Below are 70,375 nucleotides of genomic sequence, written 5' to 3' on the forward strand. Positions count from 1 at the left end.
ATGCAAAACTGGAGAGCAGCAAAGGCCACCAGCAGCACCTTCACGCCGAACACTACAGGCTGGGGGGGGGGGGGGGGGTCAGATCATGAAGGTCAGATCAAACCTTCCAAGCAGGCATCTCAAACATCTGCAGGGACAACTTAACTACATTTCCCACAATCCCACATGACAATTCCGCGACTTCCACCCAACCCCGGCATGACGTCTAGTTACGGTTAAGCCAGTACCGTAACGGTGGGAGCAATACACTTTCACAGTATAAGAGCAAGGCACCCTCTCTGGACTTTCTCTTTGACTCTCTTTGACTCTCTTTGACTCTCTTTGCCCTTTCCCGCACTCGGCTGGCCTCTGGCTCCTGCAACTGTGTCACGCCCTGCTCTCAACACTCAAGACAGGAGCATCCACAGCGCCCCACAAGGCCTTACGGACATACCCAACTTACCTCGGGCAACGTAAAGGCCTATAGTGAGTGGAAACTGGTGTACGCGAACCGCTACGTCAGCTTATCACTAGAAACTGCAGCAAACAAACTTTTCCACCTGGAAATCCTAATTTCTCCCCATCCTCATTTCTGCCCCATCCTAATTTCTCCCCATCCTCATTTCTGCCCCATCCTTCCCTCGAACGAGTATGCAGCCCACCGTCATAAGTGGGCCCATTTTTCGAGCACCCCAAAAAGTGACCCTTTTTCCCCCCTCAGGGAAAATACTGAAATGTACTGAATTTCACCCACCACCGTGGCACTCCTGTACATCTGGCAAAGCCGGAAGTTGCTCTCGCTGATGTTCCTTTGTTCGGGCGACCTCGTGACGTCGTAGGGACGGTCATAGTGAGACCTCACAGTGGGGTCAAAGGTCAAGCACACATCCGCTAGCCTCGGCCCGTCATCGACGGAGTACAACACGATGGCAGCCACTGCGATCACCGCACTGACCAGATTCACCGCCACCGTCGTGCACACCTGCAGGAGCCAATCAGAGGAGAGCGTTCACCAGGGCGAACAACCTCCGCTTCAGGGTCTATGTCATTGGCTAACATATGCCATGCACCAAGAACCGGGCGGGGCTTGTAACATAGTGGTTAAGGTACATGTCCTGCTTAGTCTACATCAACTGTAAGTCGCTTTGGATAAAAGCGTCAGCCAAATGACATGTAATGTAATATAATGTAAAAGAGGTTTGATCCGTGGTGTGTGACTAGTGCAGTACATGCGAATAAGTAAACATTTTTCTAGAAGCTTCGAGAAATGTCAAGTGAAATTTCTAAATTAATTTACATATATTCAGGCTAGATAACAGCTACGAGACGATCAACAACATTTGATTAAAACTTTGTGTGGAGGGAGGTGGCACATTCCAAGTGCAAACCAGCTGGATTACTTACCAAACAAGGGCTGGAAAACCTTTCAGCAAAAAGGCAAAATATTCCAGAGACAATGAACTGTCAAAGGAGAAGAAATTATTCTTGCTTAGGGAAATCACAACATTTTCATCCACCAAAACGATACTTCTGTTCACTTTAAAGTAACTTAAATTAACATTAAGAGGTGTGCATTCTTAGGGTTGGAGTGAAAGCCTACATCTTCAGGAGCAGGGTTTGGCAGCCCTGCTCTTGCTATTGAATGAGGTGTGCTTTGTTAGGGTTGGAGTGAAAACCTGCAGGACGGTAGATCTCCAGGAACAGGGTTGGGCAACATAATATAACTGATCCATGCAAAGTCACAAGGGAAGACTCACAATTCCACCCGACCAGTACGGAGGACAAACATGGCGTATGTAATACGGGCCATTGTACACGCTCAGAAGAACCGCTCCCAGGCCGAGGGTAAGCAGCCCCGCCATGATCTGCACCGTCTGGGGGGAGAAAACCAGATGAAGAAAGGCATGAGTTATATCAGAAAATATCATATCCGCTGATCTATAAGCTCTGAACTCAACAGATTATTTAATCAAGCGAGAGCTCGTCAGGTGTGCAGTGAAGAAGATGCAGAAGTTGAACTCTTGGACGGAGAGCTACAAATCTTGTAGTTCTTAATCCAGTTAAGTCAGTAGTTTAGTGCCTTGTGTGCTTCATAGACCAGGAAAAACACACATACATACACAACCAGGTATGAATGCAAACTGTTAAGAGTAAAGAGACAGAAATTATAATATGTGAAAAGTCAATGATCTAGCCAGGATGGAAGAGCATAAAATATGAAGGTAAATCTGAGCTCGGAGTGCATTATCACACAAGCCTTTTATACTGGCTAGCCCAATGGTAGAAAAGTTGTACCATTCCATTGTACTGTGCCATTCTCATTGAGAATTTTGTGTTGGACTGAAGACGCTCAAAATACCACGCAGGATTTGTAACTAAGAAATAAAGAGCTAAACTTTGTCTTTCACCATCAAATTCGACAAGACCCTTTTCTTTCCGGAAATACAACTGGAATCTGCAGCAACTAACCAGATTATTTATTTTTTTTCTTTGTTTTTTTTTTTTTTATAGGCCTTTTTTTCCAGCTTTATTCGACAGTATATAGAGACAGGAAGAATGGGGGGGGGCGAGAGAGAGGGAAAGACATGCGACAAATTGTCAGACGGTCGGATTCGAACCGTTGACGTCGCGGCTCACAATGAGCATGCGGTCAGTGCTCTGCAGGCTGCGCCACCGAGACACCCAAATAACCAGATTTTAATTAAGAAGAAAACAGAAGAACTCTTCAAGGTGCATAAATAACGGATGGAACAGTATGTACTGAAACAAACAGGGGAAGCCAGCGTCATAAGGCGGGGCGCGTGGGACTCACTGCTAATGCTGACTGGGGACCAGCCATGAGCTTCCGGAGCCTTCCGGACACCATGCACACAGGACTGCAGCACAAGGAGGTGAAAACCTGGCACAGCAGGGGCAGTTTGCTTCCGGGGTCAGAGGTCACAGTGTAGACTGTGAAGCCATCACCCTTTGTCATGGATAAAGGCATCGTGGCAGGGCCCCGTCTGGGGGGAAGAGAAGAGAGGGGTCAGCGTGGATTACATTTCTATTCAATACCAGCATTCAGGAAAAAGCCTTCTGTCCAGTGCATCAAGATGGGAGTTGGGGTGTATGTGGGTTATTAGTTACACACTTCGCTAAGCTCTGGTGCCAGTAGATTAATTCAGCAAGAAGAATTCAGTCTTTGTTTATTCGTAAAATATCAGGAACAATTCAGTGCACCAACATGGGAGTTGTGGCTGAGTTCATCATCATGGCTGAGATGTGGCGGCCCGGACTTGTTTTCCGTGGTTTTGTGGTTGGCATCTATATAGCGCCTTTATCCAAAGCGCTGTACAATTGATGCGTCTCATTCACCGATTCATACACACACTCACACACCGACGGGCGGGGGATCGAACCGGCAACCCTCCGACTGCCAGACGACTGCTCTTACTGCCTGAGCCATGTCACCCACACGTCGACATAGTTTTCACACGTCGCGCCCCTGCTAAAGTCACTGCAGTGGCTACCAGTTGCTGCCAGGATCAGATTCAAAGTTCTGACCCTGGCCTATGCTGCAGCCAACAAGACCTCCCTACTCACAGGTCATTATTCAGCCATACACACCCACTTCACCACAGGCCGACTTGCTCATCCTGTCAGCCGCGTGAATGGCAGGGATGTGGATATGGTCCCTACTATGGTCACAGTGTCTTGGAGGCTGTGGTCTGAAGACTCTTCCCACTGTACCGTAATTCCTTTGCAGGAGTCCCCTAATCTATTGCCACTTGTTTTTTCACCTGTCTAGCATTAGCCCAGTGGTTCCCAACCTTTTTTGGCTCGTGACCCCATTTTGACATCACAAATTTTTGGCGACCCCAGAGACTTTTTTTTATTTTTTATTGAATTAGTTATTGATCATGTTTGTTATACTGTGTTGCAAATACAGAGTAGCCAGATTAGTGCACAAAGTGACATTTTATTTTCCCTGATCAGGAAATACATGTACAGTTAGGTAAGCTACAAGGCTTGATTAAAAAAAAATAAAAAATGTTATCAATTACTACACATTTCAGGCGACCCCATTTGAATTCCGCGACCCCAAGGTTGAAAAACACTGCATTAGCCCCTTGTATTTTGTACCTTAATCTAGGACTTCATCATTTGTATTTGTCTCAATACTGTATTTCCCGAAGTCGTAGATGTCTTTGTATGGTAGTTACAGACTTGGGCTATCTACCTTGAGTACTGGATGTACAGTGGGGCAAAAAAGTATTTAGTCAGCCACCAATTGTGCAAGTTCTCCCACTTAAAAAGATGAGAGAGGCCTGTAATTTTCATCATAGGTACACTTCAACTGTGAGAGACAGAATGGGGGGAAAGAATCCAGGAAATCACATCATAGGATTTTTAATGAATTAATTGGTAAATTCCTCGGTAAAATAAGTATTTGGTCACCTACAAACAAGCAAGATTTCTGGCTCTCACAGACCTGTAACTTCTTCTTGAAGAGGCTCCTCTGTCCTCCACTCGTTACCTGTATTAATGGCACCTGTTTGAACTCGTTATCAGTATAAAAGACACCTGTCCACAACCTCAAACAGTCACACTCCAAACTCCATTATGGCCAAGACCAAAGAGCTGTCAAAGGACACCAGAAACAAAATTGTAGACCTGCACCAGGCTGGGAAGCCTGAATCTGCAATAGGTAAGCAGCTTGGTGTGAAGAAATCAACTGTGGGAGCAATTATTAGAAAATGGAAGACATACAAGACCACTGATAATCTCCCTCGATCTGGGGCTCCACGCAAGATCTCACCCCGTGGGGTCAAAATGATCACAAGAACGGTGAGCAAAAATCCCAGAACCACACGGGGGGACCTAGTGAATGACCTGCAGAGAGCTGGGACCAAAGTAACAAAGGCTACCATCAGTAACACACTACGCTGCCAGGGACTCAAATCCTGCAGTGCCAGACGTGTCCCTCTGCTTAAGCCAGTACATGTCGAGGCCCGTCTGAAGTTTGCTAGAGAGCATTTGGATGATCCAGAAGAGGATTGGGAGAATGTCATATGGTCAGATGAAACCAAAATAGAACTTTTTGGTAAAAACTCAACTTGTCGTGTTTGGAGGAGAAAGAATGCTGAGTTGCATCCAAAGAACACCATACCTACTGTGAAGCATGGGGGTGGAAACATCATGCTTTGGGGCTGTTTTTCTGCAAAGGGACCAGGACGACTGATCCGTGTAAAGGAAAGAATGAATGGGGCCATGTATCGTGAGATTTTGAGTGAAAACCTCCTTCCATCAGCAAGGGCATTGAAGATGAAACGTGGCTGGGTCTTTCAGCATGACAAGGTCCTGGAGTAGCCTAACCAGTCTCCAGATCTCAACCCCATAGAAAATCTTTGGAGGGAGTTGAAAGTCCGTGTTGCCCAGCGACAGCCCCAAAACATCACTGCTCTAGAGGAGATCTGCATGGAGGAATGGGCCAAAATACCAGCAACAGTGTGTGAACCTTGTGAAGACTTACAGAAAACGTTTGACCTCTGTCATTGCCAACAAAGGGTACATAACAAAGTATTGAGATGAACTTTTGTTATTGACCAAATACTTATTTTCCACCATAATTTGCAAATAAATTCTTTAAAAATCAGACAATGTGATTTTCGGGATTTTTTTTTTTTCATTTTGTCTCTCATAGTTCAGGTATACCTATGATGAAAATTACATGCGTCATCTTTTTAAGTGGGAGAACTTGCACAATTGGTGGCTGACTAAATACTTTTTTGCCCCACTGTATGTTCCTGACCGTGTTCGGTTGTTTGTTCCATGGCCACCGTTTTGTGTCGCTTTGGATAAAAGCGTCTGCTAAATAAATGTAATGTAGAAGTATACAGCAAGCAAAGTTAAGTTCAATCTTTATGCATTTAAAATAACATCAACATAATATTTTAAAATAACGGCACTAATCATAGATTAGGCCTACGTATTTGTTACGTTTTTACAGAAAGGGAAACCCGATTTTTCCATGGCAGTTTAGTCGTGGATCCGTAGCGCAACACAAAGATTCGTCCAAAATAAAACCTTGCAGTCCACGAATACATAATAACGTAGCTAAGTAGATGATATCGGAGACAAACTTTTAACGAAAGCTGCGCCGAAATGTCTAGCCTGCCTGCCTGTCTTGTCTGTCTGACTTTACGGCTATCCGTTGATCACACATACGTAGCTAGCCAGCGACACACGTTTCACTCACCTTCTCTGGTCTTGTGTCTTGTGTTGATATTATGACAAGCGGCTCCTTGAGTGTCAGGAATTAGCGTCCAGGAGTTGTCCTTAAATCCCCCCACAGTTACTGGAAGTGATGCGCAGTGAGAGAGTTCGCTCACTGGAGGCGGAGCCTATCCCAGAGTTCTCTGTTTGGACGTGTCCGCTCTCCTCCCTTCTACTTGGATCCTCGTGATTCGGCTCCGCTTGAAACATGAGTGCGTTCTCAGTATGACAAATCAGTCAAGTATTTCTTTTTAGCAGCAACGCAAATCGACTGCCTACCATACCGATAGCCTACCAACGCAATTTCCTGTAAATACAGCTAACAAAAAAAATTACTCTGAAGATTTTAGGCAAGCACTACATTCTGTATTCCCAGACCCTGACATCCAGGGCAATGGTTACTTCTTTCATTTTAATAAACGTGCACTGCTCGCTTCGGAATAGCCAGTTAAATAATTCATACATTTTTGTGACAAACATACCATCTTCTGTTCACAAATGCTGTTTCTTAATCAGGTCGTTTAGGATCGGGATTGAGGACCTCTGATCCTAGATCTTTTTTTGCATTCCCGTGTCCCGTTGCAAATTATTTAGGTTAAGCTCTGCCGTGAGTCTGCCACAGATTTCCTAAAAAAAGGAGAGACCTGTTGTTTATTACAAGACAAAGTGATTACGTCAGGGGTGAACAACAAGAGCCGATCCGTTTCAGGATTTTGTGCCAACTTCTGCTCTTAATTATTGTATTGGTTCAATCATATCTTGATCTGGCTTTTGTATACACATCTGCTACAGCTGCAGTCTGCAAGCATATCCTAATGATTTTTCTGTGCTGAATTACAGGAGTAGTTCATAGTGCTGCCAGAAAACTAAAAGCATACTAAAAAACTAAGGTAACTGGTTGGAGCAAAAACCAGCACACAGACTGGACTGGAGTTGTGTAATCCAGCGCAGAACTACTACCTTTCGGATGGACCACCACACAGCCTCCAAAACAGTGGGAGAAATAGAGACCACATCCACATCTGGACTTCAAGCCCCTTTATGTCTTTAATTATAATATGAGCCATATGATTTACAGGATCTGACTTTTGCCTAGTGGGATGAGGCGGTTCAGTGAGTAGCACTGTTGCCTCAGAGGTCCTGGGTTTGAATCCCGGCCTGGGCATAGTGGTTAAGGTAAATGACTGGGACATGCAAGGCTGACGGTTCTAATCCCGGTGTAGCCACAATAAGATCCGCACAGCCGTTGGGCCCTTGAGCAAGGCCCTTAACCCTGCATTGCTCCAGGGGAGGATTGTCTCCTGCTTAGTCTAATCAACTGTACATCGCTCTGGATAAGAGCGTCTGCCAAATGCCAATAATTTAATGTAATGTAACAAGTGAACCAGAGTTAATAGGTACAGTTTGTAGATAGTGAACAAGAGTCATTGGTGGAGTCTGGGGGAAGGTGCCCATATTCTGAAAAATATTTACTCTGAAATATGTTCATTCAGAGTCATGTTGCCATGTCAGAATGTTGTCATTCTTGGTGTCATTACACTTCCACTGTTCCAAACACCACTCAAACAAATCATTCAGGGTTTTTTTCAACTATAGCAAAGCTATTGTCATTATCTATTTTAAGTCCTATTTCACATATCCCCCCTGCACTATATACACTCTATTATATGATATTTTTCACTGACCTAATTGTGCTTTCTTGTCATTCTGTAACAAAATCCAACAATATTACCTTTCAAGGACAATAGACTATTGTATTTCACATTTCACATTTTCTCAAAGGGACATACATGAGTTTGCTTGAGTCATGTGCAAAATGCTTCCAGCCAGTTTTGTCTAGATTTGGACAGAAAATGACCCAAATAAAACACTCTCCAAGCATAACAAATTTGTCTAATTAATAGTAATGAAATTCTTCAGAGAGATAATGCAAGTCTGAAACTGAACTAGCTTTGGTTGCATAAGTGTAAAAAGCCGGATATTTATTTCTTAATAAAGCAATTTGGGTTAAGACCACTGCTTGGGAAAGTGCCAAACTGTCCTCAGGAAAATTAAAGAAAAGAAAGTTCGAGTGATATTGAGATTTTGAATGTACGAATTTTCAAGACGTTTGCTTCTAATTCTGCGTTGTGAGACAGAAAAATCATGAGAGTTAATCCTGAAAATACACACAATCCTGAAAATAATCAAAATAACTTTCATTCTGAAATAGAATTCAATTCGAAACTGATTGTGTTTGAAAACTACTTTTTAAGAATCGATCAAATGGGGTATATATGTGGGTAATATACAACATAAACGATTTTCTTTGTCTTTTTCGTTTACTCTCCATTGGAATGGGACTAATTTGTTGATCTCTGGTCAGCAATAGTGGTGAAACAACGCTTTAGCAAAGTTTTTTTTGTCAGGCTTTATGATACTTGAAGCGCAGATACACCACCACGCCTCTAGAGCCCCCCATTCCTAAATGTATATTGTGGATCTACGGGGTTAGCTAGCGCGGGGAATATTATTAGCTCTTGCCCACTTTGGTTTTCTTGTCAGTGACTCAGTGAATATAGGAGGAGTAAAGATGGCGGACAACGGCGGCGTAGAGCCTGTGAATAACAACAATAATAAAAATACCGCTTCGGAGGGGACAATAATCAAAGTCACAGTCAAAACTCCAAAGGATAAGGAGGAAATCGCCATCTCAGAGGATGCCTCAGTCACACAGGTCAGTTTGGTCGCGACAACAATTAAATCCGCTGCATGCGTATCTTCTGATCGTGATCCCTGCCCAGCCTGGCCGTGAGATACCCCTGGCTGACTCGCCTGTTAGCAGTTAGCTAACGTTAGTTAGCTACGCTAAGCGTAAACGCCTAAAGATCAGTGGCATGGATTTAACCCCAGTTATAAAATAGTTAAAACGGTAACTGAAACATAAGGGAAGAAGATGGATACTGAGAACAAAACATATTTCCGTATTTGCGATCACGATTGTAATCATTCAGTCTATGAAACTAAAAGCCGACTGGAGCCCACACTCCAGTCATGTGCGATCGATGTTGCTAGCTTGACTAGCCTAGTTAGCCAGCCACTAGACATCGATGGGCAGCTAGCTAGTGGCGTTCTACCCATTAACTTGGTGTTGATTATAATCTACACCATAGCTTACTAAAATAATGTTTGTTGAGGAGTTGTTTAACCCACGTATTTTGACAAATGGCAGTTTCTAGAAGCGTCTTTTGATGCCGCAATCTTATTTTCTGGCACAGCGGGAACATCTTGAATGTTCTGGAAGAACCACTGTTGGGACATGGTTAGCTCGCTAGCGCACTTTGCTAAAGCAACGTTTTTAGGCCTGAATGCGCCAAAAGGATTTCGTCACTTTCGACATTCCAGCGAAGCTCGCCGACAAATCTTTTTTTTAATCCGGTCATTAACCTTAGCTGCGGGTTTTCTCGTGTCCCAAATATGACCCGGTTTTGTGGCTGACGCTGCTGTCTTGTTTAATAAGCCGGATTTTGTACGCAGAACGCCGCCAGCTAGCTATCAAACTGTTAGCTTTGCATTGCGGAACTCAGCCTCCGGCTACCAGTTTCCTCCGGACAGCTAGTTAACATTACTGGCTAACTAGTGGACATTCGTTTTAGGTGGGTTTGGTGATCTAATTAGTATTTATTAACAAGCTATCCACTGCTACCCAGGTCCCATGAGTGGTTTTCGAAGGATGACAACCTTGTATGTTTTTCCTGTATTTGGTTGCCGGTTACACGGTTAGCTGACTAACGCGAGATAAGATCATGATGCTGTCCTGTGCCCTATCCCAACTCAGTTTAAATGTGTATCCAGGTCCCCGTTGAAGTGAAATCATTCGGTTGTCAGCTTTGAGAACCTGAATCGGTTTGAGTCTTAAGTGGATGATGTTGAGATTTCATATGCGAGGCCACGGTGGGTAAGTTAGATGTCTGGTTATGCGGCAGGAGAGTGTTCTGACTGGATATGTCACAGTATGGTACAATGTAGCTAACACCGTCGCTAATAAACGAATTAGATAGCCAACCGCTAACGCATATCACATAGATAGATTTGTGGATGATTTAGCTACCTGTGAAGAGAAAATGCACTTTCTGGTGATAAACATCGCATCGGAAGTTATGCGTTTTGCCCCCATTGAGCAGATTGTACTAATAGTTGCTGTGTTAATAAAAAATAATATATCGTTGCCATGAAATATTGTGATAGATTTAACCAAATCGTTCCTTCTGGGACATAAACAGGACCCTACGCGATACAAAGACCCTGTTCATACAGAACGAGCTTTCCAGAGGTCTCGCAAGGCATGCGTCTCTTTTCTACCCACCTCGGGGGTAATTCAGTCCCGAGTCAATTGACCTGTTGGAAGGTTCCAGGTGCTCATTATGGACATGACCTGTGTCAACCTTGCTTACGCCAGCATTCAAACTTAATTAGTTTAAAAAAGAGAACATGTCCCTAGGATGAAATCGGGGGCATATTGATTACCCTAGTAGCAATAGCTGGTACGTGTTTATCAATATATGCTGGGTTAAGGGAGCTTCAACGCAACATGCATCCTAAGGATGTGTTGCTAAAGGGACTTTGGCCTGGCCTGTATTAATGAACTATTTCCTGGTCATACTGCCCTTAATTGGTTGTATCCCGCCACTGGTTTTCATGGCTCAAAATCTGTATCCTTTTGTTTTTATGGGGTGGCCTAGTACTCACGGGATGGGGTAATCAGTTCCATATGGCAGGATCATGAAATGTCTGTTAGAAAATGGTTTTCAAGTTATATCCAGACATCAGAATGAATCTGCACTGGCCATAACAATTTCACAATTTTTTCTCTTTAGTGATTGCTATGTATTGCACTATTCCATATCTGGCTTGCTACCTATAAATTGTTAAATCGTCTACTGATTTTGAGCAGTCTTTTCCAGTGTTTTCTCTCCACTCAAGCAGCTTTGTGCATCTCAGTGAAGGCTAATGTGCAATTGGCCTCACCAGCAAGCAAAATGCATTGCTATGTGTAGCTGCTACAGTTGTTTGCTAAAGGAAATTTCATGAATGGTTTTACTGAAATGCTCTTGTGCTTTACATGTGTATTGTATGTTAGGCACCTGCTGCAGGTATTGACATTATAAAAAGTCGTTCACGATTTACAGGTCTTGTTTGATCGGCAGGTAGTGTACGGATAGACCCGCTGATTACGTTAATTTGAATCCGTAACATGGGTGGAGATGTATGATTCGGCAGTGTCTTGAGGGGGGAAACTGGTCTCGTGTGAATAAGGTGGAGCCTTTTCTCCTGTTGGTCTGGCTGTCGTCATCCTCTCCCCCTCCCCAGCTCCCCCGCTCTGTCAGGCTCCAGAGACGGCTGCCTTGTTAGGCTGCGTTTCCCCCGTGTTACCTGGGTACCGCAGTCAGCTCAGCCCTGGAGGCTGGCCTGCTCCACTGATGTGGGACTGAGATAACCTCCTGCGTCAGCGTCCTTGCCCGGCTATCGCAAGACGTTCTCGCAACGTTGCCGTCATGTAGCGGCAAGGTTATAACGAGTAATGTTTTGAGAACATTATGTGTTGGCTGGGAATTGGGGCTCCGATTCAGCTGTACCTGTTGCTTACCTGTTTGCCGTTTCACTGATCTTGTTCGTGTTCTTATTGGGCTAGTGGGTTGCACGCAGTTGAACTCTGCAACTCATTGCTCTGACTTGGGAGGTTGGAGTTTAAGGGCTGGGAGCTTTCCGGTTGATACCTCATAGCAGCCGTTAGCACCTAGCAATAAGATGTCGCAAGCTTAAAGTACCATAACCTCCACAACTGTTTGTTGGGAACATTAAAATATTATGTGTAAATTGTATTTTGGAGTTAACTCTTTGCCGTTACTGTGTATTCCAGCGACTTGTACTTGGCAAGTCGGAGCTGAGAAATTATACCTGACTTTCTGACTCGCAATTACAAGCTAACGTGCTGTTCCAGCAATCTTTCCTGGTCAGAAGGTCGTAATTACAAGTTTCCGAGATACCTGGTCTGCGGCATTAGACCTGAAGATACTCAGCACAGAGTGGCATTCTGGGAGATGTAGTGATATGACATATTAGCCGTGAAGCTATGCAGGCTGTGAAGGGGGTGATCTCTGTACATGTTTTTTGTACTAATTGTTTTTGGAGGGATCCAGGGATCATCAAATCACGGCCCTCGTGGTCTGAGGACTGCTGGTGTTCCACCCTCCCTTTACCTGAGAGTCAGGTGTGAAGACCAACTGGCCAGTCATTAGAACTAATTGTTCAGCTAATTACCTGGGAGAAAGGAACCAGGGCCAGAGTTAGATTTGAGGTACTGATTTGATGATGGCTGATTTAATCTGAACGGTGTCCCCAGTGTTTGGTCTCGGGTGAGACTTCCGTAACTGTGCAGGGCCCAACCGTAACCCTTCCTCCCCCTGTCCCCCGCGGCAGTTCAAGGAGGAGATCTCCCGGAGGTTCAAGGCCAAGCAGGATCAGCTGGTGCTGATCTTCGCCGGGAAGATCCTGAAGGATGGCGACACGCTCAACCAGCACGGCATCAAGGACGGCCTGACGGTCCACCTGGTCATCAAGACCGCACACAAGTAAGAACACGGTCAACCTGGTCGTCAAGACCACACACAAGTAAGGGCACGGTCCACCTGGTCATCAAGACCGCACACAAGTAAGGGCACGGTCCACCTGGTCATCAAGACCGCACACAAGTAAGAACACGGTCAACCTGGTCGTCAAGACCACACACAAGTAAGGGCACGGTCCACCTGGTCATCAAGACCGCACACAAGTAAGAACACGGTCAACCTGGTCGTCAAGACCACACACAAGTAAGGGCACGGTCCACCTGGTCATCAAGACCGCACACAAGTAAGAACACGGTCAACCTGGTCGTCAAGACCACACACAAGTAAGGGCACGGTCCACCTGGTCGTCAAGACCGCACACAAGTAATCGCAAAGTCCACCTGGTCGTCAAGACCGCATACGAGTAAGCGTGCAGCTTGGACTGGGTTCCTCTTTCCTCTTGGGGTTTTTTCCTCTCACCACTGTTTCACTCTTTTCTTTTCTTTTATTTTGCCTCAAGTATTCACTTTTTTGGGGTTCGAGCATGTTTTTTGCCCAGTTTTCGTTTGTATTTCCACAGTGAAATATAAACATTGAGCTCAATTGTGCTAGGACGGTGGCTGCACGGTCAGCCATATTGATAGCCAGGGAGGGAGGGGTCCATTTGGCAGGGATGTCCCTTTCTCTTCCCCTGCGTCTCTGTGCGTCTCTGTGCGTCTCTGTGCGTCTCTGTGCGTCTCTGTGCTTCTCTGTCCTCCTCTGTCCTCCTCTGTCCTCCTCTGTCCTCCTCTGTCCGTCTCTGTGCGTCTCTGTGCGTCTCCCAGATTCACTGTTGGGAGGTAGCAGAATATGCTGTCAGGATAAAAATGGATTTCAAAATAAGCTACGGCTAGATTTGGTGGCAGGTTATACCTGTGAGGTTATAAAGTAACCATTTTGTGAATCCCCATCACTTGTTCATAAAGAGATTGAAGTAGGAATGTTTCTATAACCTTTTATAACATTTCTTCATACTTGGTTGTTTGTTCATCCAATGTTTTGCTCTACTGTCCCTTTACTCTGGCCAGACAAATGGTAAACGGTTGGCATTTATATAGAGCTTTTATCCAAAGCACTGTACAATTCTTGCTTCTCATTCACCCATTCATACACGTACTCGCACACCAACGGCGATTGGCTGCCATGCAAGGCACAAACTAGCTCATCAGGAGCATTTATGGGTTAGGTGTCTTGCTCAGGCACACTTGGACACACCCAGGGGGGGATCGAACCGGCAACCCTCCGTCTGCCAGACGACCGCTCTTACCCCCTGAGCCAATGTCGTTCCAGACCTGGTTCAAATATTAACTGAGGGGACGATTATGTGGGATTAAAGACTTCAACCACCAATCTTCCGGGTCCCAGTCATGTGCCTTAGCCACTAGGTTACAGGCTGCTGAGTATGTAATAAAAAAATAAAAATTTATACAACCCCACCTTCTGGTCCTCTTGTTTGGCTCATTTGCACCAGGAAACATTAATCGAGCACAGAATGGTGTTTGAATCCAAAACAATGACTTTGTGACCCGGGCCTGTTGTTGATGATTTTTGTTTTTTCCTGGTTCTTCCAGAGCAGCAGATGGCGCCGGTTCACAGGCTTCTGCCTCGTCCAGCTCGGGCGGCCCCCCGGTCAGCAGCAGCTCCAGCCCTGCCAGCCCCAGCCCGGCCGTCACCTCCTCCCCCGCGGGCCCCAACAGCAGCGGGTCCACAGCGGCCCCCACACAGCCAGCAAACCTGCTGAGTGAGTAACTGCCACTTCGCTAACCCCCACACAGTAACTGCCACATCGCTAACGTGCTAACCCCCACACAGCCAGCAAACCTACTGAGTAACTGCCACTTCGCTAACCCCCACACAGCCAGCAAACCGACTGAGTAACTGCCACTTTGCTAACCCCCACACAGCCAGCAAACCTACTGAGTAACTGCCACATCGCTAACCCGCTAACCCCCGCACGGCCAGCATACCTACTGAGTAACTGCCACATCGCTAACCCGCTAACCCCCGCACAGCCAGCAACACTACTGAGTAACTGCCACATCGCTAACGTGCTAACCCCCACACAGCCAGCAAACCTACTGAGTAACTGCCGCATCGCTAACGTGCTAACCCCCACACAGCCAGCAAACCTACTGAGTAACTGCCACATCGCTAACGTGCTAACCCCCACACAGCCAGCAACACTACTGAGTAACTGCCACATCGCTAACGTGCTAACCCCCACACAGCCAGCAACACTACTGAGTAACTGCCACATCCCTAACGTGCTAACCCCCCACACAGCCAGCAAACCTACTGAGTAACTGCCACATCGCTAACATGCTAACCCCCACACAGCCAGCAAACCTACTGAGTAACTGCCGCATCGCTAACGTGCTAACCCCCACACAGCCAGCAAACCTACTGAGTAACTGCCACATCGCTAACATGCTAACCCCCACACAGCCAGCAAACCTACTGAGTAACTGCCGCATCGCTAACGTGCTAACCCCCATACAGCCAGCAACACTACTGAGTAACTGCCACATCGCTAACGTGCTAACCCCCACACAGCCAGTAAACCTACTGAGTAACTGCCATATCGCTAACCCGCTAACCCCCGCACAGCCAGCAACACTACTGAGTAACTGCCACATCGCTAACGTGCTAACCCCCACACAGCCAGCGAACCTACTGAATAACTGCCACATCGTTAACCCACTAACCCCAACACAGCCAGCAACCCTACTGAATAACTGCCACATCACTAACACCCATATAGCCTGCAAACCGACTGAGTGGGTAACTACCACTAGACCCACCACCGAACAACACGCTTTCTGAGAGAAGAAATGAATCCAGGTCTAGAGTATGTGGACTGGAGATGAGGTCACAGACTCTTAACGGGCTTTCACCAAAACCATATTTATGTGGTTTGGCTGTGATAAGCTCTGCATCCCAATGTTTGGTTGCAGCTTTATTTGCTAGAGGGTATTCTCTGTGAAATTATGCTGGGTCCACAGATTGATTTGGGGATTCAGAGTTTTGTTACCTGGCTGATTAAGTCTTTGGAAATGGGTACGAAACGCCGCAAATATGGAATGTAAACGGGATTTTAAAGTAGAATGCTCCGCTACACATACAGTGGGAAAACTCTGCAGTTTAGAAAAAGAAAAGTTCCTCTCAAAACGACTCCGCCTTTTCAACTCCACCTTCTCAGAACCCTGATGAAAAAGGCTATTTTTGCCAGCGGTGTAATATTGGTGAAATGTCACCTCTTGCAGTTCCGTGGGATTGGGCCTTGCATAACCTCCAGTTTGCCAGCTTCAGAAATTAAGTCGGGGACCAAGATCAAAGAGATCGTGGTCACTGCAATATAAGCCAGAAAGCCAAACAAACCTCCTCTTTAAAGTGTGTATTCGTAATTTGGTCGATTTAGCGGTATCGTTGGTCACAAAAGTTGTTTTGACTGAACAGAACGGGATTGTGTGTGTGTGTGTGTGTGTGTGTGTGTGTGTGTGTGTGTGTGTGTGTGTGTGTGTGTGTGTGTGTGTGTGTGTGTGTGTGTGTGTGTGTGTGTGTGTGTGTGTGTGAAGACATCATGACATCACCATGATCAGAAGCATCTCAGCCTGGTCTTCTCAGTGCAATCGAGGTCTTTCTGCATTTCTATAGCGATATTGGGTGTAGACTTGCTTATTAGGTATAATTTAGGAAAATAGTCCTAATTAGACAGCACAGCTGTTTAAAGATATGGCGTTGATTATTGATTATGTTTATAATGTTCAGGCTGTTTGGTGGTGTTAAACAGCACAGTTGAATCTAGCACTTCTTGGGTTAAGTGCCTTTATCTGCAACACCAGTGCTGGTCTTTTTCCCTTTTTCTTCTTCTCATTCGTTTTGCCCAGGGGCCATCAACTGTTAATGTTGTTTAATGGGTGATGGTCTACGTGTAATGTAGTTTACCTGATGGTGGTGTAAGGGTAATGTAGTTTAACGGGCGATGATCTATGGCTATTGTAGTTTTAGAGGTGACGGGCTATGGGTAATGTAGTGTACCTGGTGATGGTCTATGGGTATTGTAGTTAAAGGCTGATGGTCTATGGGTATTGTAGTTTAACGGGTGATGGTTTATGGCTATTGTAGTTTAACGGGCGATGGTCTATTGTTAATGTAGTTTTAGAGGTGATGGGCTATGGGTAATGTAGTTTACTTGGTGATGGTCTGTGGGTATTATAGTTAATGGCTGATGGTCTATGGCTATTATAGTTAATGGGTGATGTCGTTGATGGTTTATGGGTATTGTAGTTAATGGGTGATGGTATGTGGGTAATGTACTTTAACAGGTGATGGTCTATGGCTGTGATAGTTAATGGGTGATGTTCTATGGCTATTATAGTTGATGGGTGATGGTTTATGGATATTGTAGTTAATGGGTGATGGTTTATGGGTATTGTAGTTAATGGGTGATGGTATGTGGGTAATGTACTTTAAAAGGTGATGGTCTATGGCTATTATTGTTAATGGGTGATGGTTTATGGGTAATGTAGTTTAACGGGTGATGGTCTGTGGATATTGTAGTTAATGGGTGATGGTTTGTGGGAAATGTAGTTTAACGGGTGACGTCTCTCCCCAGCGGGCTTCGGCGACCTCTCCAGCCTGGCGGGCCTGGGCATGGGCTCGGCCAACTTCATGGAGCTGCAGCAGCAGATGCAGCGGCAGCTCATGTCCAACCCGGAGATGCTGTCCCAGATCATGGAGAACCCGCTGGTGCAGAACATGATGTCCAACCCGGACCTGATGAGGCAGATGATCGTGGCCAACCCGCAGATGCAGCAGCTGATGGAGAGGAACCCCGAGATCTCGCACATGCTCAATAACCCCGAGCTCATGAGACAGGTGAGGTCAGAGGGGGAGGGGCTAGAACACAACGCCTGAGCTCATGAGACAGGTGAGGTCAGAAGGGGAGGGGCTAGAACACTATCCTGAGCTCATGAGACAGGTGAGGTCAGAGGGGGAGGGGCTAGAACACAACGCCTGAGCTCATGAGACAGGTGAGGTCAGAAGGGGAGGGGCTAGAACACTATCCTGAGCTCATGAGACAGGTGAGGTCAGAGGGGGAGGGGCTAGGCGGCTAGGCGGCTAGAACTGTTCTCAGCGCAGGAGATAAGTGAGTCCAATGGGGTGGATGAGCCAAACGAAAGTACTGGTAGCTCTCCAAGCAGTTGAGACCTAATGATGAGACTTAATGGTCCCCAAAATTAGTGGAGCAGTCATGTTATCGGTGTCTTTCTGATTGGCTCACACCGAGGCATGTGATTCAGAGCATTGGGCTGGCATTAGGAGTTACGGGCTTCATGGCGAGCAGAAGTTACTCTGTGCTCATCGTCACCTGGGGATGAAGTATCCCAGCTATCACAAAATGCTCTCGCAACATTGCTGCCATGGAGTGGCAGTGTTACTAACATTGACAAAACATTCCAGTAACTTTACGGGAACGTTTTGTGTTGGCTGGGTTGGCAGTAGAGCGGTGGTCTGAGGAGACTCACAGATGAGAGATCTCACAGCTGGAGGTGTTTTTGCACCTCATTATTCATGCATTCCCATTGGTCAGTTGTGCTTGATTCTGACTTATTATTCTTATGATAAGCACAGATCCTGTGCAGACTCACGACACACCCTCTAGAGGCCGGCTGACAAAGTGCAGGCTCTGTGCAAACTGAGACGGGAGTCTTGGGGAGTCTTGGGGAGTCTTGGGGAGTCTTGGGGAGTCTTGGGGAGTCTTGGGGAGTCAGTCTGACCGCGCATGTTTCCCCCTCCAGACCATGGAGCTGGCGCGGAACCCCGCCATGATGCAGGAGATGATGCGGAACCAGGACCGGGCGCTTAGCAACCTGGAGAGCATCCCGGGCGGCTACAACGCCCTGCGCAGGATGTACACGGACATCCAGGAGCCCATGTTCAGCGCCGCGCGTGAGCAGGTCAGTCCCGCCCGGGGGGGGGGAGGGTGCTGGTCTACGCTCTCCCCAAAGCGCAGAGCCCCGGTCCTCCAATCACGGTCCTCCAATTACGGTCCTCCAATTACGGTCCTCCAATCACGGTCCTCCAATCACGGTCCTCCAATCACGGTCCTCCTGGGCCGTTGTAGAAGTGTCTGATATATTACCGTGTATTTTGAAGTACACTCCTCTGGAATGTATTTGTTGGGCCAACCCACCTGCTTATATTTTATTACAGCGTATTTAATTTCTCTTTAGGGTGCAGACTGATAACATTGTGTATGTGCGATCTGAAAGAGGAAATCAGCAAGGGATCATCAAATCACGGTCCTCGAAGGCTGAGACCTGACGGTTTTCCACCCTCCCTTTACCAGCTTTCTGAAGACAATCTGGCCAATCGGTAGCAGTCATTGTTGGGTTAATTACCTGGGAGAAAAGAAAGCCAGGGCTGGATTTGGATAGGAGGGCCAGATTTGATGATCCCCGCCATTGTGTGAAGTTTCCCATAATAACGTACATAACAGGTTTTTTAACAATATTGTACATCTGGGGTTATAATTTAAGATATATAATTTTGTACATTGGACTGATAAGCGCGTGGTATCGAGCGGGCATGGGAGTTTGTGCAGGACTTTACTGCCACTCGTAAATAAAATGCTAAAATGCAATAAAAAAGAGGGGAACATTTATCAGCTGCAGTTTATATCACTAAATGTGGCTATTCATGACAGCTCATATAAATGATTGGGCTAATGAAATAATTAAGCGCAGAATTTGTTCTGAAATCCAGAAAAGGATACGACCTGCCTTGCCCATCCTTGGTTTAGAGAATGAAATTGCGTAAATGTCGAAAAGAAGATACCATTTTAAAAGTTCTCCTCAAATGCTATTGTTTAAGCCGCTTCCTAGGTCCAGTCCCTTGTCTGTACCCCCCACGCAGTAGTAGTAGTAGTAGTAGTAGTAGCAGTAGTAGTAGCAGTAGTAGTAGCAGTAGTAGTAGCAGTAGTAGTAGCTGTAGTAGTAGCAGCAGTAGCAGTAGTAGTAGCTGTAGTAGTAGCAGCAGTAGTAGTAGCAGTAGCAGCAGTAGTAGTAGTAGTCGTAGTAGCAGTAGTAGTAGCTGTAGTAGTAGTAGTAGCTGTAGTAGTAGCAGCAGTAGCAGCAGTAGTAGCAGCAGTAGCAGTAGTAGTAGCTGTAGTAGTAGCAGCAGTAGCAGTAGTAGTAGCAGTAGTAGTAGCAGTAGTAGCTGTAGTAGTAGCAGCAGTAGTAGTAGTAGCAGCAGCAGTAGTAGTAGTAGCAGCAGTAGTAGCAGTAGTAGTAGTAGTAGTAGCAGTAGCAGCAGTAGTAGTAGTAGCAGTAGCAGTAGCAGCAGTAGTAGTAGTAGTAGTGGTAGTAGCAGTAGCAGCAGCAGCAGTAGTAGTAGTAGTAGTAGTGGTAGTAGCAGTAGCAGCAGTAGTAGTAGTAGCAGTACTCTCTGTAGCACCAGTGTTCAGAAAGACGACAAAACGAAGCTCATCGTAAAAATGCCCAGCCGTTAACCCTGTATTGTCCCACGTTTACTGAGTCCCGTGTGTGTTCCCACACCCCCCTCGCCCCCCTCTCCAGTTTGGGAACAACCCGTTCTCGGCCCTGGGTGGGAACTCGGACGGCTCCGGGGTGCAGCCCTCCCGGACGGAGAACCGCGAGCCCCTGCCCAATCCCTGGGGCCCGCCCGGCTCGGCCGCGCCCGCCGAGGGGGGAGGAGGCGGGACGGGCACCTCCTCCTCCACCACCACCACCTCCTCCTCCACCTCCGGCCAGAGCGGAACCACGCCCAGCGTCTCCAACCCCCTGGGCCTCGGAGGAGCCAGCCTGGGGAACGGTAATGCCCCCCCCCCGGACGCGCTCCTCAGGGACTCACCTGGGCGCACGGGGGTATTAATAGCCCTGCTGCGGCAGGTGTTGTGGTGCAGATTCTGCTAAAATGGCCCCTTCCCGGGGATTCCAGGCCCTTCTGCAGCGCATCATTTAGAGGGCAGGGATTTGTGGTCGAATATCAGCCATTTTATTTGCTTTTCTTTTCTTTTTTTTTTTCTTCTTACGGTGAAATGTTCCATTAATCTGGTTAAACGTTTTGACACTGGCTCCTTATTTGTAACCTGACACAAATCTGGCTTGGTCTGAACTCCTTAATCTTCTATGTGTATTTGATGTTTGTTCCCATAATGCAATTTCTTTTTTTTCTCTCTCCCTCTCCCTTTTTCCCCCTCACCACTTTCTCTCCCTCTCTCTGTCTCTCTCCCTCTCTGTCTCTCCCTCTCCTCTCCCTCCCTCTCTCTCCGTCTCTCTCTCTCTCTCCCCCCCCTTTCCCTTTCCTTCTCCTTCCCTCTCTCTCCTCTCCTTCCCTCCCTCCCTCCGCGCAGGCATGTTCAGCAGCCCCGGCATGCAGTCGCTGCTGCAGCAGATCTCGGAGAACCCGCAGCTGATGCAGAACATGCTGTCCGCGCCCTACATGCGCAGCATGATGCAGTCGCTGGCACAGAACCCGGACGTGGCCTCGCAGGTCTGCGCAGCTCGTGATGTCACTGTGTTCCTTTCCGCTTCCCCCCGAGGGGGAAACCGGTTTGATTGGCTGAAGAAACACGTTCCACGCAAACACGCTCGGCTTCTGTGTGTCATTGTCTCCTGTGGGGAACACTGTTGACTCAAAAGTCGGGCAGGATGTGTGGGAACACCTGCTTACCCAGCAGAAATGGAACAGAAAGAGGAAGTGATGTTACACTGGGAACCAGAGCCAAGGTTCACTGTGTGTGTGTGTTTGGCGGGAGGGTAGTGGCTATTATTAATGGTGAAGATGATGATGATGATGATGATGATCCGTATGGTATCCGTCTCCCCAGGTGATGATGAATAACCCGCTGTTTGCTGGGAACCCCCAGCTGCAGGAACAGTTCAGACTGCAGCTGCCCGTCTTTCTGCAGCAGGTAAGAGACATTCCGGAGTGTCGCAGCCAAAATCTTCCCCCAGTGCAACACTGCCTACTACTGTTGGCGCCCTTTTTCTTCTGCTTACTGCTGTTAGCTTCCTTCTACTTAGCTTCCTTCTACTACTGTTAGCTTCCTTCTGCTACTACTGTTAGCTTCCTTCTGCTACTGCTACTGTTAGCTTCCTTCTACTGATGCTACTGTTAGCTTCCTTCTACTGAACTACAACTGTTGGCCTCCTTCTACTGAGCTACTACTGTTACTGTTAGCTTCCTTCTACTACTGTTAGCTTCCTTCTGCTACTGCTGTTAGCTTCCTTCTACTGCTGCTACAGTTAGCTTCCTTCTACTGATGCTACTGTTAGCTTCCTTCTACTGAACTACTACTGTTAGCTTCCTTCTACTGAGCTACTACTGTTACTGTTAGCTTCCTTCTACTACTGTTAGCTTCCTTCTGCTACTGCTGTTAGCTTCCTTCTACTGCTGCTAGTGTTAGCTTCCTTCTACTGCTGCTACTGTTAGCTTCCTTCCGCTGTTTCTTTCATTCCCCTTTGATTCTTTCGGTTCTGTTGCATTTGTTGCAAGGTTTCCCCTTGTCTTGTAAAACTTAAAAATAAAAATAAAAACTTTAAAAGTAGCACTGGTTGAAAATGTAGAATTATTATTCTTTCTCTGGATTTTGACTGAGAGTTTTGTGCTCCACAAAATGGTAATCTTAATCACTGGCTTAGCCCAAACGTGTGGACTTTGCTCCCCCTTACAAAACCCTGTGATTGGTTCAAGTCCGCTTAAGCACCCAACCAATTTAGAGCTCTTTTTCGTCGAGTTTTTATGTGTTGATGGAACACGAGATGTGGCTGGTTCACCTGTTTGTGTCTGAGCTGCTGATTGGCTGTTTCCGTCCTGTTTGAAGTGCTGATGGAACGTGAGACGTGATTGGTCAAGCTCTTTGTGTCTGAGCTGCTGATTGGCTGCTTTCAGATGCAGAACCCGGAGGCGCTGTCGGTGATGACGAACCCGCGGGCCATGCAGGCGTTACTGCAGATCCAGCAGGGCCTGCAGACGCTACAGACTGAGGCCCCAGGGCTCATGCCCAGGTGAGCGGGAGTGTGTGTGAGCGTGTGTGTGAGCGTGTGTGTGAGCGTGTGTGTGAGCGTGTGTGTGGTGTGTGTGAGCGTGTGTGTGAGCGTGTGTGTGAGCGTGTGTGTGAGCGTGTGTGTGTGAGCGTGTGTGTGAGCGTGTGTGTGAGCGTGTGTGTGAGCGTGTGTGTGAGCGTGTGTGTGAGAGCGTGTGTGAGAGCGTGTGTGAGAGCGTGTGTGAGAGCGTGTGTGAGAGCGTGTGTGAGAGCGTGTGTGTGAGCGTGTGTGTGAGCGTGTGTGTGAGCGTGTGTGTGAGCGTGTGTGTGAGCGTGTGTGTGAGCGTGTGTGTGAGCGTGTGTGTGAGCGTGTGTGTGTGAGCGCGTGTGTGTGAGCGCGTGTGTGTGAGCGCGTGTGTGTGAGCGCGTGTGTGTGAGCGCGTGTGTGTGAGCGCGTGTGTGAGAGCGCGTGTGTGAGAGCGCGTGTGTGTCAGACGGTAAACGTGCACCACTGTGAGTTTGTGTCTTATCCGATGTGTTTCTGTATGTGCATGATTATGTGCATGATTATGTGCATGATTATGTGCATGCATGTGCATCAGTGTGTATTAGTATCTAGTTTAGGCAGAGCCCTGTTAGTTAGTGGAAGATAAAAAAAACCAAAAAAAAAAGTAAAAAGTAAAACCATTTTTGAAACCCTTTGCCCTGCAGCCTGGCGCCCGGTGGAATCCCCACGACCCCCCTGCCCACGGGAGTGGGAGTGGGAGTGGGCGTGGCCCCGGAACCCACCACGCCCGCCGGCGGCGGAGGCCCCACCCCCGCGGCGCCCGGGACGAGCCCCGCCCAGCAGCAGCTCATGCAGCAGATGCTACAGATGTTCGCTGGAGGCGGAGCTTCGGTATGGGACCCCCCCCGTTAACGCCGGCCTTGCACCACACAACTCCGCACACTTTCGATCGCATCTTCACTGAGTAATGCTGATGTGGCATTTTTTCATTTCAGCTGTAGCACACCTCCAATATTCTGAGCCAAAGTGAAATGCTTCCGGGGGGAAAAGAAAATGTATCTTTTCAATGTTGATATGACAGGAACAGGGCCATGCTGTTTCCATGTGGTCGATGGTTGACATTTATATAGCGCTTTTATCCAAAGTACTGTACAATTGATTCACCCAATCATACACACACTGACACACCGACAGCCATTGGATGCCATGCAAGGCACCAACCAGCTCGTCAGGAGCATTTGGGGGTTAGGTGTCTTGCTCAGGGACACTTCGACACAGCCCGGGCGGGGGATCGAACCGGCAGCCCTCCCTCCGACTGCCAGACGACTGCTCTTACTGCCTGAACTAATGGGAGGGGGAGGGGACTTGGTACAAAAGGTTCTATGATTTCTAAACGGTTCATCCTCAAGTTAAAGCGGACAGTCTGCTCATTGTCATTGTCATAACATTACATTACATTACATTACATTACAGGACAAAACCGGAATAACAGAAAAAACGCGTCGCTGACGAATGACTTACGGTGCTCACTGTACCTCAAAGCCTGCTGCAAGATGTGGCACTCCACTGGCAGAAACCCGACCAAGAACATTTATTACAAAATGTAAAGTTAGTCATTTGGTAATTTAGAGAGAAAGTTGCAGTTAAAGGTACAATAGGTCATTTCGTCAAGAGAGGAATTGCAGCAACAGACGCACTCAAACCACAACACTGTTGAAACCCCCCTTACATATTACATATTCAAATGTGACATATTGAACCTTTAAAGTGAACTGCAGTTGAAAGTGGAAGTGTGAACTGACCCAGCGTGCGCCCGTCTGTGTCCCTGACCCCTGACCCCCGACCCCCTCAGACCCAGACCCCGGAGGTGCGGTTCCAGCAGCAGCTGGAGCAGCTGAGCGCCATGGGCTTCATCAACCGCGAGGCCAACCTGCAGGCCCTGATCGCCACGGGGGGAGACATCAACGCCGCCATCGAGAGACTGCTGGGCTCGCAGCCCTCTTAAACCCCGCCACACCCCGGGGGGCAGGGGGTGGGGTTCGGGTGGTTTTTCGGGAGGGGAGGGGGGGGAGGCGGCAGACAAAGTTATCACAGAAATGTATTTTTCCCCCCACCCCCCCAAAAAAAAAACGACACAAAGATCACAAAATGAAGCGCAGATCGACCCAGGTGTGCCACGCCCCGTCCCCCCAGACCACGCCCCGTTCCCCAAACCCTGCCCCCGTTATTCGCTCGCCAAATCCTTCTCGTCTGATGATTGGTTAGTCCTCCGACAAGGCCGCCATATGATCTGGTCTTGACGCCCCTCTCCCACCTCAAGACTGCCCCGTCTCTCACTGATTTTGGGGGGAAGTGGGTTGCACGTGTGCCCCCTTTTCATTAATTTTATTTTTCTGTTCTTTTTGGGGGGCAGGGGAGGGTAGGCCTACCATTGTAGAGTGAAAGATTCCACTGCCAAAAAAAAACATCACCACCCCCCCCCCCCCCCCCCACCTCACCATGACACCCCCAAGAACCAGCTAAGGCCTCGGCGAATCAGGAGAAAGTGAGGTTTTTTGTTTCGTTTTTCTTCGAGACGACCTGTCACTCAAGCTGCTTAAGTGGGGGAGGGGCTCTCCCGAGCGTGAGGCGTAGAACCTACTTGGCAAAAAAAAAAAAAAAAACAGACAAAAAAAAAAGAGTTGGGATTCTTAGAAAAGTCACGGAGAAAGGCTTCATTTTCGCTAGGCCTCGATCCTGTCACCACCCTCTCTCTCTCGCTCTCTCTCTCCCTCTCTCTGTAGTCCTGAGTTCATGCCTGCTTGACTTCACTATTTATTGCAAGTGCTGTAGAAGATTTCCTGTTTGCTCAACCCTTAGTAGCCGTTTCCTATTCGCTGACTGCAGCACAACAGCCCCGCCCCCTCACTCACCCCCCCACCATATCTATTCTGTTGTCATTCCAAATATTTTGCTGATGAGACCATTGGACCCCCAACCAACCCCCCACCTCTCTCTCGCCTTAGGCCCTGTAGCGCCGACCCCCCCCCTGGCCCGCCCCCCTTGGCTATGGTGACTCCTCCCACCCAGCCCCCCAAACTCCACCCACTCGGAACGTGATTGGTTACCCGAAGCAGGACTTAAAATCAGGCACTTTGACGCGATTTGAAATCAGTTTAATCAAAAAACAAGTATCCTGCAAAATGTTTTTTTTTTTTTTGTTGTTTTTTTTTGGGAGGGGGAGGGTGGGATGGAGGGGTCATGTGACAAACATCAATAAACTGGTTTTAAAGCTGGAGTTGGAGCTGGTTGAACACGGATTTCTTTCTTTCATTTTAATCCGATCACTTACGTGTTTTTATTTTTTGAGGTGCTATAGTGCCTAGAAAATGATCTGTTGTGTATCTCATTTTAATCTCCTTTAAAAAAAAAAAAAAAAAGACAAAATAAGAAAAAAGAAACAACAGCTTTACTTTTTTTTTCGTATGGTCGCACCATACTGTTAAAAAAAAAAGAAAAAAAAAATGAACGATAAAAATCTAGGTTGCTCTTGAAATCTCAGCCTCGTAGTTGTGGTAACCTTGGTAACGGCTCTAAAGCTTCGCTTATTTTGTCCGCTTTGAGAGCTCCGGTCCATCACCTGATTGAACATGTTGAAACTAACGTTTAACAGTACTGTACTAAAAAAAATAAAATGAAATAAAAATAAAGAAAGGTTGGTCAATAAGCTCGCCACCTCCTCCCTCTCTTGCTCTTTCTGTCCGCTGACCTCGTCTCGTGTTCCTGCTTTCTGAGAAGGTGAATTAAGTCACAGAGAAGAAACACAGAAAGGGCTACGGTTGTCTGGGTTACTGGGTTTTCAGGTGTGTTTATTCATATGTCCTGCATGGTTGAGTGAAATTTCTGAGTCCAAATATGTGTTCATGTGTTGTAATGGTCCATCAGTCACCTCTTCCTGTTTCATTGGTCACCCTCCTGTTCCTCACGCTCTGTGTTACATTTTGGATTTTATTTAATGCATTTAATATAGGTATCCAGCAGATGGCAGTACTCATACCTACCAACTTATAACTTGCTCGTTCTGGTCCCGACCAAGATGACAATTAAATTAAAAGAAAGTCAACCAAAGCAGTTTCCAACTGCTCTAAGTAGCAATCCCTGGGACACTGCGAAATCATATTTAAGGTATTGGGTGTGTGGATGTGATGAAATGCATTTGTAGAGGGCACTAGCAGACATCGGCGTGTGCAATGACCGCTTAAGGATGTACAGCTGCAGTCGCCCCAAAATAATCGGGTACAGGAGCAAACATTCCCTTTTCTGAATGAATTAACCCTTTACAGTGTTGAGATCACGAATGCGTGGTTAGAATGTTCTTAAATGAACTGCTGTTTATAGAAGGCGACAGAGTTCTAGAACACCGGCTTGAAATACATTTACTTATTTTATTTTATTTTTTTCAACTGGGGGAGAGTGACCAGGCTTTGGGGAAAATCCTGATTCTGCTGTTCTCCTCTCAGCGGCACAGTGTCGGGGGTTTTCTGTGTGAATGGAAGATCGCCTGTTTCACCTCCATCACTTCCATCATTAACCCAGTTACGCTGTGACTGTTGGCACGAGTGAGCGATCCAAAACACAGCACAACACTGCCCTTTGCCCCGCAATTTGGAGAGAGCAAACGTCTCAAGGTGATGTCTGTTCACTTTGCTGTTTGCATAGATTAAAACTGTTTTTGTTTATTTAACCTGGGTTACCTCATTGAGAGCAAAATCTCCCTTGCAAGGGGGACCTGACGTAAAACACAAAGTCGCCCAACAAGACAGTTGACAATTATGCTACATACATCAGACGTGGAATGAGCCAGTAGTAAAGAGGTGATTCCCCCTACCCTGCTGACACACGAGATCATTGGAATAACAAACATCACTTTTAAGAAGTGTATTTATGAAGTATGTATAAATAAAGGATTGCTCTGTAAATTAATGATTCATATGAATAGATGCATAGATCACAGCAATGCAGTTTTATGCAGTATTGTGACTTGTATCGCGATGCCTTGGTGAAACAATGTTTCAGTGCATCCCTAGTCGCTGGGGGCTTACACTCCTGGTTGGTTCAACCATGGTGGAAAGGTCAAAGGTTAGAGGTCGGACAAAGGGAACCCCCATTCCTCCAGGTAGGAGGTTGGGTGTGAGGCATTAAGTTGGTCAGAAACATTGACAACAGAAAACCCAAAAGCTACCAGTTCATGATGGAGAGGAGTTGGCTATATGGCCTGTGCTCCCACAGGAGAGATGGCCCCACCTAAGTAAGTTACAGACAACAGTCTGGCTATTTGTCTGCTTTGAATACAGACATTTGGTTGGGTGGCTCAACATAATTAGAATAAAAAATATGTTTTGTGTCGCATTGCATGACATTCATTTAACTGGCAATCGTCCAGAATGGACAAGATTGCAAGTAAGCTGGCCGCTAGGTACTCTACACCTACCAAACAGCACTGTTTGGCCCTTACAGTGTCTTACAGAAAAACAACAGTGACCATATGCACACACATACATCCACATACATACAAACTTATATGCACACACAATCATTTTTACATTAATTTATAGAGTAAGACAGAGCATTTCCATCAAGGAATTGTCGAAACACACCGACTTGCAAATACACACACGCATCTGAGCTAATGGGTGTGGTCTAAAACCACCCGCTATGTTTAGGCTAATTAAAAAAAGTTTCGTATTGACATTTCACATTGTCATATGAATGCAGTTTTAAAACCTGCTTGTGTGACATACTGTAACTACGATAAGTATACTTTTATATTGTTGTTTTAAATATCCATAGGAGTGAAATATGAAGTCGTTGACTTTCTACAGCCTTATTATATTGTAGGGAACATACGGCTCTTCTATACCATTTACCATCAGTAAAGTAGCCTACTGTAGCTCAACAGGAGCAGTGTAGTTCCGGTGGGTAAATGTGTTCTTAACTTTTTAGTGGCTTCAGGGACAGTTTATCAATTTCTCCCTTGAAGACTGAGCCTTTAAGACAATATTTACTCAAGGAAAACGAAGCGTTTTTGCGAGACGCACTAGTTTCCTATTTCAAAGTCCAACATCGCCATGGAAACAACAACGGCCACTCCTCGCCAGGTTAATGAGTGCCGCCGGGGGAGGAGCCAGCGAAGCAGACGGGTTATTTCTCCTTGGAGACGGTTTTGCGTTAAAGAGTCACCAGGCTCTGGGGTGTGGGGGAGGGTGGAGCAGAACAGGAAGTGTTGAGGTGGTTATAGGGAAGTAGGGAGAGGGGATGGCGGTGATTGGCTCGCTGTGAGAAGTGGGCGAGCCTTGGTGCTAGGTGTGAAACGTGTGATTGGTTGCCCTGAGGCCCATGCAGTTGAGGCAGGTTAGCTGTGCAGGCGGAGGGGGAGGAGCAAAGGCCCCCATGAGATGACTGTACCTCTGGCTGTTCTACCTGTTCCACCTGCCCTTCTCTCCCAGGCTCTGAACCACCCTCCCTCCCTCCCTCTCTCCCTCTCTCTCTCTCTCTCTCTCTCTCTCCCTCCCTCCCCCGAAAAGGCCTATTAGCAGAGCTGAACACCGAAACGACAGGGCCAGTTCCTTGTTCAAACAAGCTGACTGCCTTCACGCAAGAGGGAGAGAGAGAGAGAGACACACAGAGAGACTGATAGTAAAAGAGAGAAAGAGAGGGAGAAAGAGAGAAGAGAGGAAAACAGTGCCAGCCTTGTTCCTGTTTCAAACTTCCTCCTGCTCCCGCACAGTCCGTCCGGAGGTTTGGCAGACGAGCTGTAAAAGTGACAATCCCCCGGAGACAACAGCGGGGACAGACAGACAGACGGACGGACGGACGGAACAGCGCCCAGGGGGCACACCTGAATGGGCTCAGCACCATGGGGTCGGAAGAGGCTTACAATTTTGTCTTCAAAGGTGAGTGCCATTTTAGGTGAGAGCCTCAGGTAAACAGTGCTGTAGGGGGGTGGGGGTCACTGGGCCTGCAGTACAAGCTTGACGGGAACCCCCCCCCCCCCTTCCCAAATCCTCCAGGGGGACCACCTGCCTGCCCTGACCTGGAACCGCAGACCCTGTGCTTTTCACAAGTTCAGCCACAATGCCTGTTATCATGATTTCTTTTTTGTAGCAGAAGTGAGCACCCTATGGAAATGAGAGGAAGTACAGAGTGGAGAGGTTTCACTTTAAGTGGGCCTCATGCAGCATTCTAATGCACCATGACCATTGCCATAAGCAAACAAATACATAATCATGGGTTTCCGGTGGCTGGTTTTCCTGAGACAACTACTGTAATTATGCGTATCATATCAATGCTCCATAACCTGCAGTTATCATAAACTGGATATAATGTCAACTAATGCTTATGACAAGTGCTATGGGCATTGTTTACAGATAAAAAGAAGTTATGAACACTTCACAAGCATGTCTTCACCATAGTACAGTTGTTTATATAGCTGACCATTTACGGAAAGTTATCTCAGGAAAAATGTTGTCGTTGCAGCCTCCTAATTTTAATACACACATCATCTTGGGATGCCAAAAAATATGTATATACGCCAGAGTCGACCAGCTCAAACTGAGAGAGGCGATGCCATCACTTTGTGGGACTTTTGTTCATGTTTGTTCATGTGCTTGTACATTTCAACTGAGCCAATGATTAAGAATGGGAAATGAGTCATTCCACACTCCTCTGGGCAAAATAATTAGCCCAGGGAAACAGATTTTGCAATAATATCACTTTACTTAAGAGTGTTAACTGTCAAACACAGCAACCCGTGATTGAAAAGATTGAACATTTCAGTCAAATTACTCACACCATTATAGACATTACAAAGAAATTGTACATGTACAGGTGTGTGTGTATGTGTAAACGTGTGTGTGCACGTAGGTGTGTGTATGTCTCTGTCTGCTAGTGAGTGCATGTACATGTGTGCCTATGTATAACTGTGAGTATGTGTGCATGTGTATGAGTGTGTATATGTGAGTGTGTGTATCTATGTGTGAGTGTGTGTATGTGTGCGTGTGTATGTGTATGTGAGTGTGTGTATGTGCGCATGTGTGTGCGTGTGTAAGCGCGTGTGTGTGAGCGTGTGTGTGTGTGCTTGTGTGTGTGTCTGCATGTGTGAGCGTGTGTGTGTGTATGTGTGCGTGCGTGTGTGTGTGTGAGTGTGTGTGTATGTGTGTGTGTATGTGTGAGTGTGTATGTGTGAGTATGTGTGTGTGTATGTGTGTGTGTGTGTGTGTGTGTGTGTGTGTGAGTGTGTTTGTGTGTGTGTGTGAGTGTGTGTGCGTGTGTGTGCGTGCGTGTGTGTGTGTGTGAGGGTGTGTGTGTGTGTGTGTATGTGTGCGTGCGTGTGTGTGTGTGTGAGTGTGTGTGTGTGTATGTGTGTGTGCGTGCCTCAAGACTACATCTCTTCCAGGAAATGCAGTGCAGCCAGTCCCTAGCCTCATGACTGTGTTGTAAAGTGATCTGGCGGGTATCTGTTAGCATGCTGCGCTCCGAGGCAGCGCGTGTCGTTTAGCAGGTATGCGGTGCCAGACGTCCTGCTCCTCCCAGGTGAGGTCTGATTGGCATCTCTGACTCTGGCTGAGACAGGACCTGCTCCTCTGAAGTGCCACGTGTTAAACGGGAGGTCTGTGCTGTTCTGCCCAGGCCCTCGCTCACGTTGCCTGCATCTTCCATTTTGTGCTTCTAACAAAGTGAGACAAACTCACATACCAATAATAATAATATGCATTGGTATTTATCTGAAGCTTTTATCCAAAGCAACTCACAGTTGATTAGACTAAGCAGGAGACATTCCCCTCTGGAGCAATGTGGGGTTAAGGGCCTAACAGCTATGCAGATATTATTGTGGCTACAACAAGGCTTGAACCACCAACCTTCTGGGTCCCAGTCACGTACCTTAGCCGCTAGGCTACTGGCCGCCCTTCCCATACCATGCGCTAATGTACGTATGATACGGTGTGTGACAGACTGAAGCATGTCACTCACTGACACGCATGTTTGGGGTCAGGACAGGAGCATGAACCGTGTAGGTGGGTGCTGTGCTGATTTTTATCAGAGCAGGAACGCCCGAGTAGAGCATACCTGGAGGTGAAATGTGGGCCAAAACATCACTCAAGCCCCTTGGCTAGTGAGTTACGTGATTTGCGCACGTTCCTCTGTCCGAAACTGCCTCGCAGCATCAAACTTGTGTTTCGGTTTTGCTGTTCCGGGCCCCCCCTGTTTCTGCAACGAAAGACTCCTGAAAGTCAGCTATGATGAATACAGAGACAGAGTTTACAGGCCAAATGCAAGAAACGCATCTAATGTTGCTCTCTCCTCCCTGGCTGTCTCAGCAAGGCTGAACTAAGCATCGCACATCTATATCGGGATCTGACCGACCCCCGTAACCACGCTTGCTGTAAGCGCAACTATGCTTTTTTTTTTTTTCAGTTGGTCAAAGAACAATAACAAAAGAAGAAATACAATTCGCACATAAAAACAGTAAATGAAGTAATTACATTTGCCATGGCAACCAGCCTGGCCATGGCAACACACTGTGGCAGGGAAATTAAAGTGCGTTCTTTCAACCCGCACCCCTCTGTAACATAAACTCAAAGCATCAGAATCACGGTGAACAATAACTCGCAATAGCACACCGTGACGGTTTCCTGCCCAGGTGTCTGTTAAAGCTGAACCAGCGGATGGGAGCTGGGCTTCTGTGTACTTTCCGTGTTTTGGCCGAGGTTGGATCAACTTGCCGAAAGCGGGCGGTTAATGAAAAACAGGCTGTCGGGGGGAGGGGTGTTTACAGTTAACACACTCCCAACGGCAAGCTGTTTTGAGTTCTGTGACGAGGAGGGCATTCATTCAAAATGTTGAATCTGACACCTCCATTTTGTTGGAATGATGTTCTTGTCAGGATTTCAGCGGAGGGGCAAAGGTCACCAGAAATACTCACCGTCCTCTTATCCTTCCAGGATAATCTTAATCTCAAGGACTATATATTCTAATATGCTAAAAAACCTACACTAGAAGGGACCAAGGACCACATCATATGCAATAAAAAAAGATATTTTTTAATATACTTTCACTGTAACATTTTTTGTCATCCATGATCCAAGACACTTGCATTATGTCAAAATATATAATATTTCATATTTCTGCCATCTCTCAGGAGGATATAAGCTTCAGTTCGATCAGTTGAGATAAACAGAATACTTTTCAGTGGGCAAGCTTGCAGATCATCTTTGGTTGTTTGCATTTACAACACTGTGAAAAGCAGTTGCCCTTTTTGATCTTTTGTTTAATGTTTTAAGGATAGTTCTTCCTTAACCTGAACCACCCAGACAACTTCTCAAGTATGTGGAAATAATTGTTGGTTCAGTTTTGCAACTGTTACTAATTGGCAGAGCAAATGATGGATGGAAAAATAATATGTTAAGAGGCTTTGTCTTCGTCTTTCACAATTGTGGTTTGTTGGGAAGCAACAGCACTTTTGAAAACATTGGAAATGTATCCAGTTAAGTCAGGTAACTGCACCACAGACATTTGCATTGTCATTTAGTACTACCATTTCATTAGCAATTATTTAAATAATTGAGCTTAAACGGTTGCTTTTTTCAAACGCAGTTACGCTAATTATATATTTTTTTTAGCTTGGCGATGTACCGTGCGTTACATCCGTACAGGTGTAACAACAGGCTGTTTTGCAAGTGGCTTTTCGGGTCATGTGAGCGCTGGGTTGGCACGGAAACTATCCACCTCACCTAGTTAACACTCCCTGCACTTCCTCGCTGTAAAGCCATCTCGTATCATTTTGAATACTGAGGGGTGTAAACAGTTGAAAGCATTTTTGCCGAGCATACGCCGCTGGTGCAAGTGTTTTTTGGAAACCGTTTCGCCTGAGTAAAGACTTGACCGGACTGGCAGTGTGCAGAAATTTTAACAGAGTTGCACTTGCAAGCCCTGATCTGGGTGACTGCCTGTGTAAAAGAGAATGAATTGTGTTGCGTTTTATTTGATTCCTAGTCCTCACCTGTATTTAACTGGAATAAGCAGAGAGAAATCTTCTTCTGAATTATTTTTGAGAAAGGGCCACTCTCCTGGAGCGGCTCCCCCTAGTGGATATTATAGGGACTGACTGAATTGAAGCCGAGGCTTGGTTCCAAAGTGGAGAAAGTATTTTCTTTAGTGATATTTAGGAATATGATAAGACATCATAAGACGATATCAGAACAAACAAAAAAAAATACAAAATAACATAAATAATTTGAACCCCACTACCGGGCATCACATCACTGCCTTGACGCGGAACATTGTTCATAGGAGGACATCCTGTCTCGTTAACACTGGAATGGCAAGGGCGGTGAGTGACGAATGCCCCTGAGGCGTATTACGCGGTGTGGAATTTTAGGCTCCCTCGTATTGCTAACATGTCGGGCTAACCAATCGGCACGTCGGAACAAGTGTGGCACCTGAGATACGCCCCGGTTCTGTCCAGATTGCGCTGAAGAGTTGCGCAATCCCCGCAGAACGCATTTATCCATATAAACTGCAGGCTTACTGGAATGAAATATGCCCACACTGGCGCAATAACAATCTCACACACATTGCAGTAATATCGTTTGTCTGCACATATTAGGCCCCGCCGTTCAGGGTGTGTCACGTAGCTGATGTATCAAACATTGACACAGCCCATGTGTTTGCTGAGAGTGTTTGCACTTACTCAGATTGTGTTCATGAATTGTCTCGCTGTAGGATTGCTTAACGAGGATCAGTTTCGGTGTTTAGCTCATGATGGATTGAGAGAGATCACCTTTCCAGTTCTGAGACGACTGAACACAGACCCAGGGGACATCACGGGGATGTGAAGCAGGATTACGGAGCTAGTTGGATAAGTTCACCAAGTAAAAACCAAGACCAGCTGCTCTCACTTCAGTCCATGTCCCAGTTTTGGAAGGGTTCTGGGTTTTACTCGGTGAACTAGTCAAGTTAACTCAGCAGTCCGGCTTTGCGCAAGCCCAAACTTTCTCAGGTAGCTTTCCGGTTATATGTCCAGCTTCCTCACCACGGTGCGCTACTGTACAAAATTGCGACCATGAAGGGACTCGAACCCTCAATCTTCTGATCCAAAGTCAGATGCCTTATCCATTAGGCCACGCGGTCCACATAGGTGTGCCATCCCGGATGACATTACATTCTTCTGTCGGCCCAGCCCAGAGACACACCCTGTACTTCTCATTCATGTGTGAGCTGAGTTGTGCTATGCCAGATCTCACTTAACAGGATTTTGAAGAAAGAAACGGGTCCTTCCTCAAACTAGGCCAGTGGTGTCCTGTTCCTGACTAGGTCTGCCCCCACAAATATGTGCTTTCTTTTTACACTGCCCTTTGACTTTTGTAGATTTTGCCGGAAACTAAAAGAAGGGTAAAATATTTTGGTACCAAGGATTTCAATGCCAATGGCCAAAGCTTTTTAGACAATCTTGCTCCAGTACTCTTCCTAATCATGACACCAAACCAGGAAGGAAAGCTTGTTTGCACATCAAAGATTGGTGATGGAAAGTGAGGTTTCATGAACTCCAAAATGTGTGGAGACACCATGTGTAATGACTGACTCAGACCAATCATACTATTTATTGTGTTTTGATGTTTTCAAACATTATCAAGTTATCGGTAGCTCCACCCATGAAGGCAGATACTTGCTGTCCATATCATTGCATATGAACGCTGTCTTGCATATGAAATATATCCAACAATACAGACCAACCATTACATGGACAAATTTATTGTGCAGCAAGTATGATTAACAGATTCTATCCCTGCGAATATGCGATTTGTATTGTGTGCATGTCATACGCGTGACCAAGCCCTCCATTTCCTCTGCTCCAGTGGTTCTGATTGGAGAGTCGGGAGTGGGGAAGAGCAACTTGCTGTCGCGCTTTACGAAGAACGAGTTCAACCACGACAGCCGCACGACGATCGGGGTGGAGTTCAGCACGCGCACCGTGCAGCTGGGCACGCTCACCATCAAGGCGCAGATCTGGGACACGGCCGGTCTGGAGCGCTACCGCGCCATCACCTCCGCGTGGGTACCCCGCGGAGACGAGCCCGGCTCCGTTGAAACATATCTCCTGCTTACGTCCGGCGCTTTCGTATTCTGATATGGACACGATAGTGGATTCCAGTTACCCAGTGGCTTATCTAAGTGCCATTGTACAATTTGTCCAAACAATTTGATGGGTTCAGATGTAAAAAAATATCTTGCCGTTCAAATCCACCAAGTTAAGGAGAATGTCTGGCAGAGAATGACAACCAACATCAAGCAGGAGGGGAAATAATGCTTGCTCATAATTTTCGCCTAAATGTAGACAATTGAAAATGAACGAAATCACGATTATAGATGTCTGAATTTGGCAGTTTCGTAGATGTATGTGTGTGAATATTTACAATGCAAACAGTTACTGCCTTCATTTCATCGATGAAGATGAAAGTGGTGATAATTTTATTTTCATACGACACTAAATGTGGTATATATTTACACAATGATACATAAGAAGAGGATACACTGCTTCTGTTTTTATGCCCATTATGTATATTGGAAGTTTTGTAGGCTATGGTTTTGACAGTGATGTTTTATGCCCTTAAAGGAGCCTTCAGAAATACATTATAAATTAATGCATGCAGTTGGAAAAAGTGTAATTTAGAAGGGTAAACAAGAACAGCGTGACCTCTAGCAAGAATAAAACTATTATATCTTTGAAGTTTAATAGTGCAGGAATTTTCCTCGAGCAAAAATAAATATCATATCTACAACCTTGAGGTTTAATTATCAGGAATAGCCAAGCAGCCCACCCGATGTGCGGTATAAAAATTTAAACAGGCTAGAGTTCACTGATGAGTGATGATGTCATCACTGTGAGAGGGTGATGTCATTGTGGTGTGTGGGTGCAGTTTCTGTTCATATAGAAAGTGAATGAGTCCTGAAGGGCCATAGCTTATGCAGGTCTTTTGTGGTTCCTTTCCAATCAGCAGCCAGATTTAGCCCTTGGAAACAATCGTGATGTTGACTCTCTCGCCCAGAGGTGTCCAGTCTTATCGGAAAACAGCTGATGTGCATGCATAGATTTGTTTTAGCCCAGCAACGGATTCTACTTATCAAGGACTTGATTAGTTGTCTGTGTCATAGTGCTGGGCTGTAACAAAACAAAACCTGCACGCACATCAGCTCTTTTCTGGTAAGATTGGGCACCCCTGCCCAACCAATCAGCAGCTTACATTCAGCACTTGAGTACTGAGACTTGCTATAGATCCAATCAGATTCAAGAATCGTCATAGAAACCAAACTCACTTCCAGAAATGTACAGAAGCTGAACAGATTGTGTAATAAAAAAACACTCTTGTAAAAAACATTGTAGAGAAGTAAAATGCTCTTGGAACTGGGGGAACCAAGCATTAATCATAGTAATAGCAGTAGCAATGTCCCTGTTGTAGTTCTGGAGGGCCTGGTTTTTGGTGTGTTTTGGTGTGCTTCAGCATGAGAGATACATTTCAAAGTCTTTCACTGGCCAAAGAGTCGTCCACACACCTTGTTCTCAAGGCCTTAATTGGCTGCTGATCGAAAGGAAACCACAAACACCCGTAGACACTGCGGCCCTCCAGGGCTGGAGTTTGACGCCCCCCTGTTTTAGGCAGTGTCACAGAGTTTGAGACTAGTTGCCTCCCGGCCCTCTCGAACCCCCCCGCAGGTACTACCGGGGCGCGGTGGGGGCGCTGCTGGTGTACGACATCGCCAAGCACCTGACCTACGAGAGCGTGGAGCGCTGGCTGAAGGAGCTGTACGACCACGCCGACCAGCACATCGTGGTCATGCTCGTGGGCAACAAGACTGACCTGGAGTCAGTGAGGACCGTGCCCACTGAAGAGGCCAAAGACTTTGCAGGTGAGCTACACTCGTCTACACTCATCCCAGTGCATGTGTAGATTTCATATACCAGAATGTAATAATAATAATAATAATAATAATAATAGCTATTATTAGTAGTAGTACATTCTGATGTATGAATAACCATAACATTGTTGTTATTATTCATAATAATAATTATTAATAATAATAGTAATAATAAGAATGATAAAAACTATAAACTATAAAAAAAAATATTTCATCTTGCATGCTTGAGTGCTTATGTAGATTAAATATATCAGAATGTGTGTTATTATTATTTTTATTATTATTATTATTATTATTATTTCTAGTAGTAGTAGTAGTAGTAGTAGTAGTATATAACAGAATGCGCTTTAAAAGCTAACTAATAGAGTACACATTGTCTCTACTGGACTCCTGATATGAACTGTGTTATAGTAGGTTTAACACAAAGAATTGTTTTGCATAGTAGTGTAGGTTGAGTATTGCAGTTAAACGTATGGCCAGATCAAAAGATAGGGGCAATGAGTGATATATAAAGTCTACTATATCAGAGATAAGATCTACTCTGAAAGAATGTACCAAAACTGCACAAGGAACACGCTGCTCAGAAGGAAATAAGTTCAAACCACTCAGCTCTGAGTCTGCCTCTGTGTCCATGCAGAGAAGAACAACTTGCTGTTCATGGAGACCTCGGCCTTGGACTCCTCGAACGTGGAGACTGCCTTTCACGATGTCCTTGCAGGTCTGACTCTCATTCAGTTTGCCTTTCCCTTCTCCTCTTTCAATGTTTCTAATCTCTCATCATCTGTGGATTCTATTAATCAATTATTTTTCTTCTCCTGGTTTCGGCCGTGTTTTTCCTCTCTATATATTTCTTTCTGCCTTTCATCTTTCATTTCTCCTTTGCCTGTGTGCTTTCCTTTCATGTTTCCCCTCTATTGCTTCCTGAAGTGGAGCCTTTATTTTACTGCTGCTTTTGACCTTTGACCTGCGGCAACAGGCATCACGTGACCGAGAAGCTGTGAGACATTCCGAGTGAAATACGTCATCACAATCTGTGTCAGTAGCACCGTGTGTGTACGCACTCTGCCATGTGACAGGGCCTGGAATGTGCTGGCATCTCTCCTCTGGACCGGGGAACTTGTGACAGAAAGCAGACGCCATTTTGACTTCTGCCAAAAGTTCTTCATCAGCACCTGTAGCATGCTACATGCTAGTATTAGCATATCTCGAGTACCAGAGTAGATCATGGCCCTCCCTTTTATATATATATTTATATATATATGTTATATATTATATATTGATGAGGTCAAATTAAAAAAATTAACACAGAAGAATAACTCAATCGAGCATGAGCAGAGTAGAGCTATTGAACTGTTGGATTTTTCCATGTTCCAAATTTGGGAGGGTTCCGGGTTTTACTCGGTACAGTCATCCAGCTATTATTAGTATTAATATAGTAGTAGCAGTAGTGGCAGCGAGCAGACTGGTTCCTTGCATGGTAGCCAGTCGCCGTCGTTGTGCGAGGGTGTCTGTGAATGGGTGAATGAGAGCCATTGATTGGGAAGCACTTTAGATAAAAGTGCGATATAAATGAATGAATGTACCATTCAGTAGCGGTGATAGCGTTATCTCGTCTGATCCACAGCGATCCACAAGAAGGTGGCCAGTAAAGAGGTGACCCGCGGCTCCATCAGCGCCGTCACCCTGTCCACCCCATCCACCCCGGCAGGGTCCGGCCCGGAGGAGAGGAAGCCCTGCTGCAAGAACCTCTGACCGCCCGGGCCGGCTGCGAGTCTGGACCGGGGGAGGGCGAGGGGTACCGGGCGCCTGGGTGGGGGGGGTGGGCGAGGGGTACCGGGCGCCTGAGTGGGGGGGTGGGTGGTGGGCGGGGGGCGGCACCTGGGTGGGGTTTCCTCCTCGACCAGTGTTCCTCCTGGAAGGCCTTCCTCTGATGGGGAAATCGAGGGGGGGGGGGGGGGGTTCAGCTCTGTGACGGCCGAGCAGTGGCCTCCAGTCAGACCGGGCTGTGACCGGGCTGTGACCGGGCTGTGACCGGGCTGTGACCGGGCTTTCTGAACGAAACACGTTCAAGGAAGAAGAGCACGGGCCTGTGTCACGAAGCGGGATTGCTGGGTAACTGCGCTGTGGAAAAAAAACTCGGAGCAGCTCTTTTTCCTTAAATCCATGTTCCAGGTTTTAGTCGGTGTAGTTTTCCCGCTAACTCGGTAGTCCCAGTGCCTGTTGCACAAAGCAGGATGACTGAGTGAGCGGATAACTGCACTGAGGAAAAACCCGGCCGCCCACCCAAATCTAGAACATGGACTGAAGTAAAAAGAGCCGTTCCGGGTTTTACTCTGTGCCGTTATCCAGCTAACTCAGTAATCCTGCTTTGTGGGTTTTACTCTGTGCAGTTATCCAGCTAACTCAGTAATCCTGCTTTGTGATACAAGCCTCTGGCTGGTCAGTTTTTTTTTTTGGCGGGGGGTTTTGTTTTTTGTTTTGATGGATCAGTCACTGTTAGCAGCCAGCTCATGTTTGCTGTGCGGATGCCGATAGCTGTAGCGTTTTCTGCAGGCCTGTCATTTCCGTCATTTCAGCCTTGATTACGTTTCGTTCGGAAACCCACAGGGCTTCCACTGATGGGCGACAGCAGAAAAGGTCACATTTTGGCTGACCTTCAGGATTTCAAGGGCAACGGGGACCAAAAGGTTCACAGCAATGTGACAGAGAAAAAATATATATATAAAATAAAGAAAATACCTAAAACAACTGTGATTCTGATTAGTTGCCATGGTAACTCAGCTTTGCTTATCATGTGCATTAAGAAAAGAAAATGGTTTGTATCAAAATAAAATACATTTATGCAGGACATTACACACTATGTTTTATGTAAATTAGGGCACGCTCAAAACAAAAATGATGCAATTATTTTTGTGACGTAAATTATTTTTTCATGTCATTGACTTTTAAAATTTAGTATTTCGAGTAAGTTCTTATTGCTAACAAAACGTGCAGCCAAATGTCTGATTTTGTATTGGACAGATATGAGATTGCACCTACCACCGACTATTCCTTAATCTCATGCCCTGTGACCAATAATGTGCATTATGAAGAATTGCATGGGCATTAGCTTTCAGAGCACAAGAAAAAAAAAAATTATATATCTTATTTTTTCCACAAAGATCACATCTGAAGTTCAGTCAATTGAACAATTGTGAAATGAAGTCCTTTAATGGAAAATGTGGAATTGAGACAATGTTGTAATTGAGAGCAGGAGGGTGTGTGGGCCTGAGAATTGTGCTTTTAGAATTAAATTTAAAGCAGCCATCCTTGGCTGTCTTTAACGACAAAACAAAGTCGCATTTCATTGGTTACAAATCTTAGCAGCTATTCTAAATGAGCTTTGTACCATAATTGTTTTTTGACCCGATTTTATATTCACGCAATACATCTATAATAATAAAATGTATAATGATATAATAAAAATGTTTATGACCTGTGACCTGTCTTGAGTCTGTTTTGTCTTTGTCTTGAACTTTTTATTTTAGCTTTATTTGAATGCAACTATATATAATTTAATGTAATTAAATATTTAAATATTTAAATGTGAGGTCTATTCATTTATCATCTATAAGTATATTTATGAATTAATGCCTATAGAGATCGGTGTGTTCAGTTACTCCTTGAAAAATAATTAAAAGATATCTGCGAGTGTGTGGGCGTGCAACTTGGGCAACTTTCCAGAACCGACCATGTCAGTTTACATGTGTCATACATTTAATTTCGCGTGAAAGCTCTCAGCCGAACATCAAGCAGCCTACCTGTCTCGCAATCAGGTATCTCTTGTTTCCGTGTTTAAAAAAAGGATGGCCAGATGATAATTAAAATAATACGTGGCATTTTGGGTCGCGCCCACGGGCGACAATCCCATCAGCTTCTCCTGTAGGTGAGGTCACTGTTTGCCTTTGTAGCCTCAGAAAATCATGACAGCGGTGACGTCGTAGGGAGAGGCTGGAGAGAGCACAAGAGGGCGGGTCATATCTTTCGGAAATACAGTCAACTCGGAAACACGCATAACTTTCCTGTGAGCGAACTGTGGTTCAAAAGAGCGAAAAAGGGGAGCACTAATCTTACGAAGAAGGGCAACTGTGTGGCAGCACATGAGTCTGAGTTCCTAATTAGCTTGATACAAATGCGGAAGTTATTTTATTAGATAGGTACTAGTTAGCAGGCAAAGAAACCGTCTTCCTAGTCCAAGCAAGGAAGTAGCCTACTCGTGACGTGAGTTGCAGGCAAGCTAGCTCGGCAAGTTTTTTTAAACTGCACCGTGCGAGCTCATTCACTACTTCGGCTAAATTGTTCTGAGAAGATCAAAAGCTAAGCTACCGTTTAATAAGCATTTTGGAGAAATGGCCAGCAGGGAAGACGAATACGATTACCTTTTCAAAGGTGAGTATCTTTCCATATGTTGCTCTAGGTAAGGAGTGAGCTATTTTTTCATTACTGATTTCGACCTTTGTGGCTCTTTCCCTCCGTCAGTCACAACAGGGAGCTAATGCTAGCTAGTCCTTCAATTACACAAGCCAATCGACACTTTTTAACATGACTAAGTTCGACATTTTGCCTGGACATTGGACGTCTGTGTGACTAGATGGCTAGTTTTCGATTTTTCTTTCCCCAGGAAAAACTGTCGGTATTCGGAAGTAGCTAGCCAGCCACCTAGCTGGAAAGCTGCTTGCTAACTAATGTTGCCTTGTTAATTCCCCCATCAAGTTTCCACGACACAATTCTGGAACATGAACATTGCAATTCATGGGCGTTCAACATTATTTTGCATAAATACAGATTTCTTACAATACGTGTAATCGGTTTTTGGCAGTGTTTCTGTAAACGAATGGCCGCCTGTTTGACCCCTGTTGTCCTGCCATCGTCGTCGCCTGGCTTCGCTGAGTGTTTGCTGTCAAGAGTCACAAACTTGCCTTTTATCTTACAGAAAGTCAAAGTTGCAGGAATAGTTTTTTGCCTTTAGCTTTAGGAAGCTTCTGCCTAGTGAGTTTTCAAGGTATTGTTATCTTGTGGGCATGGAGCAAAATTTTTTTCTCCCTTTTCTTTCTTTAAAATTTTTTTATTGAATTGCATTCCTTACCGACCTGTAGGGCTACTGTAAAGCTAAAATTGCGATAAGTCACCCACGTCTGGTTGGGTTCGGTCATGTTCTCTTTCGCAAGCAAAACCACATAACAAGCAAGCTACAGTGTGTGAGCTAACAGTGGTGTTCAACGCCTCCCTAACATTATGATCATTGAAAGGATATTTATATTCGAAACATCACGTTGCCCGCAGGGCCCTGTCTTATGCAAGAACGAATTGTCACAGAAAATGAATTGCAGACATACGGAGTTGAAGAAGTAGACGCACACTGGGACGATTTAAGCCGCTCTATAACACGCCACCCAGGATTGTTCGACTTCCCCCCAGTGTCGTCTTCCTATTGGCATTTTGGTCTGGCCAACACCAGTGTCGTAGCCGTGTAAACACAAACTTCCTTAAATGCGGTAACGTCTCGGCAGTTCACTCGAGAGGATATGTACGTGTAGTATAGTTTTCGTTTACAAGTGTACTATTTATTTTCAGTCTTCAAAGCGTCATCTCTGTTTCTTACTTGACATGATCTACAATTTTCCTCAACTTAATTTTTAGGGCTATTCTGCTTGTTAAGTCAAAAGACTTAATACTTGAGAATGTAGGACTATTGTTATTGTTTCACACACCTGGACAAAAAAGGGGGGTGTTCTTGATTTTAACCCCTTCTCCAAAAAATGGCAGGTATTGGAAAATATGTGGAGAACCTGAACCTCCCCACACATGAAAATACACCTAGAAAGTGATTACTGAGAACCCCCCCCTCTCCAAATGAAATAAAATTACTTTATATGTTTTTTTACAATTTCATCCATTTCCCCCTAAAGTGATTTCCTGGGTACAGCTCTACTCAGGACAGAAGGCGGGGGGAGATTGTTGTCTCCTCTAACTCCTTCTGTCGCTGGATTTAAGGTCAGTTTTAGTTTGGGAAGAGAAAAAGGGACACGGCCAATGCTAGAAAACTTTATCGAGCACATCCATTAAACACAGTTGCTTGCATCTTTGTCATGGAGGCACTGCCTCTGGTGTAATACCACTCGGACCTCTAGGGGGCAGTACTCCATCTTATGTTCTCAGTCTGTCTTTACACGGCCGCCTGAGAAATCCGTGTAGTGTAACTGCGGTTGAGGTCGTGTTAATAATAACCTAGTAGCTGCCAGTGATGTTCTCCTGCAATGACCCTGCCTGCCTTTGTACAGGTCGTCGAGTGAACCCATCAATGCCCTTTCGTCACAATGGATATGAGGGAGAACTTTCTACAGGTGTCACACAGACTTGTCTGGAGATTCAGGGACATCTCCCTGGAGATGCTCAGAACATTCCCACCAACCCGGGTTCTTCATTAAATCGTCCGTGACATCTTCCTCTGTTTATAGGAGGACTCGTTGTAAAGGTTTTTGCTGAGGCAGTCAATGTGTTCGTACCTCCACAGGAAGGGCCTAACAGGCTCCACCCAGTGGAATCTGGATGAGTTCAGAGGTCAGGGAAGTTGTGGATGTAAGGGCACTCGGTTGTGCTGGAAATGGATGATTCATTGTGGCTTTAGGAATGTACTAAAACCTAATCTCCACATCTTCGAAAGCAGAGGCACAATGACACCCCCCGTCCCCCGCCCCCCCCATTTAACCACGTGAGGGGAAAGTGCTATCAATCCTTGTTTGGACAGGAGTGCAGTGTAGTGGTTTGGTAAGTTGTCATTCAGGGGTTGCGAGTTTTGGGTCTCAGCTCTCAGCTAGGGTGCATTTGTTCCCTTCAAAGGGGGTACGTAACCTAAATTTCTGCTGTGGAAAATATAGCCAGCTGTGGAAATCGATTGTGTAAGAATGTAATCTCAGTTGCTGTGGATGGCAGGGTCTGCTGAGTGTTGTAATGTAATGTCTTTTACCGACTTGTGGTTGGTTAGGCTGCCCCATTGTGTCGCTCAGCAGACCTGGGTCAAATACGTAATGGTCTTGAATTTGGATGCATTTCTACGCTTCACAGAGCTTGTCTGGGGTATTGAAACCGATGAAATGCTCTCGGGAAGTGCAAACCCCACCTTCTGGTCCTACTGGTTGGCTCAGTTGCACCAGGCAAGAGCAGTCAAGCACAGACAAGTATTTTAGTCCATGTCAATGATGTATTTGACCCAGGTCTGATGCACAGTAATGATTTTCACAGAGGCCAACATGGAGCTCTGTGGTATCCATTGTGCAGTACGTTATGGTACTCGGGTTTAATTTGGAAAAAGTGACTTCTTTGGATTAAAGATGTATGCCTGGTCATTTATGAAAGTGGCAGTTTTGTTTTGGGTCAAACCTCAACTTGTGTTCAAATGACGGACTGAATGGCAGCCAATGTCCTTTTGTCTCCGGAGCAGGAATGCTGTTCCAGTTTTCTCTCTTACCCCCCCCCCCTCTTCGCTGCCCAAACTGGAAGGACCAGAAAAGGTCATAGCACAGAACAGATCGAGCAGGAAAAGAGAGAGAATTAAAGGAAAATTCCCAGCTGGGTCGGGGGTGATCGCTTCCTGGTAAAATTCTAGCGTCACCTTCCTGCCTGCTTGACTTGAATCGGGAATTCTGTTCCGGCTAAAACGTTGCGCTATGCCTTCCACGCAGTGCATAACTTTCGCAATGATTTCATTGTCAGTCAAATGCTCTGTAGCAGAGATAATTCATTACAGGTTTAGCTTGATCGGAGTGCTGAAAGACCAGCGGTTTAGGAAAGGCTGTCGTTCTGGGTGTCTGAATTTCGTTGTCTGAAGCTGCTGTATTGTTTGGGAGGGATAATAGGACCGCATTCCAAGCCGCTCCCTAAGCTCCTTCTCACAAATGGCAGCACTGATCTCAGATCAGTGGTGAGTAATACCGTCCCAGCTGGCCCTGTGCTTGGAGCTGATCTGAGATCAGTGCTTTTGAGGACGAGGCAGGATTTTATGGAGGTATGGATGTGGAATGTGGACCCAGTACTAAAGAAAAAAATAAAGTATATCCTTAGTTCCTTAGTAGTATATCTTGTGTAATGATATCTTGTCTCTTATTTTCCCCATAAGCAGAAAATATTAGCTTATTTGAAGTTACTTTTTGCTTGGCAAGTGGAATTGTCTTACTCCCATTAGCAAGTCTTGAAACGAGTTAACCGTTTCACCTCATTGGCAATCCGTTTGTCTTCTTTAGCAAGAAAAGTAATGCAAATTACATTCAAGTCTAGATCTAAGACTAAAGTACTTGTTAAGACTGACTTATTTTTGTTGGTATTTGCAGTGAGAGAGGGAGAAGGCGGTTTGTAGGCGGTCGCCCCTGACGCTGCTCACGGTCTCTCTTTTCTCCCCCTTCCTGTCTGCCGTATTCAGGCGCCCTAGCCTCCCCTGTGTGTCTCAGTAGCACCAGCAAACAAAGGGTCTGATTCAGCCCCTGATTCAGCACCCGATTGGCTGCACCTCTCGGTGTGGTCGAGCTCAGGTGACACGGGTAATGACTCGTACTGTTGCCAGGTGACGGCGATGAGCAATCGCGTTTCACTTCCGTTTTAAAATGGCTGCCCGCCCACTACACACCCCGTAGTGCGCTGTTAAGGACAGTGCCGTCAGCTGTGTGATTTTTGAAGGTCTGCCAGCCAGGCTTTGTGTTCACAAGAGGCTGAAACTGTCCTGAATAAAAAAAAAAAGGAATGAGCCTTTTTAAGCAGCAGAACAACCACACGGTTGTCTGATGTGAGTTTGGTTTTTCTTGGTGTGGCAGATAAGAAGTTAAAGAAGTTAAAATTCTTAAATCTCCCCCAAAGACTCGTACTCCGCCAGAGATGATAGAAACCGTGATCAGATGGTTGCAGTGTCCCCTCCTGAATAGAATAAACAGAGAGGACGTAATGGCGGGATACATTGGTGACAACAATGAAGACGGTGTACTTTCTGGCTTTGCTCCCGGGATCGCTGTGGGAATTGCCTCCCGACAGTGAGGTGACATCACCGTCCTCTTATCTCTTGTTTTATTTACTGACCTCCACGAGGAAATGTGTTCCGGGATTCAGGTGTTGTTAGGTGAGTCTGGATGGCCCATCGCCTCCCTCCGACCTCATAGAAGGCCTCTTATGCGTGGTACAATTCACCTTGCCTCCTCACAGTCACATGTCATTGGTCATTATGTTAATCAATCAACCAATCGATCCATCAGATATTATTCATACAGTGCACTTTACAAAGGATTGTCACCATACGTTTCACGGTTTCCCCCGCCCTGAACCCACACAGAGGAAGCCGGGGGCAACATTAGCGGGGATGAAACTCCATGGAAGACATGTAGGAGGAAGCCTTGAGAGGAAGCAGACCCTATAGGGATGGGGGGGGTGGTGTGGGTGCGGGTGCGGAAGATCCATCCAACCATTATCTAGCCCGCGTTTTCCTGGTCAGGGTTGTTGGGATGGGGGTGCTAGAGTCTATCCAAGCATGTATTGGGTGAGAGGCAGGAATACACCCTTGGCGACTGGCTGCCATGCAAGGCACCGACCAGCTCGTCAGGAGCATTTGGGGGTTAGGCATCTTGCTCAGGGACACTTCGACACAGCCCGGGCGGGGGATCGAACCGGCAACCCTCCGACTGCCAGACGACTGCTCTTGCTGCCTGAGCCATGTCGCCCACGCTTGCTGAATGTGAGCCAAGTTAATGAGGAAAAAAAACAGGCACAATACGCTTAGTCATCATGGCAAGCTGGTTTAGCTGTGGTTTAGCTGTAGCAAGAAGGTTTTGAATCCTGACCTGGGCCTTTCAGTGTGCAGTTTGCATCTTCCCACCGTGTCAGCATGGGTAGGTTATGCAGGTTAGGCTAATGAGAGACTCTTAACATTCTTGTTGCCATGAGAATGTGAGTTAATGGTGCGTCTGCCCTGTGATGGACTGCCGACCAAAATGTAATGGGACCTGTACCAGAAGCTCAAAACAGGAACTGTGCCAGCCTTTTGCTTCCCCTTGTGTCCGTTTACAAAGTGACGGCAACTGCCGACCAAAACGAGGAACTGTTTGTCAACAGGATCTAGAGGGTGTCGCCCTTGAAAGAAGCCATTTGCTTGCTCATCTGCCTGCTCCTGTCTCTGTAATGGTGCTTCATATTCCTGGTTTTCATTTTTGATCTTCAGGGCTAATTTGGCACGCCTGATTCTATCATTAGCGGCTCATTGAGAGCTCTGGCTGCTGAATGAGGTAGATCTGCAGGAACAGGGTTGGGCAGACCAGGGCCGATCTGTTCAAATGGAGACGATGGCACTCCTGTCTGTCAGTCTGTCACTTGGGGCCAGGGAAGGAATTAAAACCATCCGGGCAGGAGAGCGAGGGACCGGAAAGAGCGGAATGTTGGGTTTTTCTGGCTCACGCCTGGTCTGGAGTCCCGGGGTGAGGAGGTGAGGGGCGGAGTCTAATCCTGCGGAACTGCTGATTGGTTAATTTGACAGCAGGCCATTGAGAGCGAGATTCCTAATTGGTGATGTAGCAAATGCTTGAGAAGGAAGGTAATGCAACCACTTTGAGTGGCGCAAGCAGAAACTCTCACTGAGGTCACCATCATTTTTTGTCATTGAATTCTGTTGAAAATAACGTCTCCTTCAAGATGTGAAAATGAGGAAAGTGGTCCTAAAATCGATCCTTGCTCCCTGTCTGGGTCCTAATCTTGGTCCTTGGCCCCTTTCAGGACTACTTTTCTAACCTTTACACTGAGGTCTTTACCCTCAGAGCTACATGGAGGAACACCAAACAAGCCGAGAGCACATTTCAGCACTGCGAATGACTCAGCCTGACCACCCTATATTTCATAAGTACATATGAGTGTGTGTGTGTGTGTGTGTGTGTGTGTGTGTGTGTGAGAGAGAGAGGGAGAGTGTGTATTTGTGTTTGTGTGGCCTTTTATGTATGAATGAGTGTGTTTGTGTTTATTTCTGTGTGAGACTGTGTGTGTGAGTCTGTGTTTGAATGTGTGTGTGTGTGTGTATGTTTATGAGTGTGAGACTGTGTGTATGTTTGTCTTTAGGAGTGTGGGTTTATGAGTGTGTGTGAGACTGTGTTTAGAAGTGTGTGCCTGTTTGCCCCGTGCCCCCTCCTGCCTGGCGTTTCACCACAGCTGTGTGTGTGTGTGTGTGTGTGTGTGTGTGTGTGTGAGACTGTGTGTGTGTGTGTGTGTGTGTGTGTGTGTGTGAGTGTGTGTGAGACTTTGTGTGTGTGTGTCTGTGTGTGTGTGTGTGTGTGAGACTTTGAGTGTGTGTGAGACTTTGAGTGTGTGTGAGTGTGTGAGTGTGTGAGTGTGTGAGTGTGTGAGTGTGAGAGTGTGAGAGTGTGAGAGTGTGAGAGTGTGAGAGTGTGAGAGTGTGAGAGTGTGAGAGTGTGAGAGTGTGAGAGTGTGAGAGTGTGAGAGTGTGAGAGTGTGAGAGTGTGTTCCGCGTGCCCCCTCCTGCCTGGCGTTTCACCACAGCTGTGAGAGTGTGTGAGAGTGTGTGAGAGTGAGACTTTGAGTGTGTGAGTGTTCCGCGTGCCCCCTCCTGCCCGGCGTTTCTCCACAGCGTGGGATCAGTCGAGGCTTAGGGAGCGCGCTCAGTAGCCTCGCTCTAAGCCCCGCGGAGCCGCCCTGCTCTTTCCCCACGGGGCCACAGGCGACCCGCCCGTCTCCAACCGCTCCCCCGGCGACCGCGCTCATCGCCACGACAACCACCGCCGCGCCAGCCCCGAGACACAGGCGGCGACATTGCGGTGGTGTCATGACCTTGACCGAACGGTTCAGCGACGTTGTGCGAGTGTTTGCTCCCCCCTCTTGGACGCTGGTGTCGTGCGTCTTTCAGAGGAGAGTTCTGGGCCTTTCCCAGCCTTTTCACAAGCACAACGAAGGGAGGCCGTATTTTCGACATCCAAAAATACGGTTCCGGCGTTATTATTCCCGTTGATATTGCCTGGAAAGTGGATCGGAGGGCCGCTGTGCGCTTTTGCCGGCCCTTTCATGGTTTTTTTTTTTTCACGGACCGTTCACTTGAAACGGCGTGACAAAGCTTTGAGAGCCGAATGTGCGGCTCTCCTGCGGGGGAAAGCTTTTACAGCGGCGTTCCTGAATGGCGTTCCGCGTGGAGCCGGAACGTTTTTCTCCCATTTGGCGCACGGGCTCTCCCGCTGGCGGGGCAGGCCGCAGGCGGCCGGTCAGGCTGTCCGACGCGCTCGCGGCAAACAGGAAGCGCATGCCCACGCGGGAAACGGGAAAGGACTGGGAGGTTGTTCCTGCGAGAGTTAGAGTTAATGCCCCCTCTCCTCTCCTCTCCCCCCTGCAGTGGTGCTGATCGGAGACTCGGGCGTGGGGAAGAGTAACCTGCTGTCCCGTTTCACCCGGAACGAGTTCAACCTGGAGAGCAAGAGCACCATCGGCGTGGAGTTCGCCACGCGGAGCATCCAGGTGGAGGGCAAGACCGTGAAGGCCCAGATCTGGGACACGGCCGGCCAGGAGCGCTACAGAGCCATCACCTCCGCGTGGGTACCCCCCCGAGCCCGTCACCCCCCAAACCCCAAACCCGTCACCCCCCAAACCCCAAACCCCGAACCCGTCACCCCCCAAACCCTAAACCCGTCACCCCCCACACCCCAAACCCGTCACCCCCCAAACCCCGAACCCGTTACCCCCCCAAACCCCAAACCCGTCACCCCCCGAACCCCAAACCCCAAACCCGTCACCCCCCCGAACCCCAAACCCGTCACCCCCCGAACCCATCACCCCCCCCCCATCCTCCCAAACCTCCTGCCCCAAGATGTTGGCACCCTAGAAATGTGCCTGTTAAATCCAGGAGAGTGCCCTTAACTGATTTTATAAAGGCCTATTACGTAACATAGCACAATGGTGAGAACAGGCCATTCAGCCCGGCAATGCTCGCCTTTTCCCGCCCCTAAGTGTGCCCACTGCCTCGTTTGCCTGGAAGCTGAATGGTATCTTAACACTGTATGAAGCCTGGTCTGCTGTCTGTGCAGGGAGATGAGACCTTTTCCTGGGTCAGAGCACCACTCTCAGTGATACGTTTGTGTTGTTACTGCGTGACGCTAACGCTCGCTCCCCTGCTGGTCTGGCGCAGGTACTACCGGGGCGCGGTGGGGGCGCTGCTGGTGTACGACATCGCCAAGCACCTGACCTACGAGAACGCGGAGCGCTGGCTGAAGGAGCTGCAGGACCACGCCGACCACAACATCGTCATCATGCTGGTGGGCAACAAGAGCGACCTGCGCCACCTGAGGGCCGTGCCCCTCGACGAGGCCAAGGCCTTCGCAGGTAACGCCCCGCCCCGCCCCGCCCCGCCCCGCCTGCCCCGCCCTGCCGTGTCCCCCGTTTGACCTGGGGACGGCCTGTCCAGTGTCTGAGAGGGGCGCTGTTTGAGTTTGGCTGTTTTACGTTGCAGAGAAACACGGGCTGTCCTTCCTGGAGACCTCCGCTCTGGACTCTTCCAACGTTGAGCTGGCCTTCCAGACCATTCTCACAGGTAGGTCCCCACCATAAAAACACACTATCTCTCTCGCACGCACGCACGCACGCACGCACGCGCACACACACGCACTCACACGCCACGCACTCACACGCACACGCACTCACACGCACACGCACTCACACGCACACGCACTCACACGCACACACACGCACTCACACGCCACGCACTCACACGCACACACACTCACACGCACACGCACTCACACGCACGCACACGCACACGCACACGCACTCACACGCACACGCACACGCACTCACACGCACACACACGCACTCACACGCCACGCACTCACACGCACACGCACTCACACGCACACGCACACGCACTCACACGCACACGCACTCACACGCACACACACACACTCGCACACACGCACACGCACACGCACTCACACGCACACGCACACGCACGCGCACGCACACACACGCACACGCACTCACACACACGCACACACGCACGCACGCACACACGCACACGCACGCGCGCACGCTCGCACACACACGCACACACAATCCTGAAAGGGGCCTGGAGAATGAGGACCGGTCTTGATGGCTGTTTGATATGGACACATATGGTGTGGCTTTACAGAAGACCTTAGATAAACTAGATCACGTCTGATTTTACTTTCAGAACGTAGTTCCTCTTTTTTTGCGCGACGGTCCAGTTCCGCAGTCTCCTTTCACCGAGTTGATTTATTGACTGTTGGCCACTCGGTGGCGCCAAACACCAGATCACGGGAAGCCGTTCGGCCGAGTCGATGCTTTGATCAGCGCCGTTAGCAGCTTCATAAACTCGCTTTTGGAGGGAAAAAGACAACGGCACACGGGTGCTTCAGGGAGTCGGATGTATGGTTATCTGACGGGAGCTTTCAGCCAAAGTAATGCAGCGGTAATTAGCGCTAATGAATTAGTGCTCAATTAGTGGGAATTAAACGGTGGCTCCTGCTTATTCAGTCAGTCGGAAAACCCAGTGTCAGGGCAGTTGGACTTGCATTGCATGGAGTTTGAAAAGAGGGCTCCCTCATTGGCTGTGAATCCCATTGTGAGGTCAGACACTCCTGTGATGCGTGTTCCTGGATGGTGACATCATATGAGGAAGCTGAGGGGCCAGTCTGACCCCGGGGCTGATGGGAAGGGTTTAGTCATGGTGTGACTTGGCAGCCTCTCTCGTTACATATTGTAATTACTGTCATTTCTGAAGTCATTCTCTCTCTAAATTCAGTGTAAAGCTTTCAGTGTTGTAAATGCTTTAGTGGCATAATGTATTTTAAAATACTTGCTGATAAAGCTAACATAATAAGATGGTAACCGTCCAATAAATAGTTAATTCATGACAATGAATAGCAATGGCCACAATACGTTTAAAAAAAAAACCCAATATTCTAAATGTAATATGTGAAACTTAAAAAATTGTCTGAACCCTGGGAACATTTCTGGCATCATATGACACTTAAATAAGAGACTAAACTATGGATTGGTTAATGTGAACTCTGAGCATTATATAATGTGCATTTGGCCCCTACACTGATGTGCGTATTATCCCTGCATTGGTTTATGGAATTCGGAATGTATCTTTGTGCTGTTATGTACAAACTTATGCTGAGTTTGGGGAAATACATAAAATAAAAAAATAAAATAAAATAAAAAATGCTGTATGAAAATGTCTAATGTTCTCCCTCTCTCTCCCCCTCTCCCCCCCTCTCTCTCGCTCTCCCTCTCTCTCTCTCTCTCTCTCTCTCTCTCTCCCCCCCTCCCCCTCTCTCCCCCCCTCTCTCTCTCTCTCTCCCTCTCTCTCTCTCCAGCGATATACCACATTATGTCCCAGAGACAGATGTCGGGCCGCAATGACTCTGATTTCTCGCCCAACTCCAACGTGGTTCCCATCACGGTGCAGCCCACCCAGACGTCCAACAAACAGAGCTCCTGTTGCCAGGGCAACTGAGCCCGGAAGAGGGGAGGGGCCTAGGGCACAGGGGTGGGGCCAGGGGAGGGAAAGTGTCTGGGTAGGGGGTGTGTTTCTGTGTTTGAAACCACATACATGGCATACTACCTGTACTACATTTAATTGAAAATCAGCCTTAAATTTAGTACAGGTAGTATGCGGTCTTGTGTGCGTCGTTGGAGAATCAAAACGGTCAGACACGCCACTGTTACCGTCACGCAAATCCAGGAGGGGCCTTCTGATTGGTTGTTTTCGTGCACTAATGAAACCCTGGTATTTATTGGTTATAGCGGGCAGTGCGCTTTCGCCTGCTCCGTCAGGTGGTGTAAAGACTTCCCAAAACCTTGTTTCATAACAAGACCGTAAAGTGATAAGTGATTAGAATTATTGTTATCATTCTGTTGGACACACGCCTGTCTGTCAGAGTAACCTCCGACCCAGTTGTGGCAAAGATTGTCACCGGCTCAAAATCCAAATGTATTTATTTTTTAATCCTACAACCCCAAATTTAAAATGAGCGGAAACTGTAAGAGTGTGTTCTTGCCCATAGATGTCAGTGAGGAAAAATATTTTTGAAGGGATCACTTTTTTTTTCTTCTTTTTTTTTTCTCTTTGTTCTAAACTTTCTAAACTTTGTGTTGTGTATCTTACTAATGATCTAGATTGAAATTAGAATTACGAATCAGGAGAGTGGACGAATGAAATTGAATGTTTAGCGTAGTGCCGGTGGGAAATTGTTACAGTGTTGGAGTGGACTATGCAATCACAGGTCAGCATTTCCCCAAAGAAAGTCCAGCGTACTGTACCCCCACCCCCTCACCCTGGGCCCCTTATAGCACACTCTCAGGTCGTCAGACAGAGGGGAGTGGGTCCATTCCAAACCTCTCCTTCCTGCCTCCACCCCCCCCCAATCACTGCTCAGCAATTCTCAAATGATGCAAAGCATTCTGGGTATCCTGAGAGGTTTCGCTTTCTGAAAGTAGTTTCAGAAGTTTTGCTCAGCAACCCCCTCCCCTCACGAACATGCACACACACACACACGCGCTCTCACGACGCGCATGCACGCTCTCTCACACACACACACACACACACACACACAAGCACACACACACACACACACACGTGCATGGGTTCTCCCTTGCACTGTTTTCTTTGAATCATTCCTTTATGTATTTAATGCTGTTTGAATGTAACTGATTTCCACACACGCCTTCCAGAATAGATTTGCAGATTTCAGATGAGGGGTGTTATTTGCTGTGGGTTGTTTTTGTGCTGCTTCCATTATTGTGTGTGTGTGTGTGTGTGTGAGAGAGAGAGAGAGATCTTCTCGCTCCGAGAAGCCTAATGCCTTACTTCACGTTTGGAATCGAAGCTCTGCTCCGGTCTAATCGGTGGAGAGTCTCAGTCAGGACTGTGATTATTTTTTTTTCTTCCTGATGATTCAGGATGTACTGCTCTTACAGACCCTAAGCGGCCAATCAGAGGCAGGCGGACTCGGGAGTGCCGCGCACGCACACCGCGGGTGGAAGAAGAACGCGTTCAGACACCCAAGCCCAACGCTTAGGGTTTGAAGATCAGTATTTCCGCTGTTTTCCTTGCTCTCCCGTAGACACTACCGTGACGCCATTGCCCAGACCTGCTCCCCTCCCCCCCCCCCCTCAACCTGTACCGATTCAATCGTCTGGCGGTCGTACGGTTTTAAATGCCGTAATTCTGTGCGAGACCTCCAGGAGGCCTGAGAGTGTAGTCCATGGAAAGACGTGTATTTATGAGGTGTGCCACGACGGCTTTCAGTCAGGGGTGCCAACCACCGGTCCCGGAGGGGCCTCGGTGTCTGCAGGTTTTAGCGGTTTGCGATTAATTGGCATCGATTTGAGGTATTTTTTTTGGCAAAGTGTGCGGTGGGCTCTTTAGCCGGTTAATCGCGTGAGCGCTGAAACGTACCGCAAACCCTGCCGCTCTGGAGTCCGACACCGTGCAGCCCCCATCCTTAAAACAGAAAACAAAGACAAACAGGAAGTCGGGGTAGTGAAATGAAACCGGGGGGGAAGTGGTGGAATTGCGTGCTGTTCCGCTCATTTTAAACCGCTTTAAACCGAAAGTCACTTGATTCTGAGGGTGTCGGGGGAAAGGCCTAGTTTCTGTTGTCACCTGAGCAATAACCACTAAAACTGAGCTGGGCATTTATCACATTTTTTATGAATCCTATCCCAGGAATGGATACTGTACTCCAAAAAAATAAAAATAAAAATAGCATACCGTTTTTAGCCATTCCAGGTCATACTAATAAGTCTTACTAGCCTGTTGCAGGCTACGGTTTATAACACTAGTGTGCTCCTGGTAAGACCTGGACTGGCTCCCTGTAGTCCGGAGGTCACAAACTCCAGACCTGCGGAGGGTTGCCCTGTCAAAGTTGTGACGCCTTAACAAATCACTGATGTCAAGAACTTTAAGAGCAACAAACTTCAAGTGCTGAAAGCACCAATGAACGGCGGACACCATGGGACCCTCCAGGACTGGAGTTTGAGAGCTCTGCTGTACCACAGTTGACGCCTCCGAGCTCCGAGCCCTAGACCCAAACCCCTAGCCCCCCATACTCCTCAGGCCCCCACAGGGTCTGCTGGTTTTCTGCTGTCCCACAGTAGTGAGTAGATCCATTAAAGCAGTTGCTTGTGGTCAACTCCCTTCACATTTGTGTGTGTGTGTGTGTGTAGGGGTAGGGTCTGAATTGGTTTACAGATTGTATTTTCTTTTTTGTGAAGACAAAAACCAGCAGACCCCCCACCCCCCATTGTCTACATTTTAAACTCAGAACACAGAATGCGTACCAGAGGGATTTTTAAAGCGAGGGGTTTTTATTGTGAATGTTCCTGTATATGTATATGTGGCTTCAAATGTGTACATATATTATATAAAAATATATAATAAAAGCATTTGTTAAATAAACATTCTGTGGTTTCATATGGTTTCTTGCCTGGTGTGCGTGTGTGTGTGCGTGCGTGCGTGTGTGCGTGTGCACTAACTTAGAATTTTGAAGATTATTATTATTTTTTTTACAAGAAACCTACTCTTCAAAGGGTTAAAAGATCTCAAATGACATTAGAGTGTTCTTAACTGAACATTCTTATGCTGATGTCACAATCACAACTGGTAGTTGAATGCAATGGAGTTCTAGAAGACTGACATGGAATTCTGGGGGGAAAAAAGCATTCCAAAAAACCTACACTTCAAAGGGTTAATCTCAATTGCTCCTTAAACCAGGCTACTGTACAAAAGGAGAGGTACAGAAGAATAGATTGGTTTGTGATCTGGAGGTATTAAACAATATAATTATCTCAGGATAAATATCTGCTCCAGCAGTAAATGACAGCAAGGATATGGTAGGGTGACCCTTTGTTTTGTGAAAGTCTGTTATGCAGGATTGTGCTATTTTTGTTCTTCGAAACCAAAAAGGCAATGATGACATCTTAATACGCAAAGAAACATTTTATAATTTCCTCTTATTTTTATTAGAAACATTTACAATACATTTTGAAACCATCTTGGAAAAAAAATTACATGATACCAAAAAAAACAAAACCTAATATTTATAGAGTATAGATGTAAAAAAATTATAAAATAAAAATATATAAACTAGTACATATGCAATAATATAAAATTCAGCAATGTGCACACATGGGGTGAAGGCAATGCTATAACGTGGCAGAAAGTAGGTGCAATGCTTTTCACTGTCATATCACAGAATATCAAAAGAGAGCAGCGACCAGCTGCCCAAAATGAAAAAAATGTTTCAAAACAAATCATATTCATATTATTTTTTATTTTATTTTTTAAAAAAGCACTGAGACCACTACGAGATCGGTACCGCCGCCCTTCCAGAGAGCCGGAAGGTTCAGAAAGCTACCAACGACGCTAAGACAGGAATGGCCCCGCCCCCCCTGCAATGCCCCGCCCCCCCTCCCCCCACCCCCCCACCCCACCCCCGTCTGAATAAGATGGAGCAGTCAGGCCAGGAGGAAGGTTCTGGTCCCTCAAAGTGGCCACGTCTCCTCCAGAAGCACCGCAGTCGTTCACGTTTAGCGCAACGCTAAACGCTCGAGTTAGCACGTGCGAGTTGGCGCAAAGGAAATGTGCTGAATCGCATCTCTTTCTGAACGAAGAGAGAGACATCTCAGTGGGTTTTTCCTCTCTTGCTACTCTACTCCTGGGTTTAGGACTGAGGGAGTCAATAACTCAGCCCGCTTTAACCGTTTTGAGGAGTAGGTTTTTTTGGAATTTCTTTTTTCAAAGTCAGTGTCCAGTGCACATCAGCATTAGAGTGTTCAGTTGAACCCTTTAAAGTGTGACATCACAACCATGTGATTAGAATGTTCTGAACTGAACATTCCCATGCTGATGTAACAGTCGCTACTGGTAATCAGAAGGCAATAGAGTTGTAGAACACCGACTGTGTCCCGTCTGAACAGAGGTTAGGAGAGCACTGGGGTAGTGTCGGGCCTGATTGGTCCGCACTGTTTTTTGTATTTGGATCCTTATTTCGCACACCACGTTTTTGCGAACGCCTCGTCACGGGCAAACTACTTTAACACATTTCTTTTGTCACTCTCGTACCCCTGCCCCACAGGGACTAAAACCTCCTCCTTGCCCACTGCCATTTATGCTGGTTCCTACATCAACCAAGAGGGTTTCTACATATTCACTCACTATGGCAATCTACCAAGGAGAGACGCCACTCCAGTACCCTGGGTTCGAGTGCGTTTCCTCTGCACACAGGGTCACATGACGCTCTCCTGCCTAGTCAACGCTACAAGAAACTTGTATGGATATGTATGTACGGTATGCATGTATGTCATAATGTTTGTGCTTGTGTTTATCCACCACACATCTACTACTAGGGCTTACTGCTCTTCCCTTAGTATTCAATTTCCTTCTGTGATTGGTTAAGACCGACAAATTGCTCGACCAATCGAAGAGAAAAGCAGCGCACTCATGAACCCTCATACCCCCACCCCTCCCCCCTCCCTCAATACCCCACAGAATTATGGGAATATTTAGCTTGATTTCGTCTTTGAGTCCAGAGTCCTGGAGATTCTCAAGTAGGGTGGATTAAGGCTTCAATTTTTATTTTTATGTGAGTAAATTTCGTTTTTGTTTTTTTCAAGTCAACCATGTAGTAGATGTATGTTTGTGTGCATGGACGTGGGACTGGCCCCACACGTGATCATGAGCGAATAAGCCTCCGTCACACACACAACACGTATCTCGCTATGGTAGTCAGACAACTGAAACTGTGATCACTGCAGAGCGAAAACAAGCATTTAATACAACAAATGTTTTCCAAAGACTGGTTCGGGGGGGAAAGAAATACGAATAATCTATAATCTTCACTCTTTTCTTTCAAGATTACAATAGCAATATCCTTTTACAGCAAAGATAAATATAATATGCATTTTTGGTTCACTGAGATTTAAAAAAAAAATAAAGAAAAAGAAACCTGTTAAAGGGATCAAGCTTTCAATTCTTTTAGCTTTTAAGTTAACAGCATTATTACAGGCCCGGAGACGTTGCTCAAAATTGACAGTTTGCCTGCTCCCACTGGTGACCTCATAAAGCCCATTCAAAATTTTGTGCAGTTTTCAAAAACGGAAGCGACCGTTAAGCGCTTCGGAATGAAAATCGGACAATCGCATTTTCAGTCGTCGAGTCGGGGACGTGCGAAAGAACTCGTCTAATTGCGCATTAAGGCAAATGGAAATAAATTCAGTACTCACAAATCTTTTCTTTTTTTCCCAAAGCAGTGTATAATGTACGCAAACCGACTGATTTAAAAAGAAGTCCACCCATCCACTTGTAGGAACAAATAATGCAAGTGCTATTAGGATGATGTGGGGCTCGCCGAAATCACAGCTTCCCTTTGTCCTGACAAAGTAATTTCACTGGAAACTCCTGCCTCGGCTCAGCTCTTGAGCACAACAGGAGTCCATCCATTTTTAGCTTTCCAAGTCCAATCTTCACTTGAAACACGCTAAGAGAAACATATCTCCCCCTCATTCAAGAATTGTATCCACTGAATTGCCATTTCGCTTGCACAGAGTGGACCATAGACGCCCTGTGCATGTAATACGAGTGTTGTTGCTACGCAAAGGCCGTACGGCGCACTCAGTGAAACAAAAATGCACTAAGGTCAGTGTATTGGTGTTCACCCTAAATTTCCGAAAAATGCATCGGACTGCCTTTCAAAAACAATAAAACAAATTACACCGCTAAGATTAAAATATAAGTCAGGAACATACATAACCCCTTATTCTTGTAACAGTGAAATATAAATAGTCTGAATGCTTTATTTAACCTTCATAAATAAAACTTTTTTATTTTTATTATTTTTTACTAAAAACCAGCTTCCTGTGTTAGAAATATATTAAGGAATTTGTAGTAAAAATGTAGGAGTAACATCTTAAGACATTTTATGCTTCTTTTTAAGTTTTTATAAATATCATCCAGATAACATTTTTTTCTTCTTATGACATCTAGTAATAACCCATGTTAGCAAAATAGAACGTACGAAACTGTAAAATTTAGTTCTCGTTTTTGCTTTCTATAAATGATTAAGGAGGCAGAAGCCAAACTTATTCTGTGGTTATATCTTTTCATACACTACTGTCATGAAAAAAAATAGTCTTTGATGAATGATTTGTAGAAGGAAGGAGTGCACTAGTTTTCTGGACGTATTGTTTTTACATTCAAATGCATAACCTGCGTGTTTGTGATGAAGTTGAGACTGGTCTGACTGACCGTTCCTTGTTCTCGGATACGTTACACGAGTACGTTTGTTCTTCCGTCATCGTTCTACAATCACATTTTGAACTGCAGTTGTATTGTACAGGAATTGTCCTTCCTTGTCAAGGAGAAGGTACATCTGGTTTGGTAACATGACTGTTTTACTGTGGATTTTTGCTTTGCTGTCGTATGGATGACTGAAACATTGAGGGATGCAGCGGAAACGAAATCAGAGATGGGGGGGGGGAGTAGAAGATCGTCGCAATCATTAGATAAACTCGGATCATTGGGAGACTGGTTGCCCCAGGAAACGGAAACCAAACACCCAATCGTCATTCCTTAGGAAAACTATGGAAAACCGGACGCAAACTGTGGAATACCAGTGGAAAGGGTTCACACAAGCCCACACTAAAATGACTTCTCAGGCTATTCTGAATAGCAGTGCTCTCCCACATTAGCTGAATAGCACCAAGACTATTTAGGTTTAGTTTTAATAAAACAAGACGACAATTTCAGATAATTTCAAATACGTATTAGAACTCTTTTCTTTCTTAATGTCAGAACAAGCTAGCCCTTGGGTGGCAATTCAACAGGGAATCATTCCCGTTTGTCCTATACCGAAATTTGCATCACATATATAGTGCAATACTGATTAATTGAGATAATCTTTCCCCAAATCAATAAAAACGTAACATATTAAGTACTTAACTGAAACAACATATGCCTAAATGACCGTTTCAGACATCAGTTGTTCGTCTAAGACTGATTTCTTTGGGAGAGGTTTCTCTGATCCTAGACCGGATATGTATGGATGCGTATGTACCGTTTTTAGGTGTGACGTGGATGCACGATGTGAAAGTATTGCATTGTATTGTATTGTATTGTACAGTATTGTATTGTGTTGTAGAAAACAAGACAGGAAAATACCAAATAACCTTCCTCTTTAGGAAGCACTGTAAACAAATACCAACCATGCAAAGGAGGCCCAGAAAAACAAAAGCACAAAGAAAAAACTTTGGCCTACTACAGAGAAATAGTACATTGGATAAAAAATGATTTAAAAAATGTTTTTTTTTCTTTTTCTTTTTTTTTCTTTTCCAGAGCAGAAACGGAACACTTAAGCTATTAAAAGAACAGCGGAAGCGACAAACCTCGTCTGTTTTGAGAATTCTCGTCTTGAACTTCAGGCCTAGGGTTATTTGCAAGAATATTAAGTTAGGCTTAAAAATAAATTATATATATTTTAAATCCTCTCAGTCTTTTCTCTTTGTACTCTTTGGATACTTTTGTTCACATTTATCTCAATTTTTGCAACCAAGAATAAGGAGAATGTCATTATATGTAACATAATAACAATAATGTTAAAATAATAAAATAAAAACAATATCGTACATCAGGCAAAATATATTTGTAAAAAATATTTAAAACACTGAAAATGCTTTCAATAATACGTTATCATATCCCGTTATTCATGATAACTGTCATATATTTTAAGAATTGGATATTAAGATATTCTTCATAAATAGGAGTAATATTTAATAAATGTGTCATAAATGCTACTTTCCCATATTGGTATGTTTGGATCAATGCTACTTTGCCGCCTGTAGCCAGTGGGGACAGAGCATCAATACGAGGGCTCGTTTGACATAGTTTGAATAATTAGTGCAAAAACAGAAGACCTGACCTATTAAAATGGGATTCTGTACATAGAGCAGCATGGACCAGTCTTCAACCTGGGCTACCATGCTTATCGCACCAAAAATCTGCCAAAGATTTTGACTTGAGCTGAAAGTGTTTTTTTTTTGTTGTTTTTTTTTTTTTTCCCCAATGAGTTCTGACAGCCATTTTGTTTCTTTTCATAGTGTTGGATTTCTCACTGTTTCAGTAGTAACCGACACAGAAAAGTGAAAGATTGGCTCTTTTAACGAGAGCCGTTCATCCGCGCCTCTCGTAGGAGACCGTGGGAACGTGTCAGAAAACACAAAGTTATTTTGAAGCCACTGCGCAGAGGAAATAATCACCAAACGATACATGCGAAAGAAAAGTCATCTTGAGTGGCTGTGCAGACAGAGCCAAACCACGTTGTTCTTGCTGTATTTAAAATAAAATAAAAACACCTGCTCATACAGATAGTATCCACACCAAGTGTACTCTCTTAACCAGTGAGGTTCAACAGTCAAACCCAAATATAAAAAAAATGAATACAACCCGGTACCTCAAAATATCAAAATATGCTAAAGCAAACAGATATTTTATATATATATATAGATATATATATATATAATATACACATACGAGTGCCTGAAACATTCTACAGATCACTTTCTTTTATAACCATCAAATACTTGCGTACATCTAGGAATCTAATCTAAGCAATTAGTGCGTCTTATCAGAAACAGTAAGCAGTCTAAAGGCTATAGGAGGACGTATGACAAGAAAAGACCAGACTGGCCTCTACTCAATCTAACTGAGTAATGATTTGTCCTGAAAATAATTCAAGCAAGTATTGGTTTGCTAAATAATTACATAGTGTATGTAATTAATCTCTTGGTCGTCTAACAGTAATACTGCCTAACACTTGCTTGAAGTCATTACTCAGATTCAGTGGCAGATCAAATCACGCTTAGATTGAACAGACGCCCGATATTGCGGAATAATGAAAGCAGTGGTTAGTTTACTAAAATGAATAGAAATTTCTACATTTTTTTTTTTTTTTTTTTTTTGTATTTTGTTTGTATTTTTTCCCGGTTTTGATGTACGTGCGCACTATTTTATGTGCTGTTGACAGAACAACTGTCTGTGAGGTCAGGAAAGACCCTCAATTCAGTGCTTGTGATATACTGTATACTGTAGCCACTTCCTGCCTGTTCACTGGAGGTCAGCTGAACTCAGAGAGAAATGTTAAGTGCAAAGTTCACACTCAGCATTCAGACAGGGTAATGCTTGTGCTCTTGAATTAAGACATAAATAAACCTGCAATGGGTGTTAAGTGCTTGAGGAAACTATCCTTGCCTTTAAATGTTCGGTTTTCAAATCTCGACTTATTGCTTCAATGATACATGCAGATAACCTGACTTAAAATTAAAAAAATTAAAAAGACAAACAAGTTTTACATTTCATTTTGTGAACTTCAGATTGATCTCGCTTCACTTAGCATAGAGGGTTCTTACAGGCTTTAAAAATAGGGATTCTGGAATATTTGTTTGATTAATCGGTTCGATTAATCGATTCGATTAATACGATTTCAACGCCTGGCGATTTCAATATCAATGCCCTCACTGTGGAACATGCACCACTAAAACCAGACCAGGACATTTCGGCATTTCCGGACGTGATTGTTTTGGTCACTCTTTCGTTGAAAACATCCCAAAAAGGGCAGGATGCAGAGAATACATTCAGAATAAAAACGTTTTTTTTTTGACAGTTTAAAAGCCAAAATCTGAAAGTGTCAAAATATACCCCAAAGCACCAGAAAAAAATATGAGTAAATTTCATCTGGGGGGGGTAGTGTGGGAATAATAATTCACATTTTTCTGTTATTAAAACTTTTATATAAACTCTTTAGCATCGTCTGTGGCTCCGTGTACAAGGGCCATGGAAAGAGGATGCCTTGTTATGTGTGCACTCAATGATAACTCAATTTCCATGCAGTGCAGGTAGACCGTGTCAAAAGCAGTGGAAAAGCAGCTTTCTGGCATCTTCTGGTTTCTCTTTTTTTGACATTTATAGGACGTTTTGGTTCTCGACATTAAAAATTTAAGGTGCTTTGTCATATTATTTGTTTAAAGTACTAGTTTAAAAATCCCCAGGTATTTTGGTCGGGTCAAAATCTGCATTTAATATGTCTGTGTTTCTTAGATAATTCTTAGATAAAGAGAAAAAAAAAAAAGTCAGTGACAATAATTATATCCATAAATCTCATGAAACTACAAAAAAAAAAATGCACTGTTGGCGATGGGCTGTTTTCATGGAAATACCGATGACTGCCTGCAGGGGGCAGCCCTTGCACTTCAACTGTAACCTCTTCTGAAAACGTTCCCCATCTGTAACCACAACACATAGGCTTGCGTAACCGAAGGGGCCATGGTAAAAGTACTTAGTCACATGTCGCACAGAACTAAGACCACCATTGATTGTGTGCACTACCAGACGACCTCGCTCTTTCTCCCGCTCTGTCTCTCCTTCGCTCTCTTCCTCTCCTTCCCTTTCCCTTTCTCTTTCTCTCTCTCCCTCCCTCTCTCTCTCCGCCAGAGACTTTGCAGCTTCGGGGATCTTTGTGTGTGCTGTTAAGCCATATTACAGACTACAGACGCCTGTTCCCCACAGCACAGACACTGCCACGCCCCTCTCCCTTTGGTGGCACCCCACACACACACACTCTCACACACACACACACTGACACATACTCTCTCTCTCACACACACACACACTCACTGACACACATACACACACACAGCAGATCTAATAAGCTCCAAAGGGCTCTGTATGACCACTATTAACAGAACACAAAAAATCCCTCTTTTTTTTGCCACCCTTTTGTTGACATGAGCCTCGCTTTTTAACAGGAGAAGGATGCCCCCTTTTTACAGGATGCCCCCTTTTTAACCCCCAAAAGCTCACCTCTCTCTCTCTCTCCCCCCCCCCCTCTCTCTCTCTCCCTCCCTCTTTTTCCACATCCCTGCATTCCCCAGGCATGCAGCGAGGGGAGTAAAGGGTGTGTAATTCGATTCCGCGGGCGAGGGCTGAACTGAAAGACGGTCGGGCTTCCATGTCAATTACAATCTTCTGATTCTGTCCTGGAGCCCTGAGCCGGCCTCCGATTGGCTGTCGCCCCTTTACATTAAGAGGAGCCATCTTAAGAAGGCTTGCCTCATGAGGCTCACCATAAACTGGGCCTTCCCACAAACCTCAATTTACCCTCTCCTCTCTCTCTCTCTCCTCTCTCTCTCTCTCTCTCTCTCTCTCTCCTCTCTCACACACACACACGTATGGAGACATGCAGGCTGACCCCAAAGTTTTCATATTTTATTTTGCCATTTAGCGTTGATAAATGATTCTGGTTTTTGTCTGGATTTATCTGTTTCCTTTGTAACAATACCTCACAATAATAACATCAAGGCCATTTTATAGCACAATACATAGTTATGCCAAAATTTTTTAATTTGTAGTGAATTTGTAGTCTGTTTATAATGATAATAATAATAACAATGATCAGATTACCTGTATATTGCTCTATATGGCGTGTCTGACATACAGAGACGATGGCAGTCTCTTTGTGTGATTTTCCCCTTTGCATTCAAAGTCTGCCACCAGTCAATCTGGGCTGTTTTTTTTTTTAAAGTCTGGCTGTGCTTGAAGCCTCAGCACTGGAGGACAAAGGACAGCCAGCCTCCCATGGGGAGCCAATCAGAGCAGGGCAGGAGGGAGGAGCCTGCGTCTGCCCCGCCCACACGCAGACTCATGCACACACACACACACACACACGCACAGACAGATAGACACAAACACACACACACACACACACACTGTTCTGTGCAGCAAGAAAGGGGCGTTAACGGTCCGCACCAGGCAACTGACCACTTTAAGCAGGACCCCACCCTCCCTCCCTCTCTCTCTCTCTGTCTCCCTCTCTCTCTCTCTCTCCACTCCTCTCTCCTCCCCCAATCTGTGCCTCAGCTCCCCCCACCCACACCTGGGTGCGCCTATTACACTAATGACCCGGTACTCAAAAGGGCTGCAGACTCCCTGGGGGATGGGGGAGGGGGGTGTCTGTGCATCTACTGACCATGTGGCCAGAAACCACAACAAAGGGAGACAGGGATAACTGGACGGGGGAGGGAGGCGGGATGGAGGGATGAGGGATTCTCCTCCCAAAAACGAGAGAAACCCCCCCCCCCTCCCCCAAAAAAAAGAAAAACCCGAAAGCACCCACCCTCCTGTATGAGATGAAGGCTCTGGCCCACTGAGAGTCAGAATCAGCACTCCTACGGCAGTCCTGCAATCTGTCGTCTTGTACGGGGGGAGGGGGGCCCCCAAAAACGAGACGCACCGCCCGCCCCCTCCCCACAGGACACCTGCCGACCGAACGCGGCCCACGTTTCCACGGTTACCCAAGATTCCGTGTTTTTACCACGCCGATTCATTATTTATTTCAACGTGCCTCCCCTGCCCCTCGTGCGCGAGAGAGCTGGTCCTGCGGGCGGGTTTTTCCTGGACCAGGCCGGCGAGAGGCTACGCTTCAGCGCACCGCCTTGGCTGCCCCGCCCGAACGCCTGCCAGGCTCCACCTGAACAGCCTGTCGAACATCGATCGCCCCCGCTCTCCAAAACCCACCGCTCACCCTGAACATTTCTGATCACTCCCGCTCCCAAAACCCACCGCCCAACCTCGACACGTCTGATCCAAAACCCACCGCCCAACCTCAACACTTCTGATAACTCCCACTCCTAAAGACCCACCACCCAACCTCAACCTCAAATCCGTACATCTGTGAATCTCTGTGCATCTACGGAGTGTGGAGTTTCGATGCCGAATCGTTGGGAGGGGTGTTTTTATGGGGTACAGACTGGACTAGAGTAAAGCAAACAAACCAGGTGACTCCCCCACCAACGACCCACCCACCCACCCTCCTTCCCTCCCTCCACGAAACCCCATAAACTCACATTATGATCGAGAAAATCATAGTCAAAATATAACCTTCACATTGCTTCTTTTCCTATAGTCTCACAATCAAGGATACAATAATAAAAAAAAATAAAATAAAAAAACAATACTAGTCAACAAAAAATCTAAACAAAAGAAATGTATATAAAAATGTAAAGATTTTTGAAATTTTTTTTTTCTTAAAGTGAGCAGGGGCTAAAATATGCGCTTTTCAGCGATAACGTTCTCGCTTTTCTGAGAGGGAGCGCAATAAAAAAACAAACAAAAAAAAAACTTGTAATAACCGTTTAAAAAAATAAAATAAAAAATAAAAAAGCTAACGGCGATGAAGGGAAGAGAACGGAACGGGGGGGGGCAGGGGGGGGGCTCTAGGAGAATATTCGGATGGCCTGAGTGACGGGCGCGTGGCAGAAGGGGCACTCCGGCTGGCCCAGCTCGCAGATGCGGATGGCGCACTCCATGCAGAAGAGGTTGTGTCCGCAGGGCACCAGGGCGGCCGCCACCTTGCTCTCGAAGCACGTCATGCACTCCCGCAGGCCGCCGCCGGGAGGGCCCTCGCCCTGCCCCGCCCCCGCCAGCCGCGCGGGGAACCCCAGGCTGGCCGCGATGGGCTCGCTGTGGGCGCGGCGCGCCTGGGCGTGGCCGAGGGGCGGGGCCGAGCCGCAGGGCTCCCCCAGGCCCGGGGAGAGGCGCGCCAGGGGCAGCGGCAGCCCGCCGAAGCTCTTGGAGCGCTGCTGGGTGTAGTAGGCGGGCGCCTGTTTGGGGAAGTCGGGCTGCGGGTCCCCGCCCCAGCAGGGGGCGCCGTCCAGGCCGATGTAGGACGTCTTCTGGCCGGCGGAGGGGAAGTCGCTCTTGCCGTAGAGGCCCACGCCGCCGCCGCCGGGCACCAGCGCGTCGGAGAAGTTCTGGCGGAAGCTGCTGGCGAGCGGTTTGCGCGGGCCGCCCCCCCCGCCCCCCTCCCCGCCGCCCCACGCCGGCCCCAGCCGCCCGCCCTCCATCCCGCCGTTCCCGCCGGCGCCCTCCGACCCCAGGCAGTCGTTCTCGTTGTTGAGGTCGTGCAGGCCGCCGGTGCGGAAGGCGATGTGCGACTCGATCTCCTCGCGGGCGCGCTCGGCGTTGCCCGGGGAGCCCGTGATCTCGAACACGGGGTCGCGGTCGCGGCTGGGCGTCACGATGTAGGTGCAGGTCTGCTGCTGGATGCGCTTGATGGTGGAGCCCTTGGGCCCGACCACCAGCCCCACCACGCGGTACGGCACGCGCACCTGGATGGTGGTCTGGCCCGGCAGCGGGGCGGGCGGGGACCCGTTGAAGGAGCCGCCGAGCTTGTTGCGGGAGGCGCGGAGCATGGAGAAGTGCTCGGCCGCCGAGATGATCTCGCGCCGGGCCAGCGCCACGTCCTCCTTGCGGCCGGTGATCAGGAACACGGGCTCCTCGCCCCGCACCGGCGTCTTGATGTAGGTGTTGGTCTTGGCCCTCAGGGCCTTGATCTTGCAGCCTGCACGGTGAGCGACAGAGGAGGAGGGGAAGACACAAAGGGAAGAAGGGAGAGGGAGGTGGAGGAGGGGAGGAGAGAGGGAGAGAGGGAGGGTGTTGTGAGAAACCGCTGAGACTGTGTTGGTGAGCCACGTGTCTCGCGGCACGCCGGAACACCTGTGGGTGGCGCTCCTGCAAAGGGAAGCGCGCACGCTTACAGGATTCTGCGTTGCCTCAACCGGGATCGTGTCTCGGATTCTTCAGAAATACCCGAAAGCGCACAGTTAGCTCTCTGTGAGCAGCGGCTGTTTTACGGAACAGCTGAACGCGCTCTGCTCATCGCAGTCGTGTGTAGAGGGCCACAATTACCCTTCTGTGACACGTTCCTGCAGGACGATAGACCTGATGGAGGGGCTTTGTTCTGTCACACCGGAATCCGGGTCCGTTTTACGGGGGGCGTGGCGGACAGGGGAAGTCCGGCACCCCGTTTACAAAAAGGTTCGGCGAACCCGCTGTCGCTCCCCGCCAAATTCAAACCACCCAGATCTCCTCCTCCGCCCGGGGTTTTATAGGAACGACACGCTCCACGTTCCTCCCTTTATTCCCCCCGCCCACCCGTTCCCAAAACGTTCCGCGGCCCTGCCCCGCCCAGCCTCGCCTCGGCCCACTCGGAAGCGTGAAACGGGCCGATTAACCGCACGAGGGGGCGCGAACACGGCTCGCCGGCGTGAAAACGACTCGCCCGCCGCCCGCCCGCAGCCCTGGCCGAGCCTGAACGCGACCCCTTTGTGTCCGTTCACACGCAGCCTTTCACCGCAAGCGCTCGTCCGCAGCGACCCTCCGGAACCCGCACAACAACCGCCGTGTCGTCACGGCGACAGCCCGCCCCGCCGGCCGTCAGGACGCACGCCGTCGATATTCCACACGACGCTTCGATCGCTAAACAAACGCGCACTCCCGCGGCGTGTGTAAACGTTTACGCGCGCTGCTCCCCATCGCTTCGCCAGAGGAGTCAATATTAATAGAGTCGTATCTATAAACCGCGGGGAGTTACGGGACTATTCCGCACCGCCTGCGACCGAAATTCCCCAATTAAACGCGCGTACCCGGGGAACAGACTCCCGATAAGGTCTTCAGCAGTCTCCGCCGTTCCGGGTGACACCCGGTCAGGGAGGAGGGGGGGGGCTACACCGGGACATTACGCCGTCTGTCGCCGTGACGACGAGCCGCGCGCGCCCCGAGTCAAGGTCGCGGAAAGCTCCGGAGAACGCACCTGTGACAGGGGGCGCGGAGGGGGGCGTGGCCACGCCGCGCGGGTTTTTAGCGCATTTTTTTTCCCTCCGTTTCGTGCTCCGGCGGCAGCCACGCGACTACGGAGGATCAAAAACACCCCCCCCCCCCCCCCACGTCTCCCCGAACCACCCATGCCCAAATATAACAGCCACATCACATCCACTGTCAGATGAGAGGAGGGGCTACTGTAGCCGGAATCTGAGGATTCGTTTTTGATACAGTCAAATTTAACTACAGTACAGTTTTAAATAAAACAAATACTGTTTGTTCTGGCTTCCGACTGAAATGCCAGAAAGCACCGCCGCTGTGTCTTTGTTGCCACCTGAATACCTCGGATTGACAGAAACTAGAGCGGATTACTAAAACGTTTCACTGCGCAACGGTGTCATTTCACAGGCAATCGTACAACATATCAGATAACCAAATAAATAAATAAACAAACAGCAGCAAGTTAAGTTCAGAACCAGGTATTAAAGCCATCCAGGTACATTAACCGTGTAAAGGCCTTCCTGAGCGGCCCACGCTGGACGCGGGTAAACCGAGGAATATTGTCCGCTTTCAAGATTTGTTAAATGCAGTTAGGATTTGTTACATGTATTTCTCTAAGATGGTGGGTGAGGCAGGGATGGAGTCAGAGCTCTGCACTGACACAGCGATCAGTGGGGCCTCGTGGTCACCACAAGTCCTTTCATCTTTCACCACTTTCTCAGTGAATCACTCTCTCACACACACACACACACACACACACACTCACTGACCAACACATACTGACAGACACACACACGCACATGTACAGACAGACA

General features: G+C 46.8%; 5 protein-coding genes and 1 non-coding gene across 8 annotated transcripts in view; 3 read left to right on the forward strand and 3 right to left on the reverse strand.

Annotated features, from left to right (window-relative positions):
• Positions 1-6,399, reverse strand: part of LOC133137052 (uncharacterized) — an 8,205-nt gene extending 1,806 nt beyond the window's left edge. Inside the window, exons 1-6 of one of the 3 annotated variants that reach the window (XM_061255058.1) lie at positions 6,218-6,393; positions 2,792-2,981; positions 1,737-1,853; positions 1,384-1,440; positions 734-961; positions 1-59 (exon numbers count right to left, since the gene is read on the reverse strand). The exon at positions 1-59 is cut by the window's left edge and continues 55 nt beyond it. In XM_061255058.1, the coding sequence (XP_061111042.1) occupies positions 1-59; positions 734-961; positions 1,384-1,440; positions 1,737-1,853; positions 2,792-2,965 (635 nt within the window). In that variant the 5' untranslated portion in view covers positions 2,966-2,981; positions 6,218-6,393. Of the gene's footprint in view, positions 60-733; positions 962-1,383; positions 1,441-1,736; positions 1,854-2,791; positions 2,982-6,217 lie in introns of all 3 variants that reach the window. The other 2 variants (XM_061255055.1, XM_061255056.1) reach the window with 2 other exon arrangements.
• A 2,363-nt stretch (positions 6,400-8,762) lies between these two features.
• On the forward strand, positions 8,763-26,589 carry ubqln4 (ubiquilin 4). The gene is made up of 11 exons (XM_061255280.1): positions 8,763-8,950; positions 12,694-12,845; positions 14,432-14,601; positions 17,476-17,738; positions 18,662-18,820; positions 20,441-20,696; positions 21,238-21,377; positions 21,715-21,798; positions 22,779-22,894; positions 23,584-23,770; positions 24,732-26,589. Exons 1-11 carry the CDS (start codon positions 8,807-8,809, stop codon positions 24,882-24,884), a joined length of 1,824 nt encoding a protein of 607 aa, XP_061111264.1. The 5' UTR covers positions 8,763-8,806; the 3' UTR covers positions 24,885-26,589.
• A 2,853-nt stretch (positions 26,590-29,442) lies between these two features.
• LOC133136812 (ras-related protein Rab-25-like) lies at positions 29,443-39,609 on the forward strand. Its single transcript, XM_061254566.1, has 5 exons — positions 29,443-29,811; positions 35,773-35,968; positions 37,629-37,822; positions 38,469-38,549; positions 39,456-39,609. Exons 1-5 carry the CDS (start codon positions 29,775-29,777, stop codon positions 39,581-39,583), a joined length of 636 nt encoding a protein of 211 aa, XP_061110550.1. The 5' UTR covers positions 29,443-29,774; the 3' UTR covers positions 39,584-39,609.
• Positions 34,975-35,047, reverse strand: trnaq-uug (transfer RNA glutamine (anticodon UUG)). Its single transcript has one exon. It is a non-coding gene; the product is annotated as a tRNA-Gln (tRNA).
• A 2,233-nt stretch (positions 39,610-41,842) lies between the features above and the next one.
• rab11al (RAB11a, member RAS oncogene family, like) lies at positions 41,843-56,312 on the forward strand. The gene is made up of 5 exons (XM_061254097.1): positions 41,843-42,259; positions 50,229-50,424; positions 51,018-51,211; positions 51,339-51,419; positions 53,227-56,312. The coding sequence occupies exons 1-5, from the start codon at positions 42,220-42,222 to the stop codon at positions 53,364-53,366; spliced, it is 651 nt and encodes a 216-aa protein (XP_061110081.1). The 5' UTR covers positions 41,843-42,219; the 3' UTR covers positions 53,367-56,312.
• A 10,862-nt stretch (positions 56,313-67,174) lies between these two features.
• LOC133136172 (RNA-binding protein MEX3A-like) overlaps positions 67,175-70,375 on the reverse strand; it is a 7,793-nt gene continuing 4,592 nt past the window's right edge. The window contains exon 2 of the mRNA XM_061253433.1: positions 67,175-68,301. Within this exon, the coding sequence (XP_061109417.1) occupies positions 67,175-68,301 (1,127 nt within the window). The remainder of the gene's footprint in view (positions 68,302-70,375) is intronic.

This window comes from Conger conger, chromosome 9 (genome assembly GCF_963514075.1).
Source record: "Conger conger chromosome 9, fConCon1.1, whole genome shotgun sequence".
In the NCBI taxonomy this organism is placed as follows: Eukaryota; Metazoa; Chordata; class Actinopteri; order Anguilliformes; family Congridae; genus Conger; species Conger conger.

Excerpts from the sequence above, each read along its gene's own strand:
- ubqln4 (XM_061255280.1), top strand. The coding sequence starts at position 8,807 with ATGGCGGACAACGGCGGCGTAGAGCCTGTGAATAACAACAATAATAAA. Across the intron at positions 12,846-14,431 it reads GTCATCAAGACCGCACACAA|AGCAGCAGATGGCGCCGGTT; the intron begins GTAAGAACACGG and ends TGGTTCTTCCAG. Across the intron at positions 22,895-23,583 it reads GCCCCAGGGCTCATGCCCAG|CCTGGCGCCCGGTGGAATCC; the intron begins GTGAGCGGGAGT and ends TTTGCCCTGCAG.
- LOC133136812 (XM_061254566.1), top strand. The coding sequence starts at position 29,775 with ATGGGGTCGGAAGAGGCTTACAATTTTGTCTTCAAAG. Across the intron at positions 29,812-35,772 it reads TTACAATTTTGTCTTCAAAG|TGGTTCTGATTGGAGAGTCG; the intron begins GTGAGTGCCATT and ends CCTCTGCTCCAG. Across the intron at positions 35,969-37,628 it reads TACCGCGCCATCACCTCCGC|GTACTACCGGGGCGCGGTGG; the intron begins GTGGGTACCCCG and ends ACCCCCCCGCAG.
- rab11al (XM_061254097.1), top strand. The coding sequence starts at position 42,220 with ATGGCCAGCAGGGAAGACGAATACGATTACCTTTTCAAAG. Across the intron at positions 42,260-50,228 it reads ATACGATTACCTTTTCAAAG|TGGTGCTGATCGGAGACTCG; the intron begins GTGAGTATCTTT and ends TCCCCCCTGCAG. Across the intron at positions 51,420-53,226 it reads CTTCCAGACCATTCTCACAG|CGATATACCACATTATGTCC; the intron begins GTAGGTCCCCAC and ends CTCTCTCTCCAG.